This window comes from Aristolochia californica, unplaced genomic scaffold, assembly GCF_029961685.1.
Source record: "Aristolochia californica isolate CCGP_79_NKW_82.1479 unplaced genomic scaffold, dmAriCali1.0.hap1 SCAF_3, whole genome shotgun sequence".
NCBI lineage: Eukaryota > Viridiplantae > Streptophyta > Magnoliopsida > Piperales > Aristolochiaceae > Aristolochia > Aristolochia californica.
This window is the reverse complement of record NW_027181992.1, coordinates 18,191,856-18,263,944: the sequence shown is the minus strand read 5'-3', so window position 1 is coordinate 18,263,944 and position 72,089 is coordinate 18,191,856. Positions and strand designations below refer to the sequence as shown.

The 72,089-nt window shown below is 39.1% G+C and overlaps 1 long non-coding RNA gene and 1 pseudogene across 2 annotated transcripts; both read left to right on the top strand.

The window, feature by feature from the left end:
- The first annotated feature begins 10,090 nt into the window (after window positions 1–10,090).
- Window positions 10,091–10,809, top strand: LOC137959423 (pyrophosphate-energized vacuolar membrane proton pump-like; annotated as a pseudogene).
- Window positions 10,810–34,013: 23,204 nt separating this feature from the next.
- On the top strand, window positions 34,014–64,811 carry LOC137959984 (uncharacterized). 2 transcript variants are annotated; one of them, XR_011114099.1, is made up of 3 exons: window positions 34,014–34,470; window positions 36,934–37,220; window positions 63,872–64,811. It is a non-coding gene; the product is annotated as an uncharacterized lncRNA (long non-coding RNA). The 2 variants fall into 2 exon arrangements; XR_011114100.1 differs by lacking the exon at window positions 63,872–64,811 and adding an exon at window positions 62,559–63,015.
- Window positions 64,812–72,089: the final 7,278 nt, after the last annotated feature.

The following is a 72,089-nucleotide window of genomic DNA, read 5'->3' as shown; positions in this document are numbered from 1 at the left end:
AGTATTTTTAGGAAACATGAGGCACTAATGGTTCCTAGAGTGGTATTTTTACTATAAATATTTTTCCTACTTTTCCTGAAGAAATGCACTAAAAAGGCCTTATTGCTGTACAAAGTATTTTGTTTCAATGAAAATTGCACTGCCACAAAATTTTCTTGGTGCCTTAAAAAGTGTTTCTAGGAAACATGAGGCACTAGTGGTCTCTGGAGATGTATTTTTACTACAAAAACTTTTGCAACATTTCTGTATCAAATGCACGAGCAAGGCCTTATAGTTGTATTAAAAAAATCAATTACCATAAAATTTTCCTAAAATGATTTTTTTGCATGTTTCCAGGAAAAACGAGGCACAAATAGTGTCATGTGATGTATTTTTATTAGAAATATTTTTCCAATGTTTCCTGGAAAAATGCCACTAACAATGCCTTATAGTTGTAGAAAATAATTTGTTTCCAAAACAGATTGCCTTTCCAGAAAAATTTCCTTGTAAGAATTTTCTTCTTGAAAAGTGATTCAAGGGAACACGAGGCACTATTGGCCCTTGGAGATGTATTTTTACTAGAAAAATATTGGTTGAACCTTTCCTAAAAAATGGCACTAACAAGGCCTTATACTTGTAGAAAGTTATTTTTTCTAGCAAAAATTACGTTGCCTCAAAATTTTCCATGTAAGAATTTCAAAAAATAAAAGTGTTTCCATGAAACATGAGGTGCTAATGGTCCATGAAGATGCATATATACTTTAAATACTTTGCTAATGGTTCAAAAAAAATGTACTAACAACACCTTAGAGTGTGGCAAGTAAATTGTTTCAGCAAAAAATGGCTCACCACAAAATTTTCTAAGTAAGAATTTTAAAATAGAAAAGTGTTTACTAGAAACATGAGGCACTAATGGTCCCTATAGATGTATTTTGTCAAGAATTTTTTTTCCAAATTATCTTTACAAAAGGCACAAACAAGGCCAAATAGTTGTAGAAATTAATTTGTTACACCAAAAATTGCTTTCCAAAAAAAAAAAATCCTCGTAAGAATTTTTCGCTTGTAAAGTGTTTCCAGGAAACGTCAGCGACTAATGGTCCCTAGAGATGTATTTTTACTAAAAAAAATTTTCCAACATTTCCAGAAAAATACAATAACAAGGCCTTATAGTTGTTGAAAGTAATTTTTTTCATTAAAAATTGCCTTACCACAAAATTTTCCTGATGACAATTTACATCTTGGAAAGTGTGTTAAGGAAACTTGAGGCACAAATAGTCCCTAGAGACTTCTATTTTTTTCTAGAAATATTTTTGCCATGTTAATTGAAAAGAGGCTCTAAAAGTCCTTATGTTGTAGAAAGGAAATTGTTTTAGCAAAAAATGACACACCACAAAATTTTCTTGCAAAGAATTTTCAACCAAAAAAGTGTTTTCCTGAAACATGTGGCATTATTGGTCCCTGGAGATGCATTTTTACTAGAAATACTTTTCCAACATTTCCTGAAGAAAGCACTAATAAGTCGTTATAGTTGTATAAAGTAATATGTTCCAGCAAAAATTGCCTCACCACCAAATTTTCCTGGTAAGAGTTTTCAGCTTGAAAAGTGTTTCCACCAAACATAAGGCATTAAATGTCTCTCAAGACGTATTTTTACAAGAAATAATTTTCCAAGGTTTTCCTAAAAAAATACTCTAACAAGGTCTTATAGTTGTAGAATGAAATTTGTTACAATAAGAAGACCTTATAGTTGTAGAATGTAATTTTCCTATAAAAAAATTACATCTTGAAAAGTGGTTCCAAGAGATATGAGGCGCTCATGGTCCTTGGAGACGTATTTTTCTTGAAATACATTTCCAACGTTTCCTAAAAAAGGAATTAAGAAGGAGATATAGTTGTAGAAAGTAATTTATTTCAACAAAAATTGCCTCACCACAAAATTTTCCAACTAAGAATTTTCCTCTTGAAAAGTGTTTCTATAAAACATGAGGCATTAAAGGTCCTGGAGACGTATTTTTACTAGAAATACTTTTCCAACGTTTCCTGAAAAAATGCACTAATAATGCCTTGTAGTTGTTTAATGTAATATGTTTCTGCGAAAATTGCATTACCACAAAATTTTGCAGGTAAGAATTTGCAGCTTGAAAAGTGTTTCCAACAAACATATGATCCTAGGAGACGTATTTTTACTAGAAATATTTTTTCACTATTTTCGTGAAAAAATCCACTAACAAGGCCTATTAGTTATAGAAAGTAATTTGTTTTAGATAAATTGCCGCACACATAAGTTTTCATGTAAGAGTTTTCTGCTAGAAAAGTATTTCCAAGAAACATGAGGCACTAGTTATCCCTGGAGACTTATTTTTCCTAGAAAGACTTTTCCAACGTTTCCTAAAAAATACACTAACAAAGCCTTATAGTTGTAGAAAGTAGTTTGTTTCAATAAAAAAAATTATCATATCACAAAATTTTCCTAGTAGAAATTTAAGCAAGAAAAGTGTTTCTCCCTTGAGACGTATTTTAACTAAAAATACTTTTCCAACATTTCCTTTAAAAAATCATTAACAAGGCCTTATAGTTGTAGAAAGTAATTTTTTTCAGCAAAACATATCTTCCCACAAGTTTTTTCGTGGTAAGCATTTTTAGCTTGAAAATTGTTTCCTAGAAACATGATCCACTAATGGTGCCTAGACATGTATTTTTTCAAGAAATAATTTTATCACGTTTCCATATAAATGCTTTAACAAGGCAATTTAGCTGTAGAAATTAATTTGTTTCAACAAAAATTGCCTTACCACAAAAATTTTCCTAGCAAGAATTTACATCTTGAAAAGTGGTTGAAGGAAACATGAGACACTAATTGTCCCTGGAGATGTATTTTTACTAGAAATACATTTCCAATGTTTCTTGAAAAAAGGCACTAACAAGGCGTTATAGTTGTAGAAAGTAAATGGTTTCAGCAAATATTGCCTTACCTCAAAATTTTCCTTGTAAGAATTTTCAGTAAGACAAGTGTTTTTAGGAAACATGAGGCACTAATGGTTCCTGGAGAGGTATTTTTACTCAAAAAATTTTCCCTATGTTTCTTGAAGAAATGCACTAACAAGGCCTTATAGTTGTATAAAGTAAATTGTTTCAACAAAAATTGTTCTACAACAAAAAATTTCTGGTAGCTTAAAAAGTATTTCTAGGAAAAATGTGGTACTAATGGTCTCTGGAGATGAATTTTAACTACAAATACTTTTTTAACGCTTCCTTAACAAATGCACCAGCAAGGCCTTAAAGTTGGTAAAAATAATTTGTTTACAAAATTTGCCTTACCATAAAGTTTTCCTAGTGTGATTTTTTTGCTTCTAAGTGTTTCCTAGAAACATAAGGCACAAATAGTCTCATGTGAAGTATTTTTATTAGAAATACTTTTCCAATGTTTCTGGAAAAATGCCTCTAACAATGCCTTATTGTTGTAGAAAGTGATTATTTTCTAGACAAATTGCCTCTCTAGAAAAATTTCCTGGTATGAATTTTCTACTTGAAAAGTGTTTCAAGGGAACATGAGTCACTAATGGTCCCAAGAGACATATTTTTATGACAAATACTTTTCGAAGCTTTCCTAAAAAATGGCCCTAACAAGGCCTTATAGTTGTATAAAGTTATTTGTTCAACAAAAATTATTACCTCAATATTTTCCTTGTACGAGTTTTAAGCTAGAAAAGTCTTTACAGGAAACATTAGCCACTAATGGTCCTTGAAGATGTATTTTTACTTGAAATACTTCCAAAACAAGGGTACTAACAAGCCCTTAGAGTTGTGGCAAGTAAATTGTTTCAACAAAAACTGCCTCACCACAAAATTTTCCAAGTAAGAATTTTCATAAAGAAACGTGTTTCCAAGAAACATGCAGCAGTAATGGTTCTTGCAGACGTATTTTTACTAGAAATATTTTTTCCAAAGTTTCTTCATAAAAGGCACAAACAAGGCTAGAAAGTTGTAGAAAGTAACTAGTTACACCAAAAATTGCTTTCCAAAAAAAAAAAAATTTCTTAGAAGAATTTTTAGCTTAAAAAGTGTTTCCAGAAAACAAGAGCCACTAAAGGTCCCTAGAGACATATTTTTACTAAAAATACTTTTCCAACGTTTCCAGAAAAATGGGTTCACAAGGCCTTATAGTTGTAGAAAGTAATATTTTTCATTATAATTTGTCTTACCACAAAATTTTATTGGTAAGAATTTACATCTTGGAAAGTGGTTCAAGGAAACATTAGGCACTATTGGTCCTTGGAGATATATTTTTACTAGTAATACATTTCAAACTTTTCCTCAAAAAGGCACTAACGAGGTCTTATAGTTGTAGAAAGTAATTTGTTTTAGCAAAAATTATCTTACCAAAAAAAATTTCTTGGTAAGAATCTTCAGTAAGAAATGTGTTTCAAGAAAACATGAGGCACTAATGGTTTTTGGAGACGTGTTTATACTAGAAATAATTTTCCTACATTTCTTAAAAATGTTCTCTAAGAAGGCCTAATGGTTGTAGAAAGTAATTATTTTCAGAAAATATTGCCTTACCACAAAATTTTCCCTGTGACAATTTTCAGCTAGAAAAGTGTATCCATAAAATATGAGGCAGAAATTGTCTCTCGAGGTATATTTTTACCACAAATACTTCTCCAACATTTCCTATAAAATTTTCCCAACAAGGCTTTAAAGTTGAAGAAAGTGATTTTTTTTCTACAAAAAAATGCCTTACTACAAAAAAAATTTAGTAAGAATTTTTTGTTTGAAAACTATTTCAGGGAATGATGAAGCACAAAGGGTCTCTAGAGAAGAATTTTTACCAGAAATAATTTTCCAACGTTTCCGAGAAAAATACACTAACAAGGTCTTTATAGTTGTAGAAAGTAAATTGTTTCAGTAAAAATGTCTTACCACAAAATTTTTCTAGTAAACATTTTCAGCTTGAAAAGTGTTTCTGGGACACCTAAGGCACTAATGCTCCCTGGACACATATTTTTAAAAGAAATACTTTACCAACATTTCATGAAAAAGGCACTAACAAGGTCTTAGTGCTGTAGAAAGGAATTTGTTTCCAAAAAAATTACCTCTACACAAAATTTTCTTGGAAAGATTTTTTTGCTTGAAAAATGTTTCCATGTAATAAGGGGCTCTAATGGTCCCTGAAAACGTATTTTTAACAAAAATATTTTGTCAATGTTTCAAGAAAAAATGCTCTAACAAGGACTTATAGTTGTGGAAAGTAATTTGTTTTAGTAAAAATTGCGTCACAACGAAACTTTCCTTATAAAAATTTTAAAAGAGAACACTGTTTCCAGGAAACATGTGGCACTTTATGGTCCCTACAGAAGTATTTTTACTAGAAAGACATTTTCAAAGTTTCCTGAAAAACAAGGCGTTTTGTTTCAGCAAATATCAGTTTACGACAAAATTTTCCTGGTAAGAATTTTCAGCTAGAAAAGTGTTCCCCAGAAATATGAGGCACTAAAGGTCTCTAGAGAAGTATTTTGACTAAAAATACTTTTCCAACTTTTCCCAAAAAATGCACTAACAAGGTCTTATAGTTGTAGAAAGTAATTTGTTTCAGCAAAATGCCTTACCACATATTTTTCCTGGTAAACATTTTTAGCTAGAAAAGTATTTTTGGGAAACATGAGGCACTAATGGTCTATGAACACGTGTTTTTAAAAGAAATACTTTTCCAACATTTCATGAAAAAATTATCAAACTAGGTCTTTTTGTTGTAGAAAGGAATTTGTTTAAGAAACAATTGCCTCTCCACAAAATTTTCAGCTAGAAAAGTGTTTCTATGAAACATGAGGCACTAATGGTCCCCGGAGATGTATTTTTACTAGAGATACTTTTCCTACATTTCCTGATTAAATGCACTAACAAGCTCTTATGGTTGTATAAAGTAATTAGTTTAAGCAAAAATTGCCTTACTACAAAATGTTTTTGTATGAATTTTCAGCTAGAAAAGTGTTTCCTAGAAACATGAAGCACCAATGGTCTCTTGAGACGTATTATTACTACAACAAGGCCTGATAGGTATAGAAAGTAATTTCTTTCAGCAAAAATTGCCTTACCTCTAAATTTTCTAGGCAAAAATTTTAGCAAGAAAAGTTTTTCAAGGAAACACGAAGCACTAATGGTCCCTGAAGATGTATTTTAACTAGAAATACTTTCCTACATTTTATAAAAAAAATGCACTTACAAGGCCTTTGCTTCAACAAAAATTGACCTACCACAAAATTATCCTGGTATGAATTTCCATCTGGAAAAGGGTTTCCAAGAACATGAGACACTAATCGTATTGGGAGGCATTTATTTAACTAAAAACACTTTTCCAACATTTCCTGAAAAAGTGCAGCAACAAGGCCTTAAAGTTGTAGAAAGTAATTTGTTTCGACAAAAATTACCTTACCACAAAATTTTCCTTGTTAGAATTTCCAACTGGAAAAGTGTTTCCAGGAAAGATGAGGCACAAATTGTCTCTAGAAAAATATTTTTACTAGAAATATTTTGCCAACGTTTCCAAACACAAATGGACTAACAAGGGCTTACATTTGTAGAAAGAAATCTGTTTCAACAAAAATTCCTTACTTCGAAATTTTTTTGGTAAACATTTTAAGCTAGAAAAGTGTTTCCAAGAAACAAGAGGCACTAATGGGCCCTGGAGACATTTTTTACCTTCAAATACTATTGCAACGTTTCCTAAAAAAATGCACAAACATGGCCTTATAAATGTAGAAAGTAATTTATTTTAGCAAAAATTGCCTCTCCACAATTTTTTCTTGGTAAGGATTATCTGCTTGAAAAGTGTTTCCAAGAAACATCAGGCACTAATGGTCCCTAGAGATGTACTTTTACTAAAAGTATTTTTCCAATGATTTTTCGAAGGAACTAAAAATGCCCATAGTTGTAGAAAATAATTCTTTTTAGGAAATATAGTCATACCACAAAATGTTCCTTGTATGAGTTTTTAGCTACAAAAGTGTTTCAGGGAAACATGAGGCACTAATGGTCCCAGGAGATGTATTTTTACCATAAATATTTGTCATTGTTTCAAGAAAAAAGGCAGTAACAAGGCCTTATAGTTGTTGAAAGTAATTTATTTCAGCAAAAATTGCCTCACCACAAAAACTTCCTCGTAAGAATTTTGAAATAGAAAAGAGTTTCTAGGAAACATGTGGCATTTTGTGGTCCCTACAGACATATTTATACTAGAAAAGTTTCCTGGAAAAAGGCACTAGGCCTTATAAAGTAATTTGTTTCAGCAAATATATCCTTCCAACAAAATTTTCCAGTTAGAATCTTCAACTGGAAAAATGTTTCCAGGAAACATGAGGCACTAATGGTCCCTGGAGACGTATCTTTACTAGAAATATTTTTCCAACTTTTCTTGAAAAAATGCACTAACATGGCCATATGTTTGTATAAAGTAATTTGTTTCAGGACAAATCGCCTTACCATAAATTTTTCTGGTATGAATTTTCACCTAGAAAAGTGTTTCCAGGAAACATGAAGCACTAATGGTCTCTGGACAAGTATATTTACCCCAAACACTTTTCCAATGTTTCTAGAAAATTGCAATAACTTGGCCTTATAGTTGTAGAAAGTAATTTGTTCTACAAAAAATTGCCTTACCACAAAAATTCCTGGTAAGAATTTTCAGTAAGAAAAGTGTTTCAAGGAAACATGAGGCACTAATGGTCTGTGGAGATGTACTTTTACTATAAATAATTTCCCTACATTTCCTGAAAAAAATGCACTAACAAGGCCTTATGGTGGTAGAAAGTAATTTGTTTCAACAAAATGTGTCTTATCACAAAAATTTCCTGGTATGAATTTTCAACTAGAAAAAGTGTTTTTAGGAAACATCAGCCACTAATTTTCCCTGGAGACATATTTTTACAAGAAATACTTTTCCAACATTTTCTTAAAAAAATCACTAACAGGGCCTTATAGTTGTAGAAAGTACTTTGTTTCACCAAAAATTGCCACTAAAAAAAATTTTCTAGTAAGAAATTTCTGCTTGAAAAGTGTTTCTAGGAAACTTGAGGCATTGATGGTCCCTAGAGACTTATTTTTTCTAGAAATAGTGTTCCAAAGTTTATTGAAAAAAGGCACTAAAAAAACCTTATAGTTTTAAAAATTAAATTTTTTCAGCAAAAATTGGCTCATCGCAAAATTTTCTTGCAAAGAATTTTTCAGCTAAAAAAAGTGTTTCCAAGAAACAAGAGGAATTAATCGTCCCTGGAGACGCATTTTTACTTGAAATACTTTTCCAACTTTTCCTAAAAAGAATGCACTAACAAGTTGTTATAGTTGTATAAAGTCATATGTTTCAACAAAAAATGCCTCAACACAAAATCTTCCAAGTAAGAGTTTTTCAACTAGAAAAGTATTTCCACCAAACATAAGGCATTAATGGTCCCTGGACACGTTTTTTAATAGAAATACTTCTCCAAAGTTTTTCAAAAAAAAAATGCACTAACAAGGCCTTATATTTGTAGAAAGAAATTTGTTGCAATAACATGACATTATAGTTGTAGAATGTAATTTGCTTCATCAAAGATTGCCTTACAACAAAATTTTACTTGAAAAAATTTACATCTTGAAAAGTAGTTCCAAGAAACATGAGGCCCTAATGGTCCCTGGAGACATATTTCTCAAGAAATATATTTCCAACATTTTCTAAAAAAGGGCACTAAGAAGGAGTTATAGTTGTAAAAAAGTAATCACAAAAATTTACAGCTAAGAATTTTCCTCTTGATAAGTGTTTCCATGAAACATGAGGCAATAATGGTCCCTGGAGACTTATTTTTACAAGAAATACATTTCCAATGTTTCCTGAAAAAAAATGCACTAACCAGGACTTATAGTTGTATAATGTAATATGTTTCAGAAAAAAATTGCATTACCACAAAATCTTGCTGCAAAGAATTTTCAGCTTGAAAAGTGTTTCCAACAAACATATGATCCCTGGAGATGTTTTTTTATTACAAATAGTTTTCCACTATTTTCCGGAAAAAATTCACTAATAAGGCCTTGTAGTTGTAGAAGGTAAGTTGTTTTAGACAAAATTGCCGCACCATATAATTTTCCTGGTAAAAATTTTCAGCTTGAAAAGTGTTTCCAGGAAACATGAGGCACTAATTTTCCTCAAGTTGTATATTTTCTAGAAATAATTTTCTAGCATTTCCTAAAAAAATACACTAACAAGGCCTTATTGTTGTAGAAAGTAATTTGTTTAAAATCACAAAATTTTCCTAATAGAATTTTAAGCAAGAAAAGTGTTTCCAGCAAAAATGAGGCACAAATGATCCATTGAGACGTACTTTTACTAGAAATACTTTTCCTACATTTTCTTTAAAAAGGTAATAAGAAGATGTTATAGTAGTAGACAGTAATTTGTTTCAGCAAAAATTGTCTTACGACAAGTTTTTCCTGGTCAGCATTTTCAGCTTGAAAATTGTTTCCTGGAAACATGAGCTACTAATGGTGCCTAGACATGTATTTTTAAAAAAATTATTTTCTCACATTTCCAAAAAAAAATGCCTTAACAAGGCCTTTTAGTTGTAGAAAGTAATTTGTTTCAACAAAAATTGCCTTACCACAAAAAATTTCCTAGTAAGAATTTACATCTTGAAAAGTGTTTAAACATGGAAACATGAGGCACTATTGGTCCTTGGAGATGTATTTTTACTAGAAATTCATTTCCAATGTTTTTTGAAAAAAGGCACTAACAAGTCATTATAGTTGTAGAAATTAATTGGTTTCAACAAATATTACCTTACCTCAAAATTTTCCTTGTATGAATTTTCAGCAAGAAAAGTGTTTCCAGGAAACATGAGGCACTAATGGTCCCTGAATGTGAATGGACATCATATGCCCTTTCCAATGCATATCTACAATCAAATGCAAATATTACATGTCCCTACTGATCTGGCGACATATACCATCCTCATAAATATGATGAAGTAAGATTAGTTGGGCTTGCAAATTGCATGTCATCCCCTATATCACAATTATAAAGGTTTCTGTAGAGGCCACAATGTGGTAATTAGCATGGGAAATACAAGAAGAGACGGTCTCAGATGATATGCGTCCTAATGTTGTCACTTGGTCATCATTGATTAGTGAATCTGCTAAAGCAGATCTAGAGGAGTGTACAATTCACACAGTTGATGAAATGCTCCTCTTTGGCTATGATCCTTTAGGGAAACGGTATTGCACTAGCAATGCTTGCAGCCCTGTTCACAATGTTGCTAGTTCCTATCAAATAGGTGCTACAACAAATGTTAACGTTAGGCTTGCTCTGGAATATAAGTCTGTCATTATTTCCATTTTTACTATTGTTGTAAGCATTTTTATCAGCTTTAGCCTTGCAGCCATGTATGGCATTGCGGTGGAAGCTCTTGGAATGTTGCGCACCATTGCGCTTGGTTTGGCCATTGATGCATATGGTCCCATTAGTAACAATGCTGGAGGTATTGGTGAATTGGCTGGCATAAGTCATAGGATACACGATAGAACTAATGCCCTTGATGTCGATGAAACCACTACTGCTGTTGTTGGATAGAGGTTTGCCATTGGTTCAGCCACCCTGGTGTCGTTTGCTCTCCTTGGTACCTTGTGAGTCGTGCTGAAATTTCCCTTGTGGATGTTTTGACACCTAAAGTCTTCATAGGGTTGATTGTGGGTGCAATGCTTCCATACTCGTTCTTCGCCGTGACTAGGAAGGGTGTGGGCAGTGCAACCTTACAGATGGGGAAAAAATCTAGTGCACTTGTTGCCATCTCTACTTCTAACACTGGCTGAACTTGGGATAATGCTAAGAATTACTTAGAAGCTGGTGCCTCTGAGCATGCACGGTCTCTAGGCCCAAAGGGTTCAGAATTCCTCAAAGCTGGAACGATTTGGTGATAGTATAGGCGAGCCCCTGCTTAACACATCCGGACCATCACTCGACATCTTCATCAAGTTCATGGCAGAGGAGTGTCTAGTTTTAGCTCGACTTTCTTCACTTTCCGCATTGGTGGGTTTCTTCTCACAATGGGTTCAGTAGATTATGGGAAACGCCTGGTTGGCAAGTCATGGTCTACTTCTGACAAGAACAATCAGCCGGTTGCCCAAGTTGCGCAGGTGATAGATTCAAACTGTGGGATGACCAACCCTATTGTTTGGTTGCTTAACCATCGGGTGGTTTGTAGTAGTGACTGAGGTTCATGGTTTAAAAAAAATTATTTTTTTAGAGGAAACTTTCTACCAACAGGGAGAACCACAGTGTAGGGTTTCAATACCGCAATCTCTCCATCTGGGGTGTTATATTGCAGCGCTTACACCACTTGTGTCGTACATAGGGTTAACGCGGATACCACATATGCTACTTGGGGAGATGTGGTGACGTTTAGGCACGTATCCCTACCTTCAAGCATGAAGATAAGCTCTTTCTTCAAATGTTGACAACTCAATAGCTAACTGAGTCATCCACAGGAGGCGCAATGAGTCACTTGGTGAACTTCTTTATTTATTTATTTTTTTAAATTAGTTTTTATGCATTATTTAAGTTAAATTGCCGCAGGAGCAGAATTGTAAAATTAAACCCTAAAACTATGTTGGTGTCAACCCTACTTAGAGGGGAAGGAGAATGAGAAAAGGCAAGTCTTGAATTAAGTTAAACAGGGCTCAGAGTTCTCCTTGATTAGCTCTAGGGTTTGGAGGTCTCCTTGACGAGCTCTAGGACCAGGTTCCCTCTTGAATCTGAATTTCTTTCTTCTCTCTTTGATTTTCTATTTTATCTTGTTATTCACTTAAAATGAGGGATTTCTTCCTCTTTTCCAAGCTCAACAAGAGGCCTTTAGCCTCTAATCACTGCACAATAGCGAGAGAGGATCTCTCTCTCTCTCTCTCTTTCCAAGCAAAGATAGAGGCTCTCCAGCCCCTATATCGAGAGCAGCAAAGGCCAGAGGTTCTTTAGACTCTAAACTAGAGAGCAGCAAGGTTAAGAACTCCTAACCTCTCATCTGTGGACTGCCCCAAGTTAGAGGCTTTTCAGCCCTGTTGGAAGACAGGGCCCAAACCCACACAACCAAGGAAGGCTCATATATCCAAGTGTATTAGAAGATGGGCCCAAGCCCATAAGACCCATGCAACCAAGAGATGAAGAAGATGAGCTTAAGGCCCACAAATCAATGAGAAAGCCCATAGGCCCACATACATTGATGGAAAAAGGTAAATAAAGGGTCATCTCATAGAGATGGCATTGATGTAATTAAGCTAAAGTTCCAGGGTTAAAACCGTAAACCCTAAACACTAAGTTCAGGGGTATTATTGTAATATAGTAGTTTCATAAATCTATAAATAGAGCTTCAGGGGGAGGGTAAGGAATAATCAAGTACATTTCCCTTATTCCTCCTGTTTTCTCCCAATGGGTTTCTCTCCCTTTTTCTTTGAGAGCTAAATTCATGGTGTCCTGAAAATCAACATGATATTAGAGCTTTGATTTTTAGGACTCCAACTATGGTTTTTCAGGTTTCATTCTCCTCCCTATAGAGTTAGAAAATATTTTTTTTTCTCTTTCTTTATTTCTTAGTCTCTTGCATTATTATTATTATTATTTCTTTCTTATTTTGAATAAATCATACTGCCTTGGAGTCTTGAGTTCAGTATCCTTGCTTGTCATTATTTTTCGTTCGTCTCCGTCCCCATTTAGTCCATCCCACTCTGTTGCTGTTTATCTAACTGTCTGATCGTTTCTGATTTCTCGTCCCTGCTGATAGTCCAAAACCTTCATAGACTTCTAAGCTGATAGTCCTTGCTTTCCTTTCTATTGCAATGTCAACAACAGATTACAGCTTCTAAGTTTTGTCAACTTGATAGCCATCTATCTTTGGAAGTTATACGTGCATGATCGTATTTCCGAGAAGAGTCTCTGCCGCCGCTGGATATCCTCCCGAAGGTCTGTTGTTTCAGTTCTATTCGGCCGAGAGGCTGAAGACGATGACATCTTGCGGAAAAAAACTTTTCTGCTTGAGTCGCATCAACCTAGTCCGAATTAGCTCTAAATACTGGTATTGCTCTCTGTTTCACTGGATTATTTCCTTTGACGCATTATCTTTGGATAATTATCACCGGTTCATCACTATGGCTGTGATGATACATCTCAGATCTCTCTAGTTTGCCATTTTGTTCAGCCGCAATGCAAGACGACCCACCATGGCCGAAGAAGAAGAAGAAGTCGGCCACCGATCCAGCCGAATTATCATCGACAACCATCCGCTGGCAAGCCAAAACTATCTCGGACAAATTGACGGGATTTCCTTCCATCATTATGTTGTTGTCCATTCCTTTCTAGTTTTTTGAGCTGTCCGGTGCCATTGGTTTACGAAGCCAGGATCGTTGCCGAGCAGCAGAAGGAGTGAGTTTCCTTTTTCCGTTGCGGTTTAAGGAGTTTCTGTCCGGAAAGTTTCTTCCTGAAGAGCTGAGCTCTATTTCCGTCGAGAATCGGGGAGAACGAAATACTGTAAGAAAATTAGATTTCATAAGTTAGGAAATTTAATCAGACTCGACTCGCCCGCGTCGAGCCAGCGAGCCAGCGAGCCAGCGAGCCGCGAACCCAAGGGTATTGCTCCTGCACCAGCCAGACCGAGTCAACTCAGACCGGGCCAACTCATGTCCAGGTCAACCTGAATCGAGCCACTTATTTTTTTCACATGCCCATGATTTCGGCATGACTCGGTAAATATTTTCTTTGGCTAGATTATTATTTTTGAAAATATGACTAATGATTCCTTGGTCAGCATATTATTTGGTCTAGGTAAGTGTATTGGACTATTTCATGGGTTATTTTACAAGGATTATTTTTGGTCAAGTTAAATGGGCCCAAGCCCATTTCAGCTTATGCTATTGTGTCTTTTTTTATGAGAAATTATTATTGAAGAAGAGGTCGCCTCATACCATTATTTATTTATGTCCCTGTCAAAAATAAAAATTTTTAGGTTGGGAGTCCATGACGGAGGAACTTCATCCCCATCAAAAATATCAATTTTTTGTGGTCGGGAGTCCATGAAGGAGAAACGTCATCCCCATTAAAAATATCAAATTTATTTGTGGTTGGGAGTCCATGACAGAGGAACTTCATTCCCTTCAAAAATATCAATTTTTTGTGGTTGGGAATCCATGACAGAGGAACTCCATCCCATCAAAAATATCAAATTTTTGAGGTTGGGAGTCCATGACAGAGGAACTTCATCCCCGTAAAAAATATCAAAATTATTTGTGGTTGGAAGTCCTTTACGGAGGAACTTCATCCCTATCAAAAATATCAATTTTTTGTAGTTGGAAGTCCATGACGGAGGAACTTATTATTATATTTATGTTTCTTCCCCCCATTAATATCATATATTAATCTACCGCTTGAGAGTTGTTGTCCTGTGGAGGGACACGGTGGTGGAGGTGGAGACTTCAGAGCAATGTCTTAGCGGCTAGGAGTGATTTACTCTCACTAATATTATACCAGCTGGGCCTCATGAATGAGAGCACCAGCGTGAGGGGGAGTGTTGGAAGATGAAGGCATATTATACAAAACAGTTTGATAGATCATTTGCAGCAAGATGGGAGTTCCTGCTGTTTTCTCACCCCCAACTTGAGGGGGACTATTGGAAGATAGGGCCCAAGACCACACGACCAAGGAAGGCTCACATATCCAAGTGTATTAGAAGATGGGCCAAAGCCCATAAGACCAAGGAAGACCCATGCAACCAAGAGATGAAGAAGATGAGCTTAAGGCCCACATATCAAGGAGAAGGCCCATAGGCCCACATACATTGAGGGCAGGATGGTAAATAAAGGGTCATCTCATAGATATGGCATCGATGTAAATAAGGTAAAGTTCTAGGGTTAAAACCCTAAATTCTAAGCCCTATGTTCAGGGGTATTATTATAATATAGTAGTTTCATAATCTATAAATAGAGCTTCAGGGGGAGGGTAACGAATAATCAATTCCATAACCCTTCTACCTCCATTTTTCTCCCAATGGGTTTCTTTCCATTTTTCTCCATGAGCTAAATTCATGAAGTTCTGAAAATCAACAAGTTCCTAACCCAGACAGCAGCTAGAAGGGTCCAAACCCTCTCAGCCGAGAATAGCAATGGGCCATTCCCCTCCTGTCCGAGAGCAGCAAGGGCTTCCCGGCCCTTTACCAAGAACAACAACATAGCTACAAAAGGAGGCTCTTTTGAGCAACAACTCTCTTCGAACTCTGGATTCATCCATCCCACGCCGAGTTACTCGATCCATGGCAAGGGACCATAACAACTTGGTATCAAAGCAAGGTAACATGGGGGATATATCCAGCAATGAAAAATTGAGAAGAATAATCAGAGAGGTGCAGGATGCACAGGTTAAACAATGGAAGAGATTGGCCAGTTATGGGCAGCAACTGGAACAAATTCTTAGCATTAACTTGCAACTCCAGCGACTCTCTAGCATGATGTCTGATATCATGGCAAAAAGACACACTACCCCAGACCGAAGGGGGGAGAATAAATCGCATAGCCGAAGAGAGGATCTATTTGCCAGACGCACTGCTATCCATGCTCCATAGGGTGGAGGCACAATACCTAGGTATACAAAATTGGATTTTCCTACATTTACCTTGTCAGTCGACCTGTTAATTTGGTTGCATAGATGTGAGAAATGTTTTTCAAATCAAGGGACTACTGATTTTGACAAGGTAGGACTAGCCGCCTTCGACATGCTAGAGGAAGCACAACTATGGTTTCATCTAGGGAATTAGAAAGATTAGTGTTGGATTGGGGGGAATTTAAAGAGTTATGCACAATTAGATTTGGCCATCCCACCCACAGCAACCCCTTGGGAGATTTGGTGTTGTTGAGACAAACCGCATCTATGGAATTGTATCAAAAATAGTTCCAAGAAAAATAGGCTAGAGTTGGTCGGATGGTGCGAGTCGACCAGCAGGTCAATTTATTTACAGTAGGCCTCTATGAATCTCTGTGGTTAGAGGTGTAACTTGACTCACCTTCAGACTTGACTTAGTCAATGAATTTAGCTCGAGCCATGGAACAACGGAAACGACTTCAACATTAAAGGCCAGTTTGGTAAGGGGAATGGAACACTTCCAAGAATTGGAAAGGGCAGCAAAATACTTCCCCTCAGGTGGCATATCCAGCATTACCACTGCCCAGAAATAATCCGATCACTACTCTGGCAGCCGAAACATGCCCTAGTAATCCACCAACTTAGTATATCAGAAAATTAACGAGTTTGGAGATGGTAGAACGGAGGTCCAAGAACCTGTGCTACAACTATGATTAATCGTACTGGGCAGGCCACCAAGTTAAACTGTTGTTCTGGCTAGAAGTAGATGAAGCCAAAGAACCAGAATATAGTGATGGTCCTATTGAGGAGGACCCACCAGAAATTTCTCCAAATGCCATTACTGGGCAGAAATCTGCCAAAACTATGCAAGTCAGAGCTCGAGTCATGGACCAAGAACTTGTGGGACTCGTGGATTTGGGAAGCACACACAATTTTCTCAGCTTTACAATGACTCAGCATCTTCGGCTGCTAATCCATCCACTCCCAACAGCCACGGTTTCAGTGGCAAATGGGGAGAAAGTCCCTACCTATGGGATCAGAAAAGCGGTAAAATTTTCAATTGGTACGACTTTATTTCATTAAAAAATTTTTGTCATACCTTTGGCAGGATTTGATAAGGTATTGGGCATCAAATGGTTACAAACATTGAGTCCCATCTTGTGGGAGTTCTCTACTTTAACTATGAGCTTTACAATGGGTGGACGCCAAGTGCTATTACAGGGCAGTCACAAGTGTTAAGCTCCCTTCCCATGGATCAAGTCACCTGACGATCTCCTTTTGGTTCCAGATTAAAATTCATCCTTGAGTGAGGCTTGGGATTTTCAGAACGCCCAATGGCTGAGAAGAATCAAGCTTTCGAAGGAAGCTTGCACCTTTGACCTCTTTGAGAGAGAGAATCTGATCTCTGAATTAAACTAATGATCAATGTTTAATTCCATTCAAGCTGACGTCCCCCTTATAGGAGAAGACTAGGGTTCAAGTACAAAGCAAAGGCCAATAACGAGGGCCCTGAAAAATAAAGGAAATTACATCTAAACCAAATAAGAGAAGACTAGGGTTTGAGGACAAAGGAAAGACCAATAACGAGGACCCTGAAAGAAAGAAAATTACAACTAAACCAACCAAGTGCTTAAACCAGAAAATTACATGATTTACCCACGTCGTCTACTAATCACTCGACTGGCTATGGATTCCATAACATTACCCCCTCCTAGAGAAAGAGCTTGTCCACAAGCTCGAAGGTGGGATAGACAGCATGGAAGGCTTCCAACGGTTCCCATGAGGCGTCAACATGGTCGACCTCTGACCACTGAACTAAAATCTCCCACGAACCATGTACACGTCGTTCCTGCAAAACCAAAGCTGGAGTTGGCAGCACATGACCATCCTCTAATGGCGGCAAGGGGGTATGCAACATAGGTGAGTCTCCCTTGAAGGGATTCAAAAGGGAGACATGGAAAACACCATGAATTTTGGCATTCGGGGGAAGTTGCAGCCTATAAGCAATGCTACCGACACGATCCACAATCTGAAATGGACCATAGAATTTTGGGGAGAGTTTATGATGCTTGGAAGCTGTAAGAGAGAGTTGGCGTAAGGGTTTAAGATGAAGCCAGACATAGTCCCCAGGTGCATAAGAGAGATCTCGATGTCTGTTGAATTTATGGAAAAGTGAAATACTTCATTGACATCAATAACTTGTTGTAATAAGAGTAAGTGAACCTCTATTTATAATAGAGGTAGGTAGTAGAGTCCAATTACAATAAAATTACCCAATGTCCCAATTACACCCAAACTCTAACACTTAAAGATCAATCCTAACATAATTACATAACGTAATATAGATAAAAGACAAACATAACTCAAACTAAAACTCTTCTTTGATGTGACCATAAGATATGATACTTTTGTGAGTCCTTCTTGATCTTCCAACTTATGTGATAAGGATGCCAGCTCATGGTAATCATTGTGGGTCCTACTTCTTATGGGCTTGGACCCATCTTGTGGGCCTTCCTTGGTCATGTGGCCCATCTTATAATAATCTTAGATAAGTGGGCCTTCCTTGGTTGTGTAGGCTTGAGCTTATCTTCCAACACTCCCCCTCAAGTTGAGGGTGAGAGAACAACATGAACTCCCAGCTTGTTGCAAATGATGTATAGAATATTTTTTACATAAAATGGCACATATTCCAATATGCCTTCATCTTCCAACATTCCCACTCACGCTGTTGCGTCCTTCCATGAGGCCCTGTAGCATTAGTGAGAGTAAAAATACTCCTATCCGGTAAGTCATTGCTTCATACTCCAGTCCTAATGCTAGATGTAGGGCACACTCAGTCTTCTATCGGTAGTGTGTCTATCGGCATTGCTCTGAAGTGTCCACCACCGTGTCCCTCCACAAGACAACGACTCTCAAGTGGTAGGAGTCATCAAAGCCATTAAAGGTGAGGGGGGGAGGGGTGGGGGGTGGATACCGTAGATGTAGCAATAAGTTCCTCCATCATGGACTTCCAACCACAAATAATTTTGATCTTTTTTATGGGGATGAAGTTCCTCCGTCATGTACTTCCAACAACAAATAATTTTGATCTATTTGACGGGGATGAAGATCCTCCGTCATGGACTCTCAACCACAAATATTTTTTATCTTTTTGACGTAATAAAATAAATGATGACATGAGGCCACCTCCTCTTCAATAATAATGTCCTCAAAGAGACATAATAGTTGCAGCTATATATATGGCGACCATCTTATAACACATATGACATGAACCAAATAATAAACTTTGCAAAAGAACCCATGTGTTAGAATATGGGCTCAAGCCCACGAGCTCAAGACAAGAAGCCCACATGTCAAAGGAGTGGCATATGTGTAAAGTATGGTACTTTCCATAAAGATGGCATAGAAGTGTAAATATGTGTTCCTTTTATGTCTTTTGTTTTATCAAGTTGTAGCCCTAAGGGTATTGTAAAACAATAAATAAAGGCATTGGCTAAGAGGTAGAGCATTGAAGTACTCTCCTCTCTTTCCACAAATTCGTCCATCCCTCATTTTTCTTTTTGACGCAACCCTTTTCTGCCTTAATCAGAACTCTCTTCTTCCACGTTCTTCTTCTTCTCTTCTCCTTCTCTCTTCTTCTTCTTCTTCTTTCTTATTGATCTAAAGTTCCTTTCATGAGATCCTAAATTCTACATGGTATCAGAGCAAGGAGTTTAGGATCTCTTCATGAAGTTATTATGAAATCTGTTCAAGAAGTTGTAAAAGGAGTTCGGTCATAAAGAGATAAGTTCATCATCTTCTTATTTACGTTTTTTTTTGTTTCTTTTTCTTATTTACATACTCCTTTTTACTGTTTTTCTTTACTTCTTGAATTTTGAGTCACATCAAGTCAAAATAAATCTTTATATGTTGTAAAAATTTATTTCTATGACTAAGTTGATGTTATAATCTTGACTCCTTGTAAATCAATTACAAGAGTTATCAAGATCATTTGTTGTTTGCATCTTATTAAGATTGATCAGTGAAATACAATTACCTTTATGTAATTTGGATCCATTTCATTTGAGGTAGAATTCCAGCACATGTTGTTGTATCTTCTCCTACTTTAGGTTTTTCATGGGTTTGTGTTATGTTGTTAGATGCCCATTATATGTTTGATTAAATGCCAACAGCCATTTACCCTTTTTAGTTCTTTTTCTTTTAACTTCAACAATTGAATTTTTTCTTACGTTGAAGTCTACCATGAGCTGAAGATAAATCTCTTCCAAGTGTCTTGGTTTGTCGTTAAATCTTCTCTAAATTTTTGTCTATTGCTCATTTGTGTTGGAGTTTGGATTAAGGCCTAATCGGTTGCATCTACTTTCTTCTCTTTGTTCTTATGAATACAAGAGAAGTTGAGTGATGGCTGGATATTATTGTCACCTTCTAAAGGCACAAATTTGTTGATAATTTGGTGTTTGCCCTTGTGAAAGAAATTGGTTCTTGTTCTCTTTTGTTGGTGATTGATTTGGTCTACAGGTTCTTCAAATTACATAGAGTAATTGTTCTTTGAAGAAGGCTTTTTCCCTTGACCTCCATATTTTACTTGCCTCTTCATGGAGATTGGATACAATAGTAATAAGAGTGATATACTCCGTATTACTACAATTCCACTTAGAGGTCTCTCCAATTACATGAGCTGGTCACAATCGGTTCGGAGGGTTCTTATTACTCGTGGCCTCTTGAGCCACGTTGTTAACTTTCCTCCTCCGATTGATGAAGAAGATGCATCCTTTCACAAGTGGGTTAAGGATGATAACATGGTGATAAGTTGGCTCATTAATAGAATGGAAGAGCAGGTGGCCAACAATGTGGTCCACTTGGAAACCGCTAAGAACATATGGGACACTTGTGCCAAGCTTTACTCGAGCACTGCTTCATTACAAAACATGCTGCATACGAAACATGGAGATAATATTCACGAATTTTTGGCACGGTTTTGTGGTCTTCTTCAAGAATGGAAACTAGCTCAGCGACAAAAGAAGTTTTGGCAGCAGCCATTTGCTTATCGAATATTAAACCATACCATGAGGTGGCCAAAACTCAACTTCTAAGTTCTTCTACTCTTCCATCCTTCGATGATATTAGTGATACATTACTTAGGATACCGGATCCATCCCCTCCTTCTCCTATTGATGCTCCAACGGCGATGTTCTCTGGCAATCGGGAACATCTTCCTCATCCTGAGGACGGGGCAGAAATATGAGAGGGGGACGAACTATAAGAGGGGCTAAAAATAGAGGTGGTAGAATGGGTCAGAATTCTATCCGTATTGAGCCTCAACTTTGCACTTATTGTGGCCATCAAAACCACCTTGTGGCATCATGCTAGAAACTTCATGGCAAGCCTGATTGGGCCACAACTAACCCAGTCTCAGTTAACGTTGAGAAAAATGAAGATAAGCCTGAATCATCATCCGAAAATGTTACTCTTATGACTGAGGATTATGCTGCATTTCAGAAAATGAAGTCCTTCATGAAATCATCTATTCCCTCATCATCTACTGCTGCCACTACTATTGCCTCAGGTATGTTTTCTTCCTCTTCTTCCTCTTTTTCCTCTTCCTCTTGGATCATCGACTCCGAGGCCTCCAAACATCTATCAAGTAACAAACACTTGTTGCAGTCCTTATCTCCTTGTTATCCTCATAAATTCCTTACTATTGCTGATGGTACCCAAACCAAGGTCCTTGGCAAAGGTTCCTCCTCTCTTACTTTATCTATTCCCTTTCAAGATATTTTGTTTGTTCTCAATTTCCTTTTAATTTGCTCTCGGTTAGCTAATTGACCAAACAATTAAATTGCTCTATCACTTTCTCTCCGTCTTCTTGTGTCTTTCAGGATCTCACTACTCAGCGGCTGATTGGTGGCGGCCATGAAAAGGGGTGTTTGTCCTACTTCACTCTTCCACCATTAGCTGCATTATCGTCCACTACATCTAAGGCCCAACTTTGGCACAACCGACTTGGCCATCCGTCTACCCCTTCACTTCGTTCTTTGGTTCCATCTTTAAAAGGACTTTCTAATTTCAGTTGTGATGTTTGTCAATTAAGTAAATGTGTCAGGAGTACATATTCTCCTCGTCTTACAACTGCAAGTACTGCTCCATTTGAGCTAATACATTCGGATGTATGGGGCCCTTTATGTGTCTCAAATATTTCCCAAGTTAAATATTTTGTCATTTTTGTTGATGATTTTACTCGAGTGACTTGGTTATATCTATTTAAAGAGCATTCCGAAATTCTTCCTTTGTTTAAAAATTTTCATGCTATGGTCTTGACACAATTTGGGAAGAAAATTCAAACCCTTAGATCTGATAATGCTAAGAAATACATGTCTCATGACTTCAAATCATTTTGTGTGAGTAATGGGCTTATTCATCAAACATCATGTGCCTATACTCCTCAACAAAATGGTCTTGTTGAAAGGAAGAATTGTCATCTTCTTGAAGTTGCTCGGGGCCTCCTCTACTCCATGAAGGTACCCTATTTCTATTGGCCTCATGCTATACTTACAGCATGCTTTCTCATTAATAGGTTACCTTCATCAGTCCTTCATCATAAAACTCCTTACTCTGTGTTATTTAATGGTGAAGATCCTTTTTCTCTTCCTTTGAAAGTGTTTGGATGTACATGTTTTGTTCATGTTACATCTCCACATAAAAATAAACTCGATCCTCGGTCTATGAAGTGCATTTTTTTGGGATACTCTCGCACCCAAAAAGGTTATGTCCGTTACAATCCTACCCTTCGAAAGATGTTTATCTCTAGGGATGTGACTTTCTTTGAGGACACTCCCTTCTACTCCTCCCATGATGCTCCTCCAGGATGGACTTGTGCTTCTACTACTCCTTGTCCGCTTGTGCCATTCAATCTTGAAGTGGATCCATCCCCTGATGCACCGGCCTTACCTTCACCTGTGGAGTTGTCGGATCCACAAGAGGTAAGTCCTTCTCCTCCTATGTATGGGCCTGAATTTGATACTCGGCCTATTGTTTTAGGAAAAGAACGTCTCTCCTGTACTACTTCGCATCCTATCTCAAATTTTATGTCTCACCATCGCTTGTCTTTGGAGTGTTTTCAGTTTCTTGCATCCCTTTCTTCTATTTCCGTTCTGTAGTCGTAATAGGAGGCCCTGAGACATCCAGGATGGAAGGCTTCTATGGATGAATAAATCCACACCTTATACAAAAACCGAACCTGGTACTTAACATCACTCCCGAAAGGTAAAAATCGGTTGGTTGTCGATGGGTTTTTTTGGTGAAACATAATCCGGACGGATCAGTTGCTCATCTTAAAGCTCGACTGGTTGCTAAGGGCTCTATGCAGTGCTATGGGATAGATTATGAGGAGACCTTCTCTCCTGTTGCAAAATTGAATTCAGTACACATCATCTTATCTATTGCTGCTAACTCCTCATGGCATGTCTATCAGTTGGATGTTAAAAATACTTTTTTAAATGATGATATCAGTGAGGAAATTTATATGGTTGAACCACCTGGTTATGTTGTTGAGGGGGAGTCAGTATGCCGGTTAAAAAAGTCTTTATATGGGCTTAAGCAGTCCCCTCAGGCTTGGTTTGATAAATTTACTTAAACACTCCTACGGTTTGGTTTTCATCGGTGCTCAGTTGATCATTCCGTATATTATAAAGATACGGTCAAAGGGAAAATATTATTGGCCGTATACGTGGATGATATTATCTTAACCGGTGATGATGCTTTGAGCATACAAGAGGTGAAACAGATGATATGTCAGGAATTCAAGACTAAAGACCTTGGTATGCTTAAATATTTTTTGGGTATAGAAGTTCTTCAATCCAAACATGGGATAATATTGTCTCAAAGGAAATATGTCTTGGATCTCCTTGAAGAAACAAGAATGAAGGTTTGTAGACCAGTTGACACACCTATGGATACAAATGTAAAATTATGTGCCACAAATGAAGAAGATATTGACATTGGCAAATATCAAAGACTCGTGGGAAAACTGATTTATGTCACGGTAACTAGGCCAGACATATCATATGTTGTAAGTGTGGTGAGTCAATTCATGCCCAAACCATAAACTACCCACTAGCAGGCTTTAGAGAGAATATTACGTTATCTAAAAGGAGCTCCAGGAAGAGGATTGCTGTGTAAAAAACATGGGCACTTCAACATAGAAGGCTTCTCAGATGTAGATTGGGCTGGATCTCCTGATGATAGAAAATCTACATCAAGATATTGTACTCTAGTTGGGGGAAACTTGGTTACATGGAAAAGTAAGAAGCAAAATGTGGTTGCAAGATCTAGTGCCGAAGCAGAATACAGAGCTAAGGCCCATACCGTTAGTGAACTTTTATGGATTAGGACCCTTCTTACCGAACTAGGTTTTTATAAAATGGGGTCCATGAATCTGCATTGTGATAATCAAGCAACCATTCATATCACTTCAAATCCAGTTTTTCATGAAAGAACTAAACATATTGAGGTGGATTGTCATTTTATACGGGAGAAGTTTCAAGCATGAATAATCTTTCTCAAACATGTGTCATCTCAAGAGCAAGTAGCTGATATTCTCAATAAACTCGTTACATCTAAAATTTTATCATTTATATGTGGCAAACTCGGTATTTATGATGTCTTTTCTCCTCTAGCTTGAGGGGGATTGTTGGAAGATGGGCTCAAGCCCACGAGCTCAAGACAAGAAGCCCACACGTTAAAGGAGTGGCATATGTGTAAAATATGGTACTTTCCATAAAGATGGCATAGAAGTGTAAATATGTGTTCTTTTTATGTCTTTTGTTTTATCAAGTTGTAGCCCAGCATTGGCTAAGAGGTAGTGCATTGAAGCACTCTTCTCTCTTTCCACAAATTCGTCCAGCCCTCATTTTTTTTTTACGCAACCCTCTTCGCCCTTAATCCAAACTCTCTTCTTCCACGTTCTTCTTCTTCTCCTCCTTCTCTCTTCTTCTTCTTCTTCTTTCTTGTTGATCTAAAGTTCCTTTCATGAGATCCTAAATTCTACACCATGAAATAATCTAATATAAAAATTTCTTCTTAGATGCACAAGTTTCATCTTTTGTGCTCCCTCTTTCTTGAATAGTTTGGCCACTTAAACTTATTCACAACATATGAAATAAAATACCTCTTTCTTGTACTTCTTCTACTTGTCCCCCTCAAGTTGGGAGGTAATGGCAGTGATCCTAGCTTGAACCAAATATCATGGATGTAGCAATAGGCCAAAATAACAGAGATGTATAAATAAGCCCTCAAACCAGGGAGAAGTGAGATATTTTCATGATATATCAACTCAAAAAGTGACACAAAACAATTTGCTTAAATTCTGATTTTCAATGTAACAGAATACCTACATGACCTTTGATTCTTCCAATGCGAATATATCTTTAAATATAGATCAGATTGACATGAAATTTTCTTCATCTGAAACTATACTTAAATACCTTTCATCCAAGTATAACATCACTTCATAAAATATAATTATCATAAGATAAATAATCTGATAGTGTTCAGTCTTTGTCATCTGGCAGCACTACGTACGGTTTCTCCTTTCTTTCCAGAATGACCATCGACTCTTCCAATAAGAATATCTACTTATAAAAAAAACATACTGAGAATTAGTTGAATAGGTCAACAAATAGAATTACGTATCATTCATTTGATATATAATTCTCCATATAAAGTCTCTTTCTTGATAGCATAAAATACATCGAAAGTTGAGGCTTTTTGCTGCCACTCGAACCTTTTTTTTCAATCTGACCTTTGCTGCTTCAAATATCGATTTCTCTTTGTAGATAACTCAAATAAAAAATTGTTTACATAGGTAAAAGAATAGACTTACTATATTTCTTTTAATATATATTTAACCACATAAAGTCTAGTTCTTAATAGCAAAAAATACCTCGGAATCTAAAGATTTCTGCTGCTGCTCGATCCTTTTTGCAATCTGAGCCAAGCTCATTCAAATATCAATATCTCTCTGTATATAAGTCTGATTGGAAAAAATAGTTTTTCTTTCAAAATTATACTCAAATATCTTTCCGTCAATATATAATTTGTAACATGAAAAAGTCCTTATAGAGGTAATAAATGAAAAAAAATCTACGGGTGTAGGGACTGAAAAAATAAATATGAACCTAGACTTAGGGTTTAGGGTTTAGAGAAAAGAATCACATTACCTCCATGAGTTGACCAAGTCAACTCACAAAACCTGCTTTGATACCATGTTGAATTTATGGAAAAGTGAAATACTTCATTGACATCAATAACTTGTTGTAATCAGAGTACATGAGCGTCTATTTATAATAGAGGAAGTAGATTCCAATTACAATAAAACTAGCCATGTCCAATTTACGCCCAAACTCTAACACTTAACGATAAGTCCTAACATAATTAAATAACTCAATATAGATAAAAGATAAACATAACTCAAACTAAAACTCTTCTTTGATGTGACCATAAGATAATATACTTTTGTGAGTCCTTCTTGATCTTCCAACTTTTGTGATAAGGATGTCAGCTCAAGGTAATCATTGTGGGTCCTACTTCTTATGGGCTTGGACCCATCTTGTGGGCCTTCCTTGGTCATGTGGCTCATCTTATATTAAACTTAGATATGCAAGCCTTGGTCGTGTGGGCTTGAGCTTATCTTCCAACAATGTCCATTGTCATATTGTTGCTTCATCAGAGACTGTGCTTGCTGCAAATTAGCTTTGACCAGGTCAAGCATACGATCACGTTCGCACAAAACCTGATCGAGAGCTGCCACGTGAGAAGACCTAGCCACATAAGATAAGAGGTGAGGAGGGTCACGACCATAGACCACTTTGAAAGGTGTATCCCAGAGGGCTGTGTGGAAAGAGGTATTGAAACAAAATTCTGCTCATGCTAGCCAACGAACCCAACTCTTCGGATGATCCCCCACAAAGCAGCACAAATACATCTCAATGGTACGATTGACCACTTCCATTTGTCCATCCGTCTGAGGGTGGTAGGCAAAAGTGAAGGCCAATTTGGTGCCATGTAAATGGAAAAACTCCTTCCAAAATGTACTAGTGAAAACTGTGTCGCGGTCACTCGTAATGGATTCAGGTAAGCCATAGAGGCGAACGATCATATCCATAAAAATGTGAGCCACATGGATTGCCGTGTAAGGATGCAATAGAGGAGGGAAGTGACAATATTTTGAAAAGTGATCCACCACAACCAAGATAATAGATTTTTCGGACAACTTAGGGAGGCCATCAATAAAATCCATGGAAATATCCACTCATACCTGAGAAGGGAGCTAGAGAGGTTGAAGCAACCATGTGGGGCTTAGGCTCTCAGTTTTGTTCCTTTGGCTGACCTAGCAAGTCGACACATAATGAAACACCTTGTGTTTCATACCTAACTAGTAGAAGTCACGGATTAGCCTGAAGTAGGTCTTTTGCTGGCCTTCATGAGTGCTATCGTGATAGGTGGATACTATGGTGTTAAGCAATGTTGAAGTAGGCCGTAAATAAATATGATTCTTGTAGAGAATGAGGCAGTCCTGGATTGTCCAGTTTCTATCCATAGTCTGTTGTTCAATATTTTCATACAGGTTAGTGAGTTCCGGAGTTTGCTGAATTTTGTCTCGAAGGGAATCCAACAAAAGGAACTTTGGTTGACTGATGGCATGGAGGTGTGGCTTGGACATCTCGCGATGTGATAAGGCATCGACCATCTGGTTGAGGTGCCCCGGCTTGTATTTAACCATAAAATCGAAGCCAATCAATTTACTAAGCCAATTCTGTTGGGGTGAAGTTGTGATGTGTTGTTCCAATAAATACTTCAAACTGAAGTGGTTTGTATGAATAATGAAGTGTCGAGCCCAAAGATAGGGCCACCAATGCTGAATGGCTTTAGTTAAGCCAAAAAGCTCTCATTCATAAGCTGCCAACTTGTGGTGGAGTGTGGGCAAGTGGCTGCTAAAATACGCAATAAGATGACTCTGCTATTGTAAGACCGTGCCAATGAATCCTTCGAAAGCATCACATTCTACAACAAACTGCTCTTCAAAATTTGGAAGTTGGAGCACCGGGGTTGTGGGTAAGGCGTGCTTCAACTGGGTAAAGGAAGAAGCAGTAGCTTCAGACCAAGTGAAGGAGTTTCACTTCAGCAAACTCATGAGAGGAGCAGCCAGCTGGCCATAGTCTCGAATGAACTTCCTATATTAGCAATAGAGGCCTAAGAAACCCTGTAAGGCGATGACTGAATGTGGAGGAGGCCAGTTGACGACCGCCTGGATCTTGCTGCTGTCTGCCTTCAACCCGGAGGCGGATATGACATGCCCGAGATAAGCCACCTCGGTGTTGCCAAAGGGGCACTTGGATTGCTTGAGAGATAGGTGATGTGAACACAGTAATAGGAAGACATGGCTCAAATGAAGAATGTGGTTGTCCCACTTCTTACTGTAGATCAAAATGTCATCAAAGAAAACCAGAACGTACTTGCATAAGAGAGGGCGAAATACCTCATTCATAAGTGCTTGAAATGTAGATGGGGCATTGGAAAGCCCAAATGGCATCACGAGAAATTTGAAGTGGCCATGATGTGTGTGGAAGACAGTTTTCTCCACATCTGAAGGGTGTACCCGAATCTGGTGGTAACCGGATCTCAAATCTAGTTTTTTAAAGAAGTTTGCTCCATGTAATTCATCCTACAGTTCCTCGACCACTAGAATAGGAAATTTATCCACGATGGTTTTGGCATTCAGTTCTCTGTAGTCCACAAAAAAATGCCAGGTGTTGTTTTGTTTTTTCACCAATAAGATGGGAGAAGAGAAAGGGGACCGGCTGGGCTGAATAATGCCATGTTCCAACATCTGTTGGTACTACTGCTTGATTTCATTTTTTTGTAAATAGGGGTAGCGGTATGGACGCACCACTACTGGCTCATGCCAAATTTTAAGCGAATCCGGTGGTCACAAGTTCGGATAGGTTGAATATTTGTTGGAACCTGAAATAAATCTGTAAATTTTATTATGACTGACTGCAACTGACTGCGGGTGGAGTCCAGAACTTGTAAATGTTGTAGAGTGAAAGTGGATGGTGCATGAGTCCCATTAAGGGTAATAGGTTGTTGGTCAGACGTAAAGTTCATAGTGAGGGACTTGAAATCCCATAAAATTGGACCCAACTACTGCAACCATTTAATACCCAACACCAAGTCAAATCCGGCTAGCGGAATGGTCATGAAATCTGCCACGAATGTGTGTTCTTCAATAACAAAGGGTACTGTTGTACAAACTCCACCACTAGAAATCTTTTCACTGTCAGAGCTAGGTGATTTCGGTCCACCTGGGTTAGGTGTTATGGACTCCATAACATCAAGAGTGGCTAGTCGACGAAGAGGGTAGTTTATGTAATTTGCACCTTTAATTTATTAGTGGGTATTATTTTAATTTGGTTGAACCTTGGCCACTTGCTTGGGCCTTGTGCGTCATTCCCTAATTCCCTTTATAGGGACGATGGTTGGAGGAAATCTGGTTACATGGAAAAGCAAAAAGCAAAATGTAGTAGCACGGTCGAGTGTAGAAGCAAAATACAGAGCCATGACACACACTGTTAGTGAACTCATATGGATAAGATCTCTTCTCACTAAGTTGGGATTCTATTAAGAAGTTCCAATAGATCTATATTGTGACAATCAAGTAGCAATGCACATTACATCGAATTCAGTCTTCCATGAAAGGACAAAGCATATTGAAGTGGATTGCCATTTTATACGAGAAAAGTTCAAAGCTGGTTTCTTATCTCTGAAGCATATATCATCACAAAATCAAGTTGTAGACATTCTTACCAAGCCAGACACTCACAAGATTATGTCTACCAAATGCAGCAAGTTAGGCATTTATGATGTCTTCTCACCCCCAGCTTGAGGGGGAGTGTTACAATGTGGGTCCCACCATGGTGTTCGAGCTAGTGGGACCCACCATGAGGATGTGGGACACCAAGAAGAGTCCTAGAGGATGTGGGACACCAAGAAGAGTCCTCACCCAAGCAAGCACAAGTTAAGGAATCAAGAAGCACAAGCAGAATTGAGTTACAAAACTTAAAGATCAAGTGGGACCCACAAATATCTCATGAGTTGTCGACCTTAACAAGATGAGTTGGAGGATCATGAGGAACCCATAATGATAAGGCTATGAGCTAGCCTTATCCCCTATAGTCACGTGAAGAAAGCAAGAGTTCTAGTTCAACTCATATTATGCTTCTAGTAGTTTGGTTTAAATAGACTTATCTTAGAGAGTTAGAGTTGGAATGTAATTAGGATTGAAAGGCTAATTGTATAAGGACTCTACCTCCTCCTCTACTATAAATAGAGGTGTTGTAATTCATAATTAATCAAGTTACACATCTCATTCTCGAGTTACTCTCTCTCTCTCCCTTTGCTTGGCGCAACCTCTCTTTGTTCTTTTATTTTTTCTTCTCTCTACCTGAGAGCTCTTCTTCCCTTTTATCTTTTTTCTTTCTTCTTTCTCTTGCACTGAATTATGGAAAAGGGATCCTAAATCCAACAATATGCAATGCAAGGAAAGGAATAGAAAGAGTAGTGATTTTTTCAAGGCTAAGGCTTTCTCTTTCCCTCTAAAAAACTTTTGAGAAGTTTTTCAAGTTTGAGAATAATTTCTCAAAGGTTTTGAAAATAAATGCTCATTAACTTCTCTATGCATGGTTTGATTGGGTATTTATAACTTTTGAAGCTAAACTAGTTGTTTTTTACCCATTTGCAAAAATCAGACTATTGATTGATTGATCACTTAAAGTGATGGATCAATCGATCGATCATAACGATTCTTTTTGTGTTAGGAAATGACTTATTAATTGATGGACAAATCGATCAATATGTTACTGTTGGACCTGAAAAGTTAAGTTGATCGATCATTGCCAAGGGATGATCGATCATTGCCAAGGGATGATCGATCAATCAGTATTTCCTATGGTTGTGCAATGCAAGTATGATCGATTGGTGAACTTCCTATAATCGATCATTTTTTATGTCCCTCACTGGTAGGATTCTGTCTAATCAATCAATCATGTGGGATGATCGATCATTCCATGTGAATTTCACTTGCCTAGACAGTGATCGATCAATTCAAATGGGATGATCGATCAATCCAAATGGGATGATATGGCCATGTTCTGGATGATCGATCAATCGACTAAGGTTGATCATTCATGCTTTAGAGTCTTGGCCTGCACACTCTTGGATGATCGATCATTGGCAGAGGCTAATCGATCATTCCAGAGCCAGTTTCTCACAACCGGAACATGACCTCAATCCCTGATCACAAAACCCAAACCCGAAAAAACTCGAAATGTCAAAACCTGACCCCAACCGGATCACCATCACTACAGCCTTGTTCCCCGTGCTCTTGTAAACCCAACTTAAACTTAACCCATCCTCGAACTGTCACCGTAAACCTGGTCCATTAACACATTCATATGATTAGCATATGTAATAAGAATAGATCTACTTCGGGGCTCCACTTTGAGGCAAAGACAGATGGTTGGAGGAAGGAATACAAAATGACTGCAATCTATGAATGATTTTGACCAGTGAAGAAGAAGCTCGATTGATTTCATTTGTTGCATTGGTGTTTTGTTGTCAACAAGCAAAAAAAAAAATCAAAATGTACAAAGAATGGTTTTTAGATTTGATTATATGCATATTATTAGAAATCGTTCTCATTTGTTGCTTGATTTCTTTGAAAATATAAAATAGAGAAAAAGCATTCAATCTCGAAAACAAACATAACAAAGTCCAAAAACAGAGATATCTAAATGGGAAATAGGAGAGTACATGTATTGAATGTCTAAATAGATTAAATAAAAAAAAATATAGTCCTACACAAATAATAGAGAAATAAAAGCACGTTTCATTGAGTATTGAAAATCAAAGAAACAAAGAAATCCAAAATGAGGAACAAAGACAAAACTTAACTAATGGAAATGGAAATAGACAAACACAACTAATAAACTATAACAAATATAAGAGAATCTTATAGAATAATATAGAAGTAAGATAATCATTCTCAAAGTATTGAAAATCAGAGAAGTAAAGAAATCTAAATGAGGAACTGAGACGAAACTTACTTGATGGAAGTAGAGATCAGCACACCGAAATGTAGAGACCACAAACACAGACAAGAACCTGTGTACATGAAAAATAAAAATCTTCAAGAGATGCATAGTCCAAAAATCATAAAAATTGAGAAATCCAAATGAGGAATAGAGATGAAACCAAAAAACACGGAAGGAGAGAGCAGCAAACAAAAATCAATCTTTGCAAATCGAAGAATTATTGAAAAATTGAAGAAAAATTTGTATTTATCATCTAACTTATTTCGGAAGTTGTGTATCACTATTAAAAAGCAATTGAAAAAAAAAAACAAACGGTTTTTGTATTTCAAGTAGAACATGAAAACATATGAAGAAAAGAGGAACAATTGTCTTTATCCTTCCATTTAAACTTTTTCAACGGACGAATAAACATCAGTAAACCAAATAACGTCATTTGAAACATGAATGAAGGGAAGGAGAGAGGCCAGAGAAAGAGAGGAAAGGAGAGAGGCTAGAGAAAGAGAGGAAAGGAGAGAGGCGAGAGAAATGGAGGAAGGGAGAGAAGAGAGAGGTGAGAGAAAAGGAGAGAAGGAGAGGTAGATACCTATAGATCACCGAAGGGAAGGAGTGCTTGTTGGAGGGAAGGAGTTTTCTCGCGCTCGTCCGAGGGGAGGGGCTTTTCTAGATGGAGGTTTATGTCGCTCGTCGGAAGGAAAGAGGATGAAATAGGGCAAAGGGGATGAATGAAATGTCGGAGATCCCAAATGACCCTGACATAATTTCATCCCCACTTTCTATTTCATTTATTTTCTCTCTGAATTCTTTGATTCCTTGAGAGAAATTTTTTTTAACTAAAAGAGAAAATAGTTTTCCATCATGTTTTATTTTCTCTCCACGATTCTTTGCAGCCAAACAACAAAAAATCACTTTCTTTTTTCTTTCTTTTCCTTTTTTTTTTATAGTGGTTCCAAACAAACCCTTAACACTTATGTGTCACTTTCTGTAGAGAATCCGCTTTCCTTCGTCACTTTTCCTTCACACTAACACCCCTTAAACTTTCTGCTTTACTTTCTATTTTAAGTGTTTTAATGTATCATTTGTCAACCCCATTAATTCTATCTATGCTTTTCCTCTTTGGGTGTGAAGTTTGTCTCCTTGATAGCCCTTTCCTCTTCCCTCTCAAAAATTCTCATTCTCTCTTCTCTAGTAAGCTCTCACACCCTCTCTCTTGTTCCCTCTCACTCAAAAGCTTCTCTCACATCCCTTGTGTGGATCTCTCTCTTTGTCATCATTCTTCTTTTCTAATTCTCTCTTCCATGTTAGCCTTTTCTTATTTATTTATTTTTTGTTTCTTTTCCTCTTTGTTTTAATTTTCTTCTTGTATTTCTTTCTTTGTCCTCCATTTTTCCTTAGGGTTTGATCTCTATTTTTCTCTCATTAAGGTTTACTTTTTTTATTAAGCTTTTTTGTGTCTCAAAGAACTATGTTTTTTCATTTTTTTTTGTTGTTTTAATTTTTGATCCAAATATTATCTGAATTCAAAAATTATCTAACAGAAAAAAACTAAAAAATATAAGTTTGGATAATTTTTCAGATATCTAGATATCTACAAACACATCGGTTTCATAATTACAATATCCATACCAAGTTCAGACTATTAACAGCCCTAATACACACTTGACCAATTGAAGACTTGATCCCTTCTTCGGGTTACGGGTTTGCAACACTAAACCAATGGTCAAAACCTTGTTGACTCGACAAAGTTTTTCAATTTAATTGACAATATTGAGCGATCTCGTGGGTGGTCGAGTCACAACTCATCAACAGTTTGGGCAAAATACTCTCATGCAATGGTACTTCTCTTTAACCATAAAAGAGCTTCTACATGCATATGAAAGAAGGGAGGGTTTTTTTTCTTCATGTATTTGCTATCTAATTGCAGAATTCTATATCTTGTAATTTATTTCGTAAGTTTCCATGTATATATATAAATATAATTTCTGTATATGGTTATATGATTTGTTAACACTTTTATTATTTTTAATGCGTTTTAATAATTTTATCATTGTTATCTCGTTTTGCTGTTTACGATTGAGTAATAGGAATTAGGGTAAGAAAATGTATTAATAATATAAATAAATATGAATAATTACAAGTTATGCATAAGAAATAAAAAAAAATTCCCTTTATAAATTGTTGCTTTTTTTAATTCTTTAAAACAACGAAAGTCAGGCCTCGTCCCAGGCTTCAAGCTTCCGAAGGCGCATAAGCCCTGCTGACCCTCGCGCAAAAGCGCCCTTGAGCAAACCCGGCACTCTTTGACGGATATCCTTGCCTCCCGCAAAAGCGCCATGGAGCAAACCCCGCATTAATTGAATCCGGCCGTGCGATGGAGATTATGTCGGATCACTGGGAGGGAAGCCATACGGATCACCGGAATCTTCCCGAATCTGGCCCTGCTCCACCCTTCTCTCCATCATCGCTCCTCGACGAGACCGAGCATCGCCAGAGCGTGGGTTCTTGCAGAAAGCCCGTCAGGGAACGTCTTTCTCGACCTTCCCTCAAGAAACCTCCTCTGGGGGTTCGTCACTCCCCTTTAGGAACCAAACAATTAACCCTAGCAAGAAGGCGAAAGGCAATCCCTCAGTCTCGGGACCGTTGACGGCTTCTTTGAAAGGAAATAACACAATCTTGGGTGATCGGCCTCGGGTGAAAGACACTGAAAGATTAGTAAGTAGCATGTCCAACTTATTAACATCTTTATGGTTCCATTACTCTTTTACAAAATCTAGGCTCTTGCTAGCAGAAAACTTTGTCAAAAATGGTTATGAGCATAACAAAGTTCGGTTTCTTTATTCATCAGGCTTCTTCAGATTATAATTTAGATGTCGACCATGCACGAGTAATGTCAGATTCAGTCTCAAAACCATGATCTTGAATCATTTGTTTAGAAATGGACCATCCTTCTTCCCCCAACCCTCATGACTACAAGCTGATAGTACTGAAAAAACTATCACTTTGTTAGGGCAAATGCTACCAGATAACATTTCATTGAACAAAGAAATGGCTTCCTGTGCCTGGCCATTCCTACCAGAGGCTGCTATCTTTGCACTCCATGATACTACTTTTTTTTTTTCATTCATTTCCTCGAACATTATTCTTCAGGAATTTATGTCTCCACATTTGCCACACATCTCTACAGTGGCAGTCCCAATTGCCACATCATTTAGGAGCCTGGTTTTGATCACCTTAGCATGAGACCAACTTGACCTTTCCACTACAGCTGAGACTGATCAAGCCTGTATAAGGCTTGAAATTGTAGCTGAACAAGGCTTCTCCACTGATAGTAACTTCTCTATGAAGAGGCTCATGGCTTCTTCAGGCATACCACATTGAGCCAAGCCTTGGATCATTATACTCTAAGAGATCAAAATCCTTTGCCCAATTTCTTGAGAAAAATCAACCTTTTCACATTTTGAATATGCACCCAATAAGGAATGCCACACAAGTATGTTCATATCTGGCCTCATTCGAAGTACAATAGATAGGATGCATTTGAACCAAATTGTTTCACCAAGACTCCGATACACTTGAAGGAGATCCAATAATGTCATAGCATCTGCCCCAAACCCCACCATGTGCATCAAATTTAATAAGTGCAACCTTTCTGCATATCTCTCATCGTGAACTAATCTAGATGAGAGAAATTCTAGTGACTTTGCCGCTGTGATGCATGTCGTTGAAGATCTTATAAGCTCAATCCCTATCAAGACATTTACAATACATATCAATTAGTGAATTATCTGCAAATGTATCAGATTCAAACCTCTCGATATATCTAGGCCGTGGATTGACATTCCTTGATCTTTATTTTCAGTATAAACCTCATCGAGGTTCACCACACCCGGGGAACGTATCTCTCTAAACAACCTAAATGCTTCCTAAGGTTTCTCATGCAACTTGAGTAGCAATGATGATGGATGGTTTCGATATAAGGTGTTTATGTAAACGTATCTCTCTAAACAACCTAAATGCTTCCTAAGGTTTCTCATGCAACTTGAGTAGTAATGATGACGGATGGGTATGATATAGGGTGTTTATGTTAGAGTGAATACTAAGATGACCTTGGTATTCTGATATCTTGACTTGTAATAGAAAAGAGAATCAACATGACACTACCAAGATGACCTTGGCTTGTTTAATTGCTGGATGGCTGAATCTATATTGATATCTAGAGTGTTAAATTATTGGCATATGTGAGCGGGGGGAAGGCAAGATTCTACAAGATAGCTGTTGGATCAAACATGTTTTATTGAGTAGGAAAGAAACTACCATTTACAAAAGATGGATTGAAAATGTTCTTAGTAAAACTGCTAATAAAAGAGCTATGGAGGGAGTGTAATCCCCTTTACCCATGAAATCACCACCTTAGAGTCCTCCATGATGACGGCTACTGTGAAATGATCCATGTGATGAAAGAGACCGTGCAAAAGATCATGCCTCCATTGCAATTGAATGAATTATCTAGCATCCAAATAAGGTGCAGGATCTGCCCCAGATGGTGGTGGATAGCTTCCCCAACATAATTGGTCCAGGACTGTTGGATGCTAACATCACTAAATGTAGAAATAAAGTTGGTAAAGCTGGAAACGTGTAACCATCCATTATCTTCTCAACACAAGGAATTCCTGGTTTTTTAGTACCCAAGGGAGGACTTGAATGTTCAGGTGTCTTTTGTAACTAGTAGTAGCTAGCCCAAGAGAAAAAATCATATAGAAAGTACCAAGATAGAATACTTTCCTAAAATTGTAACTTTACAAAAATAGAAAATTTTCTTCCATCTTTTACATATCTTCAATTTTTTTAGATGACTTTCTTCTTTCACTAGTAAGCAATGTATTACATCAGATGCCATGATTCTTTATGATATACTTGACGGTAGATTCCCCTCTAAAAGAATCAGGACCTTATTGTTATCTTTCGTTGTTTCATTGTGTTTCTTGAAGTTTTTGCTTTTCTGTGGGTTGCTATGATTATTCATTCTTAAACTCTCTTTGTTGCCACTATCAAGGTCGTGAAGAAAATAGAACTTGGTTGACTATATTTTATTTTGTAGTTGAAAATGTTGGCATATCATTAGTTTGGTTTCCTGGTAACTAGATTTTGGGCAACTTATGTACAATTTTTTTGCAGATTTAGTGTAGGAAGAAGCATACTTACGTCTGTCTGCACTTCGAAGAAAAGGGTATTTGTCCACTAGGCTAATAGAATCAGCATATTTGTCCATCACAAAGAAAACAAAAGAAGCTAGTGTGGAACGCGAAAACACGTAGAAGAGCAGAGAAATGGCAGAGGCCGTTACTTTGGTTGTCTCAAGTTGATTGATGGTGGGGGTATTAGGTCACCTGTATCTGAGAATCAAACGGCAGAGCAAGGGGGTGAAGATAATTTCTTTTGTGATAGACAATATGCTGAAATAGGTAAGGATCTAATCTCATTTTGATAAGTTTTTTTTTTAATTGAATTTTACATTTTTTACAACTTTGCTTAGCATTTCCTATGACTATATATGTTTATATTGCACTTTTTGATACCATGCTCTAGTAACTATACATAGCCTGGAAGTTGAGTAGAAGATGCAAATATGTTTGAAAATAGGAGGAAGAAAGAGGTTATGGATTTGTGTCCTAACCTCCCCCTGAAGCTTTATTTATAGATGAGTAAAATTACAATAATATAATTATGCCTTGAAACTTAAACTAATTACATCAATGCCATCTTTATGAGATGATACTTTATTTACCATTATGCCACCACTGTGTGAGACTTCTTCTTGGTCTGTGGGCTTGAGCCCATCTTCCACCTCTCTTGGATGTGTGGGCCCTCCTTGGTCGTGTGGGCCTGAGCCCATCTTCTAACACACTTGGACGAATGAGCTTTCCTTGGTCATGTGGGTTTGGGCCCATCTTCCAACATTACCAATGTGTTCTTTAGCCATTAGAGACAAGTCGAGAATGATAATTTACTCAACAAAAGGGATGATATAGCCTAAGGAATAAGCTTCACTAATCGAGAATCAAACCTAGCCAAAAATCATTATCCTTGACCAGGTAAACCAGCTCGGGTAAAATGAGGAAGCACCCAAGCTTAACTAGCCCTTTAAGCAAGTAAATTATCCACTAGGCAAGGAGTGCTGGCCAAAAGATACTTTAATCATACCTCTTATCTTCCTTTTAGATTATGAGGAAAAAATTAATCAAGAACACCAAAACATCAAGGAATCAATTTCCTCTTTCTTGTTGATAGACTAAGATGTTCAAGATCTTTTCAAAAATAATTGTTGACACCAACTTACTAAAACAAGTCTAGATTCAGTCCTTTTTTATTTAGGCAAGATATGATTGATTGAGGATAAATAAATCAAGCCTAATTAATGAGATCTTGAGGTGGTTTGATCTCTATAAAACGAGAAACTTTCCTCAAATATGTTGGCGCCACCTTGACTTTTCAAAACTACTTCTGTAATTCATTTTTTCTTGCTTCTTCCTTTGGAAAAGATTTTTCCAACCTTGATTTCATGTGGAGATTCATGAAGAAGAAGGAGCCAACTCGTGGCTTTGAATCAAACAAGAGTTTTGGCCTCTTATAAAAAACTCTTCCACAAGTTTTTTTTTTTTTTTTAAAACTTCCTTCTTTCAACTTTTTTTTTTTTGAAGAAGTGTGTAAATAGATTAAAAGAGAAGAGTAAGTACAAACAATCCTAGGTCGGAAGGCTTTCCTCCACAACAAAGTTTGAAGTGAAATGCCCGCCTTGGCCTGGGTGTCTGCCAAGTGATTGGTAGAGTGAGGAATGTGCTTTCAAATTACAATTCAAATGAGAAATTATATTACAAATTTCCGAATGCATATCCTAGTGACGCCACGGGGGACCTGGTGGAATTTGCACACCAGTTGATGACCACCTTTGAATCGCCTTCAATGTAGAGTGGACCCGAGAGATGATTTGAAATTTTTTTGATTCCGTTTAGCAGTCCCGATAATTCAGCTATTGTGAAATCAGAGTTTCCAAGGGGGCCCGCATAAGAGAAGAGGAGATTGCCGTTTGCATTGTGTATAACTCCTCCGTAGCCTGCAAGACCAGGGCAGCCGAGAGCACTCCCATCAAGGTTAAGCTTGAAGTGTCCTAGTGGTGGTGGGGTCCAAATAGCCATGACCGTTGGGGAAGAGGGCGGGAGACTTGCAACTAACTGCCAATTTTCCATGAAGTTGGTGTTGCTAAAGTTTTGAATTCTTTTAGGTGAAGGAGCCAAATAGATACTTGGCTTGATATTTGCTCAGTTAGAACTTCAACTGGTGAGGATTTGAATTTGAATTTCCTCTTGTTTCTTTCTTTCTATAGTACCCATAGGATGTGACCAATACAACATGATATAATTATCTTTCCTAACTTTGGGAGTCTGGAACCAATAAGTGAGAGGATAGTTGCTGATAGATTTGCAGCAACACAGTATTGGAGCCCAATTTTATTTAAAAGAGAGGTCCAAACTGAATGTGCAAACTGGCATGATAGGAGAATTTTGGCTGTTTCTGGAGCAACTTTATAGAAAGGGCAAAGTGGGTCCTGGATTTGGGTACCCTTGGGATTAAATAATCAGATTTTATTTCTACAGGTGGTCCAAATGAAAATTTTTGCACATGGCGGGGCGAGGAGGTTCTAGGTTGAGGCCGCAAGGTGTTTTGGATGGGCAGTGGATGTGTTGCATTGGAAGTTGTAGGCAGAGGCAGTGGAGAAAATACCCTTTTGAGCATGGTGTCCAAATTAAAGTATCATTTGTGTTGTTGGACTTCATTGCAGGAAGACTTTCAAGGAGATTGGAGGCCATAATGGCTTTCGGATTAGAGATGTTTTCTGAGGTTTAAATTCCAACTAACTGTCTGACCAAATGTCAGAGATGAAGGCATTAGAATTAACTGAAAGGTTAGAGATTGTTTCATGGCTAATTTTGAGGCAGGATTGGCCCAGTCTACCAATCATTCCAAAATTTTGTTGAGGTAGAATTTCTGATCTAGCACTTTACTGCTTTTTTGAATTTAGGAAGAAGTTTGACGATTTTTTTCCAAGCAGGGGAGAGAGAATAGAATCGTCCCCCCTCAGTCCACCAGCCTGAATGCTTGTTAGCTTTTGCCGCAACAAGAGCTCTCCAAATTAAGGCAGGATAGAGATTGAATTTCCAGATCCATTTAAGGAGAAGTGCAGAATTTGTAGTGGTAGTAACTTGAATACCCAAACCATCGAGAGATTTTGGTTTGCAAACCTCCTCCCATTTTACTAGATGATATTTTTTCTCCCCATTTGGCCCTCCCCAAAGGAATCTTCTTTTTAGAAGCTCAATTCTTTTCCTGACTGAAGCAGGACAACGAAACATAGACAAAAAGTAGTTGGGAATTCCATGTAAACAGGATTTAATCAGAACCAGCTTTTGAAAGGAGTTCCCCCCCTCTAGGAGGCCAAACGCCCTTCCAATCGCTCAATGATAGGGTGCCAAGAAGCCTTAGAAGGGAGCCAAGGGGTCAAGGGGAGTCCCAGATATGTTCCAGCAAACATCTCGATTTTGCACCCAAGATAGCTTGCCATTGAGCTAAGCAAACTTGGCTCGATGTTGAATCCAGAAATGGATAATTTTCCCAACTGATTTTTTGTCCCAATGAGATCTCAAATAAGCTAAGCAAGGCACTTTTGTTGTGAATTTGGCTAAGGGAGCCTTTGCAGAAAATAATTGTGTCATCTGCGTATTGAAGGAGGCCAATGTCTTGAGCTGGATTAGAGGAGGTAGGCCTTAGCCATCCTGCCCGTTTAGCCAGTCGGACCATGGCAGCCAAGTGCTCCCCAATGAACGTGAAGATAAAAGGAGAGAGAGGATCTCCCTGCCTGATTCCCCATGTGCCTTTGAAGTACCCGCATGACTTGCCATTAACTAGACTAGAATATAAACCATTTGAGATGCAGCTTTTCATCCAGAATCTCCAGCGTGTGGTGAAGCCAATTTCACCGAAAAGGTGGTCAATCAGCTTCCAATTGACCCTATCAAAGGCCTTCTCAAAATCTAATTTGATGACAACTCTCGCTTGGTTCGATTTTTTAAAGGAATGAAGAATTTCATAGGCTGCCATAGTTGACTCCAAAATATTGCGGCCAGATATAAAAGCACTTTGACATGGGCTGATAACACTAGGGAGAACTGCCTTGAGACGTTTGGAGAGGTTGCGGGCTAAAATTTTGTACGAGCTTTTGGTCAGGCTGATGGGTCTATAGTCTTGAGGGAGGGTTGAGTTGGTTTTTTTTGGGATGAGGGCAATGAAAGAGGCACCAATGGATTTATGGGTGATACCTACTGGATGAAAATTGTTTACGTAGGCATGTACATCATTTCTAAGAACGTCCCAAGACTTTCAGTAAAATTCACCGTTGAACCTGTCCGGCCTTGGGCCTCTATCCTTCGACAGACCGAGAGCAGCCTCATCAATTTCTTCTTGAGAGAAAGGTCTCTCCAGCTGAGCAGCATCAGACACAGAAATACGATTGATTTCTATCTGGTCGAGGATAGGGCGATTGAAACACTCCTCTGTATACAGATTTGTAAAAAACTTCACAAACACATTAGCAATGGAGACGCTATTCGTAATCTCCTCACCTTCATTGAGAATGGAGGATATATTGTTAGTTCTCCTATGGGCTGAAGTAATGACATGGAAGAACTTTGTATTGCCATCCCCATCATTCAGCCAGCGGAATCTGGCCCGTTGCTTCCAGTGAGTGGTTTCATTTTTAGGATATTTGAGACATCAGAATTTAAGTTGTTTGTACAAATGAGTTCAACGGGAGAGAGTGACCTTTGCTCTTCAAGGATATCAATCTCAGAAAGGCGGTTCCGGATAGAGTTTTTCGCAGATGCAGCATCGGCATTGAGGCTACGAGTCCAGGGCCTGATCATTAGCTTTAGAGTTTTGAGCTTCAGTGGGAAAGACCTCCCAGGGTTTGGGTGATGATAGAAATCTTCCCACCAATTCTTTAGTTGGGGCGCAACAGAATCATTAAAGAACCAGGAGTTTTCAAATCTGAATGGAGTGTCCCCAGGTTGGGGGGTGAGAATTAATTAGGATTGGCCAGTGGTCAGAGCCAATTTTGTTGAGGACTTGGCCGGAAGTGTTGGGGAAGAGGTGCAACTAGTCATTATTTACTAAAAAAGGTCTAATTTGGAAAGAATGGGGGCTTTGTCTATTGGATCAATTAAATTTTTTTCCCGATAGCGGAATTTCAAGGAGCTCAAAGTAGCTAATTAGATCTGAAAAAGCTCTTATAGTGGGGGTGATTTTTTTTGTTGGAGGACTTTTTTCGGAGCAACGGAGGGGGGACATTGAAATCCTCAGCAAGAAGCCAAGGGGTGTTCCATTGTTGATCTTTCAAAATTACTTCTTCTTTCAACTTATCCTCCTATCAAAAGAACTGATGAATCTTGGCATGATAAATCATTCATGCATGAGCTTATTAATATCACTATAAACTCATAAGAAATCCGAGACCATGAAGAAAAATATTCTCATTCAAAAACTGAAGCCGAGTGGAGTTCCAACTCCTCAAATATTAAAGAATCGATTAGTGAAAAGAGTAGCATAGTAACCAAGGTGATTAAATTTTTGAAATCTAATGAATCTAAAATCATAATAGGCAAGAGAATTGCTCTTCATTAAAACAAACTTGCCTCCACAAACAATAACTTCCCATGCAAAAGATTTCAACATAAATCGATTTTCAGAAAAAAAACTTGCAAACCAACTGAAAAGTCCATCTTTTGACAATCTTCTTCCAATCCGAGATGAGATAAAAATCCGAGAGCATGAAGCCATAAATAGGTGATAATAACAAGAACGAAAAACTTATCTCAACAAGTTTCAATCTTGCTTCACAAAGAGCCTTTCATGAGTAGCTTTGATAATAAACTCTTTAGAGCATCTTCTTGACATGGGGATCCTAAATCCAATGCTCTGATACCATATGGAATTTAGGACTCCATGATTAAAACCTCGAGCAAAGTAAGAGAGGAAGAGGAGAAGAAAAAGAAAAAGAAAAGAGAAGAGAAGAGAAGGCAAAGAGAGAACTCGGGTAGAGAAGAGAGAAAGGGAGAGAGAGAGAGCGCCTTTAGGCGAAGAGAGAGCGCCTTTAGGCGAAGAGAGAGCTAGGACGAATTGAGAGAAGAGGAGAGAGTTTGATACTCTACCCCAAGCCAAGGGCCTCTATTTTTAGTTTTTAGAGGATGTACAATGTCTATAATGCCTTTAGGGCTACAAGCTTTACATAAGAAAAGACATAAGTAGACATGCTCTCCTTGACTAATTACACCCTTGTGCCATCTTTATGAGATGACTTCTTATTTACCATCATGCCACCTCTCTTAGACGTGTGGAACCTTCTCCATACTCGTGTGGGCTTGAGCCCATCTTCTAACAAGGTTGGGGACGGGTTTCCCCAAACCCAACCTGAGGGGATGAAATAAAGATTTAAAACAGGGTAGGGTCTAGTCAAGGATAGGTCAGATTTATGGGGATGAGTCAAGTTTACGGGGACAGGGTGGAGATGGGTTGGATTAGGTTTTACGAGAACGAAACGAGGACATTGATTAGGCCAGGATCAAGTTTGACGTTTTGGGTTATTTGAATTTTTTAGGGTTCTAGTTTTGGACTCTCGGTTTTGGTTAGGTTTTCGAAACCCAAACCCAACGTGACCCATGCCCAACCCTAGAAGTCGTTGTTACAAATTGTCATAGAACCTCTTGTGATTGTAGAGTTATAACTATCAAGATTCATCAGTTACGCCAATTTTTCAACTAATATGGGTTTCGATTGGGAACACTATCGTTCTACCTCTGGAAGAGAGAGCTCGTCGTATCTATGAAAAGGTCTTGAGAGCTAGGGAAACTTGTGATAGTAAGTGCTAGGGAAGAGGGGTTCTTAAGAAGGTGAGGCACGTGTAGTGATTGGAGGTTGTAGAAGAGGATTTCTTTGAGATGGGAGTAGAGCGAGAGGAGGGCATTGATGTCATACTCCAACTCCTAATTGGACACCTTGAGGATAATCTTGATGAGGAGTGGAACTGTGAGGGCATGGACTTCGAATGTTGAGCAATTGTTGGGGACCCAATTTAGGAGCTCGATGGTAGCTAGAGCACTCAAGTGTCACACTTTTAAAGTCGGTGAGGTGGTTGCCAGGAGGGCTAGCCTTCCCCCCCGCCCCTCCCTGTGTATGGCCTTGCTTTGGTTGGTTTCTAGGTTGTTCTTGCTGCTCTGGCTGGTTGCACGAGTCGTGCAATACAACAGTCATGGAGGCGGGTTACTGTGGTTGGCCAAGCAGGTGGGTGGTGGTGGAGGGGGAAGGAGAGTGAATGAATGAGGAAGAGGGCTTGAAGCAATATTTTTGTAGGGGTAGTGGCTTCCAGCCTTTTCAAGGGAAGAATTCCATAGGAGATATTCTTTTGTTGGAAATGATGAGCATTCATGCTTTCAACATTTGTGGGTACGATTTAAGAAAGAGAAATATGTGAAGCTGGGGGGGTTTGGGAGAATTGGTGTGGTAAAAGTGGTCGTGAAAGGATGGGGTTGAGGGTTTGGCTCAGTGAAGGTTGGTTGTTGGGTGAGCTTCCTGGCAAAGCTGACCAAGGGGCAGGGGCTAGGTGCCCAAACACCTAGAGATGAGTGCCCCGATTTGGCAATGGTCCGATCAATCTGATTCATATTCTGATTCAGTGGGGAGGGTTGCTGTAGAGGGTGACTGGATCCCCCACCAGGCTCCCTGTGCCATCATAAGCGGACAGATCATCAAAAACTACTTTTGCCCAATAACACTCTTCCCCAACTGAGAGCCGACTGAAATGGGACCCCGTTCAATGCTTCTTCTGGATGATGAATGTTCTCGCCATATCCATGCGAGAGAGCGAGCTAGACTTCAGAGCTTGGTGAAGGATGTTATGATTCTGGGGTTAAGTACTTGGCTTTCCGTTGCTTACCACACCGGTCTTTTGGGTAGTATTGCCTATGTGCTTAACATTTGGTATCAGAGCTATACCGCTGTTGCGTGTTCGAATCCCGGAGGGGGCGACCTAGAGACTTGTGTAGCGCAAAAAGGCGGTCCGGGTCACTAGAGTGGGCCACTAGAGTGGGCTGCCGTGGACATCGGCTCATAACGGTGGGAGTATTGTTATGGTCCTGGGGTTAAGTGCTTGGCTTTCTGCTACCTACCAGGCCGGTCTTTTGAGTAGTATTGGCTAGGTGTTTAACATTTGGTATCAGAGCTATACTGCGGTTGCGAGTTCGAATTCCAGAGGGGGCGACCTAGAGACCTGTGTAGTGCAAAAAGGCAGTCTGGGTCGCTAAAGTGGCCCGCTAGAGTGGGCCTGGTAGGTAGCGGAAAACCAAGTAATTAACCCAGGACCATAACATCACACACCCCTTGGAGAAAGAGCTTGCTCTCGAGCTCTTACAAGCCGACGCTCAACAAGCTCCTCCGTTACAAGCCGACGTCCACGCGGCCCACTCTAGCGACACCGCTAGGTCGCCCCTTCCGGAATTCGAACTCGCAATGTAAGTAGTGGCTCTGATACCAAATGTTAAGCACCTAGCCAATACTACTCAAAAGACTGGCCTGGTAGGTAGCAGAAAGCCAAGTACTTAACTTAGGCCCATAACAAAGGAGCCTACCAAAGTGGCCTACAATCCCCAACAAAGTCTCCTCTGACCAGAGCTCGATCGGGATACCCCAAATCGAGATCCACTGCCCATATTGGGTGAGTGGAGTTGACAGATCCCAATCAGTAAACCTAGCCAGTGGCGCCCGGTAGCAAGATAAAGTGTTTAAGGCATTAGCCTTATCGCCAATGGACTTGAAGGAGATCAACCAAACCAACGACCCAAGATAGGAAGCTCTTGGCAGATAATCAAGGCGGAGCTGAGTGCGGAACCAATTTGCGAGGCCAATGGAGTTCCAATTTGGATTAACCATGGTTGTCGTCGCATCAATAGCTCTCAGTAACCTTCCACACACCAACTCATCAGGGGAAAGAAATTTTCGTGACCCGCGACGCTTCAACAAGCCTACCAAGCTTGGCCAAGGCATTTGGAGCAGGGTGCTCACAGTTTAGTAGACTGAGCATCAAGCGCAGAGTTGGGTAGAGACGGGAAGGTCGTCGCGTAGATAGGAGGATCGGGGGGGGGGGGGGGGGGGTCGCCACTTTGTTAGCAGATCGAATTTGGTCGTGGGTTGAGAAGTTGCCGTTGCAGGAACATGGTCCATGAGAGCCACTCGGAAAGCCGTCCATCCGAAGGAGCCCTTTGATTCCGGGATGTAAATTCTTGCCATAATCATCTCCCCTCGGCTCTGGACGATCTGACACTCCCAACAATCCTTGTAGCAAAAGACTGAGGACGCAGAAGGAGATTGAGCCAATTTGGAGCTCTCTGGATTGTTTTCTGCAACTACCAATAGACTTAGCAACCTTGAAGTGGCTGAGGAAGGAAGCACAATCTGCCGCCGGGAAGGAAACAAAAGCTCATTTCCCGTCGTTGTGCACCGTGATTTGAATCGTGCACTATGATTTGAATCGCAGGCCCCGATCTGTCTTGGGTTCGACCAATCACGAAAGAAGTGTCGTCTAAGGAGAAAGATGTTTCTGATGACCCAAATTTTCTCCCCCTTCTGTTTTTCTTTGCCCGCACCTTCGTCCATCCCTTTCCATCGCTATTTCCATCAAGTCTAGAGTCATAGGAGATATCATCTACCAACATCGTCTCAGGGGAGATACCAATTCCCATTGAGAGCTTGTGGGCCGGGACTCTGGGACACGGGGCTCGTGTGCTGGTCTCCCCCTTCTAAAGACGACTCTCGAGATCCTCCCTACGAGCAGAGAAAAGGGAAAGGGAGGGAGGAGACAAGGAATCATCCCCCCTAACTATCTCCTTTCCGTTGGAACACCTTGCCTGAGTGGCATCCGAAGCTCCGGCAAGGTCGCCGGAGGTCGGCGTTGGCCTTCGTCCACCACGGGAGGGGACTGCGACTCCCCGAGTCGTGCATCGTGAAAAAGAAATCCCCAGTTAGGATCTGATCTTAATAAATAAGAGAGCTATCTTCACAGTTTGAGATGACATGGGGGAACGATAGAAGAAAAACAGGACTAATCCAACGTGCATAATAATATAAGTCCACAATAGTAGAATCACCAAGAGAATAAAGTCAAAATTGACCAGAAAACTAATCACAAAATTTTACCAGCAAATGACCACAGAATTGAGTAGAACATTGACCATTAAGAGGACTAAAAATTGGCCATGAAATCTGTCCAAGAGATTTGACTAGGGTTAAGACAAACCCTAACCCCAACTTTTGAATGTCCTCTTCCTCTTATAATCTTTGGATTGTTGGCAGGGATGTTTGCTTCTGCATGGCAGTACCATGAGAGCTTCAACTATGTGGATAAAGAACTTTTGAGGGAAAATAAGGAGCTGGAATTGTCTAGTGCAACTCCATGGCCAATGGAGTTGACATGGTGATTGCTGATTTTGCTTTTGACACAAGGAGGGAACAAGCTCAAACTCTATTTATCATTCTTCTTCCCACGCTTGGAACAGCTATAGCACAGAAATTTCCTCCTGATTCTTTCAAGCACAACTTGTCAATAGCAGCTACAGCAATCCACCTCTTGAGAGCATTAATTGTGGGGCCACTTTGAAGCTCTAATGCGAAAGAGCTGGCTGCCATGGAGCAGGCAGGGGCGTGGCTACTACTGCCATGTGCAAGGTTAATTGTTTCCCAGCTGAGGACATAAGAAGTTCTCTCATATCTGAAGCTCTGAGAGATTCACTTGGTTTGTGGTGGTTGTTTCATCAAAACTGGACCTTGGAAGATTGGATGAGACTTTTCTATATTTTAATGATGAACTCAAGGAAGAATAAGATGAGTAATATAAAAAAAGCTACTGAAATCTTTGCTTTTGTCATGGTAGAGAGAATCTTCGAAATTGATGTGGCAAGGATAGGTCGACAAAGATGTTGTTCTTCTTGTTGTACACTGATTATGCAGGACAGTGCCTGACTATGTTTGATCTCCAATGGATGCAAGATATCTTGAAATATACTTTTTTTTTCCATGACAAGCACACTGCTAGGCCAAGAGAATCACCAACATGATGACAAGAAGAGGAGAGCCGAATTCTGCTTTAGATGGAATGGGATGTGTGAGAACTGGTATCCTCAAGCCGGGTATGGTTGGGCCTAGTGGACTGACTACAGAAGTATGTGGTTGAGCCAGTCTAGATTGCCACACCTCTGTATTTGCTGTAAAACTTGGTCAATGGAGGACAAAGATTGACAGACGATCTGGTAAAGAGCTTGAGACGACCACATCAGTAACCTCAATACTTTGAAATGAGATTAGAGTTGATGAAGATGACAAGAAATTGGGGGTGCGCAGTTGAAGCAGATCATAGCAGCTGTTGAATTTCAGTAAGAAAAATGAGAGAAAGGGAACTGTGAACAGAGAAACGAATATTGGTGATAGATAAACTATCTAATGAGAAAAATTCTGAAAGAACTTATCTTTTCTTCTTTTTCTTTTCCATATTTTCTTTCTCCATCTCAATCATTGCTGCAATGATACCATGTGAAAATTTGTAGGAGAAAAGTATTGGAGAGATTAGGGTTTAGAGAGTCCTCTCCCTTATTTATGTTGATTTTTAGGACTCCATGGATTTAGCTCATGAAGAAAAAGAGAGAGACCCAATGGGAGAAAACAGGAGGAAGAAGAGGTATGGACTTAACCAAACCCTCCCCCATAAGTCATATTTATATGTATCAAAATTACCAATATACAAGCATACCCTTCACCTTAATAAGAATGAAGAAGAGACAAATTTTTTTAACTAATTACATTAGTGCCACCCTAATTACATCATATATTCCAATACTCCCCCTCAAGCTGGGAGGTAATGGTAGTGATCCCAACTTAAACCAAATAACATATATGTAGTAATAAGCTCCTCCATCACAGTGTCCCAACCCAAGCACTAACTCTCAAAGGTAGAAATGGGTGATAAGTGGGTAATGCCTGTCATTCACAAGACGGCGATAAAAGACCCATGGGTATATATATAAGAAGTCTGAGTAGACTTAAAACACCCGTATAAATCAAAGGGACCAACCAAAGCAATGCTTTAACAGGGTTGGCCAATAAGGGTAAGTGAGAGTCAAATAAAGGATGGTAGGAGAAAGACTACCAAAGGGTAATGGGTAATGGAAAATAAGATGCCGAGGGCACACTGTGGTTTATTTTTCTAAGAAATTCAAAATCCGCATCAGAGAAACCAATGCCGATAACAATCAATAAATAATGAACTCAAGGCAAGCGACCAAGGAGTTCTTCTTCAGAAATAAGGTCTCAATCAAGGAGACACAATAGCGGTAGTTGAAATGGGCCAATGCCCAAATAACATGCACCACATGTGCAGTTGTATAGTAGTGGATAACCGGTAAATAATAGAAGTCCTTAAGGGTAATAAGGACACATGAAATAGTCCGTAGTGAGTCCATCAGTAAATAAGGAAGTTGCACCAAATAGTATGTTGGAACCGAGTAATAATCTAAGATAATAATCCAGCCGGAGATAGAGAACTAAGTCGAATCGAGTAAGATATCAGACCAATATAGTTGAGTCATAGGAAAAATTTGTATAAACCTTCTGACCCGGACCCGTATAACTGAGGTAGAAAATAAGTAGGCTGAGTCAGGCTGACTCGGACCCGAGTTGACCCGATTTGAGTTGACCCGAGTTAACTCTGCAGAACAAGAGCAAGTGATCCTTGGGTTAGCATCATCGTCGTTGGGTCAACCCAGTGGTTTTGTGCTGAATCCGTGCATAATTAAAACATTACCTAACTTGGGAATTAAATCCTGAAATATACCTTTTGCGACGATTTCGAATAGAGCGGAACAACTTCATCGTCGCCGAAGCTGGAGAAGGAAAGGCCAGCGAACCTAGAGAAGCAGCAAAAATCTTCCTGAAAATAGAATAGTGGAAATCTCCAGAAATAGCAACACAACAACGAAGATTACAGGAATGTCCGAAACCAGCAGAGAGATAACGATTTTTACGGCAATCAAATGGCAACGAAAATAAACTTCAGAAGATAGATGGCAGTTGTCGAAATTAGATTTCTTGAATGAGATTACGAAGATAGAAGAGAATCTTGGATAAGCAGTAGCGTTCGGAAATCAATCAGCCAAATTTCTCAGCCAAGTCCAGCAAGTTTCAAATGCAGTATTGTGATTAAGCTAGATCAGATGTAATCCACCAGCTGGCTCGGAAGATAATGATACCAATAACGCTTGGAGATAATACTGGCAGAGACTGTCTCAGATGATCAGTGATGCTATCAGAACAGTTGGCAATGCAACCGTTATAGTGAACAAAAGTAGATAACAGGTAACATGTAACTCGGAACAGATAGCTGTTGTATTGGATAATAGAGTTGTTTATGATTCTGTATTCTGATACAGATCAAACAGATAACAACTAATGATAATGTTATGGACTCCATAGCATCCCGAGTAATAAGCAGACACATGAGTTAATTTATGTAATTTCCTTTTGATGTGTTTGGATGGTTTACTTGTAATTTTCTTATAACTGGTGCCCCTCGGTTTGGGCTTGATGTTTTGCGTCCCTAATCCTTTTTATGGAGGAAAGCATTGAATCAATTAGTCTAGTTGGTCGGATTCTCCCTCTCTGAGGTCCAAGGTTGAGCATCCTTCAAGGCTCGTTCCATCCCAAGCTATTGGGTGTTCGAAGCACAGAAATTTCCTCTATTCGTCGGTAGCAAATCTGGAGGAAAGAGGAGAAAAAAGGGTGACGAGATCCATGGCAAGGGCAGAACCTAACATCGTGGTATCAGACAAGACCACCCTTGGCGATTCCTCTTCCTAGGAAGATTTGCGTCATATCGTTGAGGAGTTACATCATAGCGTTGAGGCAAATCGAAGTTGAACTGACGGACTTCAATCGGCAGTGTCCGCCATCAATGACACTCTTCAACACTTACTTCGGTGAGTGGAGGAAGGTTTTGCTCGAGGTCCTACGCCGCCGGGCAGTTCCACGCTTCCTGCCGAGCCCCAACCTCCCCATCCGCACCCACCTCCACCACATCTGCGCCACCAACCTCCAGCTGCCATGGGACCCCACGCACCAGGCCACAATACGGTGCCCAGGTATGCAAAGCTCGACTTTCCTACCTATGACTGGTCTACGGATCCCTTGATCTGGTTACACCGCTGTGACCAGTTCTTTTATAATCAAAGAACGCATGTTGATGATCGAGTCCACTTAGCTCCCTTCCATATGCTTGATGAAGCGCTCCTATGGTACCACCAATTTTATTCGAAGCATCATATTCATGATTGGGATTTATTTAAAGATTATTGCATGTTGAGGTTTGGCCCTCCTGCACGTAGCAACCCTTTGGAGGATCTGGTGAATTTAAAACAGACAGGGACCATTGAGTTGTATGAGAAGCAATTTCAGGAACGTCTGGCCCGCGCCAGTCGATTTGTGCCTCCTACACAATATGTTAATTTATTCACTGTCGGTTTAGTGGAGGCCTTGCGCCTGGAAGTAGAACTGCATGACCCTCAAGACCTAGCCCATGCTATGAACCTTGCTCGGACTATAGATACAAAACAACGTGTCCTAAAGGAGTCTCTGGTCTGACGACCATCTTGACCAAGCAGGGCGTGCACTAGTGCCCCCACATCCTATTCAGCATCTCCACGTTGTGGCCAAAATCCAGCACCGCGTGCTAACAATTCGACTTCCACTCCACCAGCACAATATATCCGTCGCCAGTCTAGACTGAGATGGAATAGAGACGTGCCAAGGGGCTTTGTTACAATTATGATGAGCAACATGTCCAGGGCCACCAATGCAAACGATTATTTTGGTTGGAGGTACTGGATGACGCAGAGGAAGATCCACTGTTGGAAGACAGTCCTGTACCAGACCCGGAAGAACCCTCCATTTCCCTCCATGCTATGATAGGCATGCACAACTCCAACACTATGCAAGTCCGTGCCGGATAGCAGCATCTCCAGTTACTGGCATTAGTGGATTCCGGCAGTACTCACAATTTCATTAGCCAGCCAGCCGCTCAACAACTTGGGTTGGTGATTCAAAATAACATCGGCATTTCAATATCCGTTGCCAATGGGAAAAAACTTTCAAGTGCGGGCATTTCTCACTCTAATGAATTTCATATTGAAGGGCGCTCATTTGTAGCAGATTTTTTAGTCATTCCACTGGCTGGGTTTGACTTGGTATTGGGCATTAAATGGCTCCAGCCGTTGGGGCCCATATTGTGGGATTTCAAGGCGTTGACTATGCTTTAACGGCCCAACAACATCCTATTACACTTCATGACACTCATGCTCCCACGCCATGTACTCTTCAGGAAATTCAAGTCCTGGACGCAGATCACTGTAAGTTAAATTCCTTAATTACAGAATTTGGTGAATTATTTCAGGCACCTACTGCACTTCCACCTCTCAGAAATTGTGATCACCGTATCCGCTTGAAATTGGGCACCGAGCTTGTGGTGGTAAGGCCTTACCGTTACTCCCACTTACAAAAAGATGAAATTGAGCAACTGTTGAATTTAGGATTCATTTTCCATGATCACGAACAAGAGAAAGAAGAAAGAAAAACGAGAAAAGGGGAGGAAAGCTCTCAGTAGGGAAGAGAAAAAATAAAAAAGAAAAGGGTGAGCTGCGTCAAGTAAGGAGAGGGAGAGAGAGAACCAACTTGGGATTGAATGTGTAACTTGATTAATTCCGAATTACAACTCCTCTATTTATAGTAGAGGAGGACGTAGAGTCTTTATACAACTTGTCATTCAATCCTAATTACATTCCAACTCTAACTCTTCAATATAAGTAAGTCTATTCAAACTAGAACTCCTAGAAGACTAATTGGAGTAGAACTAGGAGTCCTTTATTACCCACGAGATTATAAGGGATAAGCCAGCTTGTGGCCTTATCCTTGTGGGCCCCTCATGATCCTCCAGCGCACCTTGATAAGAGTGCCAACTCGTGAGATCTTTGTGGGTCCCACTTGATCTTCAAGTCTTCTAAATCAATTCAACTTGTGCTTCTTGATTCCTTAACTCGTGCTTGCTTTGGGAGAGGACTCTTTTTGGTGTTCCAAGTCCTCTAGGATTCTTCTTGATGACCTACGTCCTCATGATGGATTTCACCAGCTCGAGCACCATGGTGGGCCCCACATTGTAACACTCCCCCTCAAGCTGGGGGTGAGAAGACGTCATAAACACCCAGCTTGCTGCATATGGTAGACATAATCTTGTCAGTGACTGGTTTGGTGAGGATGTCTGCAACTTGATTTTGTGATGAGATGTGCTTTAGGGATAAGAGACCAGCTTGAAATTTTTCTCGTATAAAGTGGCAATCGACCTCAATGTGCTTTGTCCTCTCATGGAAGACTGGATTCGATGCCATATGTATTGCTGCTTGGTTATCACAGTATAGGTCCATTGGAGCTTCTTTATAAAATCCCAATTCAGTGAGAAGGGACCTTATCCTTATCCATAAAAGTTCACTTACAGTGTGTGCCATGGCTCTGTATTCTGCTTCTGCACTTGACCGTGCTACTACATTTTGTTTTTTGCTTTTCCATGTCTCGAGATATCCTCCAACCATCGTGCAAAAACCAGAAGTAGATTTTCTATTGTCTGGGGATCCAACCCAGTCCGCATCCGCGAATCCCTCAATGTTGAAGTGACCATGTTTTTTATAGACGAGCCCCCTTCCAGGAGCCCCTTTCAGATAACATAGTATCCTCTCAAGTGCTTGCCAATGATTAAGTTGTGGCTTGTGCACGTATTGACTTACCACACTTACTGCATATGAAATGTCTGACCTCGTTACACATAGGTAAATAAGTCGTCCCACTAACCTTTGATATTTGCCAATATCAACGTCTTCTCTAGTGCCTCCACATAATTTTGTATTTGCATCCATAGGAGTGTCTACCGGTTTGCATCCCATCATACCTGTTTCTTCTAGTAGATCTAGTGCGTATTTTCTTTGGGATAGAATAATGCCATGTCTGGATTGTAAGACCTCAATCCCCAAAAAGTATTTCAGTAATCCAAGATCCTTCATCTTGAATTCAGCACATATTCTTTCTTTTATTTTTTGAATGGCCTCAGAATCACTCCTAGTTAAAATAATATCATCAACATAAACAGCTAGAATCACCTTACCTCTTGTTGTGTTCTTAATAAAGAGGAGTGGTCTGCAGAGCTTCTGTAAAAACCTACCCGTATGATGGCTTGACTAAATTTCTCAAACCATGCCCGTGGGGATTGCTTTAGCCCATATAGAGATTTTTTAAGGCGACATACGGACTCCCCCTCAACCACATCCAGGTGGTTGTTGCATATAAATCTCTTTTTTGATATCACCATTGAGAAATTCGTTTTTAACATCCAGTTGATGTATGGGCCAAAAAGAATTAGCTGCCAAGGATAATAATATACGTACCGAGGTCATTTTTGCCACTGGAGAGAATGTCTTATCATAATCAATGCCATAGCATTGAGTGTAACCTTTTGCAACCAGTCGAGCCTTCAGTCGTGCAATGGTCCCATCCGGATTATGTTTTACTGTATAAACCCACTTGCAACCAACGGGTTTTTTATCTGTAGGTAGTGGAACTAGAGACCATGTGTGATTATCATTAAGGGCCTTCATCTCTTCATCCATTGCTGCCTTCCACCTTGATGTTGTAGAGCCTCCTGATATGATTGTGGAACAGATATGGAGGAAATAGAAGAAAGAAACTGACAACATAGAGGTGAGAGGCGATAATGAGACACAAAATTGGAGATAGGATGAGAAGTAGAAGGTTGAGTGCATGAACGAGGTTCTTTTCTTATAGCAATAGGACGAGTATCAAATTCAAGACAAAAAACGACTGGTGTTGAAAGACTTACCTCTGGTGGATCCGACAACTCGGTAGGTGTGGCATCGGCCACTGTCTCTCGGGGCTGAACAATATCTGTATCACGAGGCACAACCGGTCGAGGAGAACTTGGTACTGATGACATACTAGGTGGAGCGCTATCAGAATAATATGAGGAGTCTTTCAAAGAATGTTACATTCCTTAGACACAAATAAACGTTGCAAGAGGGACTATAACAAACATAACCCTTTTGTGTTCGAGAGTATCCCAAAAAGATACACTTTATACATTTAGGGTCAAGTTTGCTGTGTCTAGGTAAAGTATTATGAACAAAACATTGACAACCGAAGACTTTCATTGGTAATGCAAACGGATCATTATGTGGTAAAAGTTTAGAGTAAGGGGATTTATTCCCAAGAACAGTAGACAATAGACAATTTATAAGAAAACACGCTCTAAGGATAGCATGGGGCCAATAAAATAATGGAACTTTCATGCATATAATAGACCTCAAGCTACCTCAAGACTATGACGATTTTTTCGTTCGGCTACACCGTTTTTTTGAGGAGTGTAGGCACATGATGTCTGATGGATAATGCCATTCTCTTGACAAAAGGAATCAAGATCTTTTGAAATATGCGCTTTGGCATTATCAGACCGGAGGATTTTTATCTTCTGACCAAATTGTGTGAGTACCATCGCAAAAAATGATTTAAAAATAGATGGCATCTCAGAACGCTCCTTAAATAAACAACCAAGTTGTATGAGTGAAATCATCAATAAAAGTGATAAAATATTTGGCTTGAGAAATATTTGAGACACTCAAAGGCCCCCAAACATCAGTATGAATCAATGAAATAGGAATGCTACTTTTGACTTCTGGACGAGGAGAGTATGTACTCCTTTGATGTTTACTTAACTGACATTCCTCACAACTGAATTCTGACCTTATCTTAAGAGATGAAAACATATGATGAAGAGATTGTATGGAAGGATGTCCCAACCGATTGTGCCATAATCGTGTCTCATTCTCAGTAGTGGACACCATATTGACCTTTGGCACGTCCAAGTAGTAGAACCCCCCTTGTTCATGGCCTCCACCAATCACCTGCTTCATTATAAGATCCCGAAAAACACATGAAGTAGGTGAGAAGGTAACCGAACAATTAAAATATTTTGTAAGCTGACTCACAGAGAGCAAGTTTAAAGGAAACGAAGGAACAAAAAAAATATCATTGAGCCGAAGTGATGGGGTGACAAAAGTGGAACCTTTTCCTTGGACTTTGGTTTGAGAACCGTCAGCTATGGTAACAAACTTGTGTGAAAGACTCGGAGATAAAGAATGTAATAAAGTTTTGTTACCTGTAAGATACTCGAAGGCTCCTGAATCAGTTATCCAGGATGAAGAGGAAGCAGATAGCATACCTGAGGGGCTAGGAGAAGACCCTAACATGGTCTTTATTTTCTGAAATAATTCATACTCTTCATCAGTAATAATTTTCTGTGCAGCTGGTGTTGGGGGATGGTCTGCTTGCGCATCACTAATGAGGGCTTGATTAACCCTTGTTGATTCTGACTTGTCATTAGCCTTCTAGCATATTTCTTTATAGTGGCCATATCTACCACAGTATGTGCATGCCCTATAACGACACTGGTCTATAGTTTGGCCCCGAAATTTACAATTAGTGCATTTAATATCATCTGTTCTGCCAGCACTATAGGGTCTATGCAGTGTATCAGGGCTTGAATATAGTTTAGTACATGTCTCCCAAATATGTTTAGCAGTGTCAAGATGAATAATATTACTAGAGACATGTGCTTCCATGCTATTTATCAGCCAACCAATTACCAAAGTATCATTCTTCAGCCATTTCATATAAAAAATATCATCTTCATCAATAGGTGGTCCTTGGGTAGTGAGTTGACCAAGTAGGTCTTTGGTTATGAGAAACCTCCTAACCGAGGTGGACTAACTCATAAAATTTGATACCCCACGTAAGGGTATGGTGGTGATTTTCAGTATATCACCTTTGATATTCATATTCTCATAAGCTATGATGGGCTCTTCTTTTTCAAAATACTTCAAATAATATCACCAAGTAGCACTTCTTCAATCAACTCGGTATATGTAAATATAGCATCAATGCTAAATAATTTTTTTTTTCTAGAAAATCACTCATAAGAGACTCAATAACAATCTTCTATTATCAGGGAAATCTTATCCCACGAAAAAATTCAATAATCTGAGTATGGACTGGTCTCGGCCAACAAAATTTCCAAATCAATAAAACTGTTCTGATAGCTCCTTCTAGATAGAGGGGCATGCATATTCATAACATAATAAGATGAAAGCATTCACATATTCATCCTTGAATCATCATCTAAAAACGAGAACCTGTAGCATAATTTTTTTTTTTTTTTGAACTCTTATCTCTTGGCTAGTGTTCTTCCTTCATACAAGAGCCTTCTTTGAGTGGTGTTGATCATCACTTCTCTAGAGCATTCCTATGTCGAGGGATCCTAAATATTTTGCTCTGATACCATGTTGAATTTAGGATCCCTTTTCCATGATCACGAACAAGAGAAAGAAGAAAGAAAAACGAAAAAAGGGGAGGAAAGCTCTCGGTAGAGAAGAGAAAAAATAAAAAAGAAAAGGGTGAGTTGTGTCAAGTAAGGAGAGGGAGAGAGAGAACCAACTCGGGATTGAATGTGTGACTTGATTAATTCCGAATTACAACTCCTCTATTTATAGTAGAGGAGGAGGTAGAGTCCTTATACAACTTGTCATTCAATCCTAATTACATTCCAATTCTAACTCTTCAATATAAGTAAGTCTATTCAAACTAGAACTCCTAGAAGACTAATTGGAGTAGAACTAGGAGTCCTTTATTACCCACGAGATTATAAGGGATAAGCCAGCTCGTGGTCTTATCCTTGTGGGCCCCTCATGATCCTCCAACGCACTTTGATAAGAGTGCCAACTCGTGAGATCTTTGTGGATCCCACTTGATCTTCAAGTCTTCTAAATCAATTCAGCTTGTGTTTCTTGATTCCTTAGCTCTTGCTTGCTTTGGGAGTGGACTCTTCTTGGTGTCCCAAGTCCTCTAGGATTCTTCTTCATGACCTACGTCCTCATGGTGGGTCCCACCAGTTTGAGCACCATGGTGGGCCCCACATTGTAACAACGACAATGCTAGACTATGCTCGCACAAGGGATTATTCAGCCTAGCAGGTCTCCCTTTTCTTCACCAGTGTTACTCGTCAAGAAACATGACAAATCCTGACGGTTTTGTGTTGACTACAGAGAGCTTAATGCTCATACAATCAAAGATAAATTTCCCATTCCAGTGGTGGATGAACTATTAGATGAATTGCACGGGTCCAACTTATTTACCAAGCTGGATTTGAAATCAGGGTATCACCAGATTCGAGTGCACTCTTCCGACGTGGAGAAGACAGCGTTCCAAACGCGCCATATGGGCATTTCGAGTTTTTAGTCATGCCATTTGGTCTATCCAACGCACCCTCCACCTTCTAGGCCCTCATGAATGAGGTATTTCATTCCATCTTACGGAAGTTTGTTCTTGTGTTCTTTGATGATATTCTGGTTTATAGTAAGCACTGGGACGAGCACCTTCAACATCTGCGCCAGGTGTTCACTCTTCTAAGTTCCCATCATTTAGTTCTCAACCAATCGATGGGAACTTCAGAGGTAGCATATTTGGGCCACGTCATATCAGCCTCTGGTGTGAAGGCAGACCATAGCAAAATTCAGGCAATGGTCGACTGGCCTACTCCCACATCAGTCACAGCGTTGAGGGGGTTCTTGGGACTCGTAGGTTACTATAGAAAATTTATTCGTAACTATGGACAGATTGCAGCTCCACTCAACAATCTCCTTAAGCGCAATGCATTCACTTGGTCTGACACAACTGCGTCCTCCTTTGAGAACTTGAAGACAGCATTATCATCCGCCCCGGTACTCTAGCTTCCCAACTTTGATGAATTGTTTGTTATTGAATGTGATGCATCAGGTGGAGGTATTGGCGCGGTCTTACAACAGCAAGGACACCCCATAGCTTATTTCAGCAGGCAGCTAGGCCAACACCACCACAAATTAGCTGCCTATGAAAGGAAACTGATCGGCTTAGCAAAAGCCATTCAGCACTGGAGGCCCTATCTCTAAGGGTGCCCCTTTGTAATACGGACCGATCATTGCAGTTTGAAGTACTTACTCAAGCAACGTCTCACCACTTCCCCCCAGCAGCATTGGTTGAGTAAATTGATGAGATTTGATTTTATTGTTGAGTATAAACCTGGCCACCTCAACGTGGGTGCAAATGTCTAGTCCCGCAGGGACCTGTCTGAGCCTCAGCTACACGCAATCAGTCAGCCAAGATTTCTTTTGTTGGACTCCATTCGGGATGAAACTCAACAGCACCCCGAGCTCCTTGAATTATATCACAATATTGAGCAGAAAACACTGGATAGCAACTGGACCATTCAGGACCGACTCATATTGTTCAAGAATCGGATTTATCTCCATCCGACTTCTCCCCTCATTCACAACATATTATCTACGTTTCATGGCAGCACACATGAGGGCCGACAGAAAACGTATTTTCGTGTAAGTCGTGATTTTTACTGGCGGGGCATGACAAGTAGTGTGGCGGACTATGTGACAGCTTGCTAGATTTGTCAGCGGAATAAAGTGGAGTCCTTAAGTCAGCACTTCAGTTACCTTTACAGGTATGGGCAGATATACCCATGGACTTTATTGATGGCTTTCCTCCATCCTCGCAAATTAGTCATTTTTGTGGTGGTCGACCGCTTCTCTAAATATGGACATTTCTTGCCCCTGGCACATCCATATACAGCGACTCATGTCGTCCAACTCTTCATGGATCAAATTGTCAGACTACATGGCGTGTCTGCGTCCATTACCAGTGACAGAGATGTAGTCTTCACAAGTACTTTCTGGAAAGAACTATTCAAGCTGCATGGGACAAAGTTGGCATTCTCCTTAGCCTACCATCCGTAGACCGATGGACAAATAGAGGTCCTCAACCGTACCATTGAGATGTACCTCCGTTGTTTTGTCGGGGATTCGCCTAAAGGTTGGGTCCGGTGGCTAGCATGGGCGGAGTTTTGTTATAATACCTCGTACCACACAGCACTCGGCACAACTCCTTTCAAGGTCGTTTATGGCAGAGATCCTCCTCGGCTCTTATCATATGAACCTGGTTCTTCTAGGGTGGCAGCTCTTGACCAGGCTTTGGCAGAACGAGATGCAATGATCCGCCAGGTCCGAGATCATTTCCAGGAAGCTCAACATACAATGAAAGCAAATTATGATAAATGGCATCGAGATCTGGTGTTTTCTCCGGGAGATTATGTGTGGCTTCGTTTCCAACATTACCGCCAGCTCTCCCTTACGGTCTCCAAACGTCACAAATTGTCCCCAAAATTTTATGGGCCATTCCAAGTACTGGAACGCATTGGCACTGTGGCCTACTGGTTGCAGCTTCCCCCGGATGCAAAGATCCATGACGTTTTCCATGTCTCATAGTTGAAGGCCTTTCATCGTGACTCTCCATTGCTCCACACCCCTTTGCCACCACTTCAGGAGGGGCGTGTGTTTCCCACCCCAGCTCAGGTGTTGTAGGCGCGCCGAGTCCAGGGCGACTGGGAGCTTTTAGTACAGTGGGCCGACACAGACCCACTTGACACTACATGGGAGCTCTTGGCGTATTTCAGGGCACTCTACCCCACTTTTGAGCTTTAGGACAAACTCTTTCTCCAGGAGGGGGGTGATGTTATGGACTCCATAGCATCCCGAGTAATAAGCAGACGCAGGAGTTAATTTATGTAATTTCCTTTTGATGTGTTTGGATGGTTTACTTGTAATTTTCTTATAACTGGTGCCCCTCGGTTTGGGCTTTGATGTTTTGCGTTCCTAATCCTTTTTATGGGGGAGAACGGGCTGGAATGAGAATTAAGCATTGAACAATTAGTCTAGTTGGTCGGATTCTCCCTCTCTGAGGTCCAAGGTTGAGCCTCCTTCAAGGCTCGTTCCATCCCAAGCTATTGGGCGTTCGAAGCACAAAAATTTCCTCTCTTCATCGGTAGCAAATCTGGAGGAAAGAGGAGAAAGAAGGGTGACGAGATCCATGGCAAGGGCAGAACCTAATAGATAATCAGAAGGTAACATACTCTGCTATTCATGAAATCAAAGTGCTTCCTTTTTGAAACAGATATGCTGCTATTCACATCCTTGCATGAGGAGATGAATACCAATGTTATCACTATGATAACAACAAGATAAGCACCGCACAATTATAACAGCAAGATAACTGTAAGCTTGTTGCAGGCTTCAGTTATAGCCACCCGAATTCATCAAGCTTGCATGTCTGTTCTTTGCTTGAAAAATCTAGTTTTTTTTTTTTTTTTTCATCTTGGAATTTTAGGCTTTCAAGAGAAAATCATGACGATTGGAGGCAAAGAAATTATGGTCTGGAGACAATCCCCATTCTGTTTTCTAGAGACAATGAGGAGCTGATGCTTCCCTCTCATTTTCCTGAATATGTTATAGCAGAAAAAAATGGGAGCAACAAATGGTAGAGAAATCGTGAAGTCTTATCAATACCAGAGGGACATCGGTAAACAAAGAGTAAGGACAGAGAGATGCCAATACCGATAGCAGCAGAGTGCTATGATCATCGATAAACAGAACTCACTGAGTTCTGAATTTCAATAGTGTAAGGCTTTTGTGCTGCTCTTCCATGGGATTCTGATTTACCAGTCGATGGTCATGTTAAAGTCCAGCAATGATTGATGGCCATGTGAGTGGAAAGAAAAACAGAGATCGCCTTTGGTAAACACAAATAGTTGTAATCTCCGCGCTGGTTCTGATAACGCATAACTTGCCGGCGTCTGCAGACGTTCCGTTGCATTGGAGGAGACCGTAAACACGATCAGCGCCTAATGGAAATAATTGTTTTGGCTGGCAAGCGGAGGAGAGGCATTGGGATTTGGCAGGGCGGCAAGATGAGGCACGAGATGGATCAATTTGGATTTTCTATCACTGTTTTATGAAAAAATGGGTTTTCGCCGTCCATGTTGCCAGGCAGTAGAAGAAAATGAGCAGTACTATAAAAAAACGAATTTCCAGTAACTAATAAAAAAAACGAATTTCCAGTAACTAATAAAAAAACCATCAATATGAGAAAGAGAAAAGAAAAAAATAGGTTTATGGAATTCTAAAAACCATAGCTACGAGTCCTGAAAACCAATGCTCTGATACCATGTTGATTTTCAGGACTCCATGGATTTAACTCATGGAGAAAAAGAGAAAAACAACCCAATTGGGAGAAAGCAGGAGGAAGAAGAGGTTATATAGACTTAACCAAACCCTCCCCCATACGTCATATTTATAAGTATCAATACTACCAATATTACAAGAACACTCTTCACCCTAATAAGAGTGAAGAAGAGACAAGAAATTTAAACTAATTACATTAGTGCCACCCTAATTACATCATATATTCCAACAATTTATAACTTAAACATTAGTAAAAATTAAATCATGAATACAAAACGAAATGAAATTTGATCTTTTTTCACAGAAGCACTATTTGAAGTGGATCCTAAGTTGATAGCTTGTTATCTGCTCCTCAAATTGGAATTAATTCTTTGAAAGACCTTGAACTTTGTTCTTTAGTGGGTTGTCTAAAATGCTTTCAATGACCTGCAGGATGTTGAAAGAATATCTGTATATGATCCAATTGGTTGCACAAGTCTCATGATAGAAACAAAAGCTGGGAGATATACAAAAATGTAGCTCTTTCTATTATTTCTATTATTGCAGTTGTTAATGTGGGTAAAAACTCCCACTTCTTAACAAGGCTTGGGGTTTTGTTGATTTATAAGGTTGGACAATAGACATTTGGCTTGTGATTTGGAATAAACAGGGCCTAAACTTTATCAGAGGTAGGTCTAAGCCCAACCTAATTTGTCTGTCTGTTTTGTGCCAAATTCATTCCACAGGCTTATCTGCCTGCATGTTCTATTGGGCGTGGTTGTGATAAGGGCTGTTAGTGTGAGTAAAATTCCCACTTCTAAAATGACATGAGATTTTGTTGGTTTTTAAGGTTGGATAATCACCTCCTAAGTGGCTGGTCATTTGGGGATGAAGCTAGATCCAAACTCTACATTAGTTAATGATACCTGTTCAGTGAGTCCTTGCTTCTGAAATGAACTGCTGACACCAGTTGTACATTTTGTCTTCATGGACGTAAGAGAAAGGGCACTTAGTGGAAATAGAATTAGATGTTTTTGCAATAAATTCTTGAAAGTCTTGTAAGCCTTTTCCTAAATTTACTGGATTCATCCGTGTGAATAATGAACCTGGTTTTTTGGCTGTATCTTTGAATTCATCATCCTATTGAATCCAAGTTTAGGATCCCGGCCATGATCTCTTAGAAATGTTCATAAATTGCAAAATATCAACTCCATTAGTTAAAAAAGGATGCCATTCACATATTAACTGGGAAAGTAGGTGTGCACTTTGAAGAACATGATATTCCTAGAATCAGTGCTAACCGCACTAATATGGTGTATTATTTACAGTGTACTTGCTTACATGCCACAGTCACATGCTCCCAACCCCCCCCCCCCCCCCCCCCCCCCCCCCCCCCCCCTTTCACACACACACACACATGCTGCTCTCTTAGCAAGTATATAGTCTCTTGCATTGAATGGGTGGGTCTTCTTTTTTCATCATACAAGGAGGTTGCGTGCATCTCCCTTCTCTTTCTGGAAGTTCTTTGCTATCAAGTTCATCGAGACTTAGATCATAGCTTAGTACTCTTAACTCCAATAAGAAAATTTTTGTCTTTCTTATCAACGATGTAAAGCTGATAAAATGAAAGAGAAGGGTTTCATGGAGGTTCTTGTAACTGGATTTTGGATAATTTGGAGTCACTCCTTAATCTGTCTACCCAATTCATTCATGTTTTTAACAAATTTTGTTAAATGGTACTGATTAACCTTACTTACTTTCCCCAGGCTGTTGATCGTCCATACCTTATTATCTATTCTAAAACTGCAAATATGAATATTGCTAAGTCTAATGTTCTACAAGCACAGGATTGTGGGATTTGCCATGAGGAAGCAGAGGATCCTGTTGTGAGAAAAATCATGATGTAACATTTTCTTACTCTTGCTTCTGTGCAAGAACAAGATTGTCAAAGTTATCAGCTCTTCTCTTTTGACCAACTTGGTTCTTCTATTTATCTTACTTACCTCAGGTCACTGCATGTGAGCATTGTTTCTGTAGGACAGGTTGCTTGTCCTTCATGTTCAAAGCCTCTTCACTGTTGATTTCACTGCAAAGAAGAGTCCAGAACAGGGTGATTTGACCGTTAAGGGTTTTAAATGTTCAAGTATCCTAAACAAAATTTGTCTTGAAAATTTTTATACTAGCACAAAGATTGAAGCTCTGGTAACTATTGTATCTTGAAAGCTATTTCTCCAAGTATTTTAATGGACATTTTCTCTGGTCATTCGACTCTAGTCTCTCCATATTTTTGTTTCAATTAATTCATTTCTTCCCATCAATCATGTATTGTTAAGTTTTGTGCAGAGGGAGGAGATCAGATTCATGGTTGAAAGTGATGGTACTGCAAAAGGAATAATGTGCAGCCAGTTCACTTCATTCATGGATTTGATTAACTACTCCCTTCAAAAGGTTCAAGTTGTTATTGATGTTACTGGTCGTGTGAAAACTTTCATATTTATGTTGTTTGCTACGTGGATTGACCTCATTAGTGAATTGACTTCATGTAGTCTGGTGTGAAGTGTGTGTCTAATTAGTTGGGAGTATGACTATGGCTGCAAGAGATTCACTGATGATCCAGACTGATTCTCATCTTTTTCAAAAAAAACTGATGATCCAGACTGAAAAATCTTTCTTATGAGCTTCAAAGCTGGTGGCGTGGCCCTGAATTAATGTGAGCAATTTAGCTACTGATGTCTATCCTATTAACGTTACCACTCCACAAATGTGCTCACTTATTGCTTTATATCATTTGGACTTGTCATAAGTTCATTTTAGTGATGTTGTTGTAATTTGGAGTAGATAACAGGTCTTCTTAATGGACCCTTGGTGGAATCCAGCAGTGGAGCAACAAGCTCAAGATCGAATTCACAGGATAGGACAGTATAAGCCCATGAGGTTCTGTCTAGGCTTTTTGTTTTTATTAGTGCTCGTCCTTCTCTTCAGGTAGCATTTTCATTCTTTTTGTGGGTCCTTAGGACAGTTTGTGATTGAAATCACAATTCTAAGGTTGCAGGAAAAGAAACAACTAGTCTTTGAAGGGTAAACTGAAAATATTTCTTTTGAGTAAATATGGCTAGAATGGATTTTGATGTCCTGTTATTCACTAGGACTGTTGGTGGCTCTATCGAGGCTCTGGGCAAATTAACAAAATCTTCTGTATATAGATAGAATTAAGATTTGTGTTGTATGAAATATCAGAATGGTCCTAATTATGTTTGACAGTACTATCCAAGATGATTCTTTATGTTAGCAATGTCTTATAATCATCACTTGAGAGAACAATATAATCTATAGAGACAATACGAATACTACATCCAGTTACCCTTCTAAGAATAAACATTGGCTTATTAGAGCTACTCAGTTTGAAGATAAACTTGTTTAAGTCTTTACCATTCGACTTCTTCAACTAATTCGCATGGATTTATGTGAACAAACCTATACCTTAAGTTTGTTAAGTTGTGTAGACTAATTAATACCTTACCCTTTGGCAATGATCGACTTTGATAATTATTAAGGGTAGTGTGGGGATTTCACATTTACAATCCGATTGCCCTAATTTTCTATTGGCATCGTCATGAAGGTTTTATCACCTTGACGAATATTATCATCACCGAAAAGGAGCTGGAGTTGTAGCCCGAGGGAGGTTAGAGAAAACACCTGTAAGTGTGTGCGATTTCTCTTGTAAACTATTTCATCTTTATAGTGGATTACTTTTGTGGCGGAAGACAGGATGTAGTCTCACCTTGAGGCGAACCTGTATAAATCTTGTTGTTATTTTGTTGTTGTTTGCTTTTCCTTCTTTCGTGATTATTATTATTGCTCTCGTTAGTTTGGAATTAGGGCTATTAATTCCTAACAAGTGGTATTAGAGCTTTAACTTGTGATTGAGAGCAATGGTTGACAGAGAATGATCGACACTTGGAATCAACAAGTTTGATGGTATGAATTTTGTGTTCAGGAGGATGTAGATCGAAGATTATCTCTATAGTAAAAAGTTGCATGCACCACTTTTATATATGAAACAAGAAAGTATGAAAAACGATGAATGGAATCTCCTTGATAGACAGATGTTGAGAGTAGTCCGGTTAACACTGTCAAAGAACGTTGCTCACAACGTGGCATTGGAGAAAATCGCAGTGGGGATGATGAAAATTCTGTCAACATATATGAGAAGTCTTTCGCAAATAATAAGGTACATCTCATGAAAAAAATCTTCAATTTAAAGATGATAGAAACATTGCATTTGAATGAGTTTGACATGATTGTCAATCAATTGACATCTTTTCAAATTAAATTTGATGATGAGGTTTGTGCTTTAATTCTTTTGGCGCCTCTACCAAATTGTTGTGAGCCTATGAGGGTTGCGGTCAACAACTCTGTAGGCAATGAGAAGTTGATCTTTAATGATGTTCGAGATACCATTCTTGCGGAGGAAGTTCGTAGAAAGGACTCCAGGGAATCGTTGACATCTAATTCTGCACCAAGTGTCGATACTAAGGGCAAAAACTTCGAGAGGAATTCCAACAAGGGCAATGGTAGAGGGAAGTGAAGGAATGGAAGAAACAAATCCAAATTCGGAAGGAATGTGGAGTACTAGAATTGTGGCAAGTCAGGTCATATAAAGAAAAACTGCAGAGCACCGCAGAAGAATGAAGAGAAAAAGATGCTGGAAATGTGGTGGCTGAAGAAGTACAAGATGCTTTACTCTTGTCGGTTGATAGCCCTATTGACTATTTGGTGTTAGATTTAGGAGTTTCTTTTCACACCACCGCACATCGTGAGATCATGGAGAATTATGTTGCTGGAGATCATGGGAAGGTGTATTTTGCTGATGGAGAATATTTGGATATTGTCGGTATTGGTAATTTTAGTTTGAGGATATCAAATGGGATAGTGTGGAAAATTCACATGGTGAAACGTGCCAAAACTGATGCGTAATCTGATCTCAGTAGGGTAGCTTGATGATAAAGGTTATAATGTAACTTTTAATGGTGTTACCTGGAAAATCACTAATGGAGCCATGGTTGTTGTACGAGGAGTTAAAATTGGAACTCTTTATATCACTTCCAGTTGTAGAGACACATTTGCAGTTGCTGATGTTGTTACTGATTCTTAGTTGTGGCATTATAGGCTCGGTCACATGAGTGAGAAGGGAATGAAAGTGCTGCACATTAAAGGGAAGCTACCAGGGTTGAAAACTATAATAACAGTTTATGTGAAGGTTGTATTTTCAGCAAGCAGAAAAGGGTTTTCTCTAAGGCTGGAAAGGATCAAAAGACAATAGAATTTGAGTTGGTTCACATAGATGTGTGGGGGCCTTCAACTGTTACTTCCCTTGGTGGTTCTAACTACTATGTGACATTTATTGATGATGCAAACAAAAAAGATATGGGTTTATTTCCTAAAAAAAGAATCTGATGTCTTTGATACCTTCAAGAGATGGAGAACAATGGTTGATAATGAGACAAATTTGAAGGTGAAGTGTTTGTAATCAGATAATGGGGGAGCATACATAGATGATGATTTCAAATTGTATTGTGCTGATAATGGAATCAAGATGAAGAAGATCATTCTTGGAAAACTTCAACAGAATGGTGTGGTTGAGAGGATGAACAAAACTTTGAACGAGCATACTAGGAGCATGAAATTACATGTAGGATTGCTAAAGATGTTCTGGTTTGAGGCTATTAGCACCATTGGCTATTTGATCAACAGAGGTTCCTCAACACCATTAGATTGTAGAATACCACAAGAGGTCTCTTTCTTGCATTGTTTTTGGTTGTGTTTCTTATATTCATATTGATTCTGTTGTTTGAAATAAACTTGATGTTAAATTTAAGATATGTTTCTTTATTGGCTATGGTAGTACCGACTTTGGTTATTGCTTCTAGGATGACCAAAGTCGTAAGGTTAAAAGGAATGAGGACATGATCTTCAATGAACGTGCCATGTATAAAGATAGGTTGAGAACAGAGTTTGAGAGTATAAGTGATGAAGCCAAGAAGTCTAGAGTGATTCGGTTGAGAAATCTTCCAGTTATTGAGATGGAGAATATCGCTCAAGAAGACCAGAAAAATATACACCTAGAAGTAAATTAGGACATTTTTGTGATTGAACTCAGGAGATTTGCCAGAACTAGCAGACCACCACAAAGGTACTCCTCTACACTGAATTATATTTTGTTGACTGATAAAGGTGAACCAAAGAGTTATGAGGAAGCCGTGCAAGTTGATTAATCAACCAAGTGGGAGTTGGCCATGAAGGACGAGATGGATTCACTGCTATCCAATCAGACATGGCAACTTATCGAGTTACCAAAAGGGAAGAAGGCCTTGTAGAATAAATGGGTGTACCGAATAAAAAACGAACATGATGGTAGCAAGACTAGTTGTAAAAGACTTTAAACAAAAATAAGGCATTGACTACACTGAGATTTCTCTCTAGTAGTGAAATTGATTACTATTAGAACAATGCTTGGACTAGTGGCAAATTAAGACTTGCATTTAGAGAGTAGTAGGATGTAAAGACACAACCTTTCTTCATGGTGATTTTGAGGAGGAAATTTACATGATGCAGTCACATGGTTTCAAAGCACAAGGAAACGAGAAAATGGTGTGCAAACTTCAAAAGAGCTAGTATGGTCACAAACTCCAAAACATTGGTATTAGAAGCTTGACACCTTTATGAGTAATAATGGTTTCTTGAGGTATTAGGCAGATCATTGTTGTTATGTGAAGAAGTTTGATGACTCCTATACCATTTTACTGTTATATGTTGATGACATGTTGATAGCAGGTACTTGTAAACAAGAAATAAAAAAGTTGAAAAGAGAGTTGTCTAAGAAGTTTGCAATGAAGGATTTAAGTGGTGCAAAACATGGGATGAGGATTACTAGGGACATTGATGTCTTGAAACTGTCACAAGAAGATGTGAAGAAGGTGTTGAGTAGATTTAACATGAATAATGCAAAACCAGTGAGTACTCCTTTGGCCAGTTACTTAAGGTTATCTAAGAAGCAGTCACCTTCTACAGAGTAGGAGAGAGCCAACATGGCCAATGTGGTTTATGCTTCTGCTATTGGCAGTCTCATGTATGCCATGGTGTGCATTAGGCCTGACATAGCTCATGTAGTGGGAGTTGTGAGCAGATATATGAGTAATCCGGGTAAGCAACATTGGGAAGCAGTGAAGTGGATTCTTAGGTATTTGAGAGGCATTGCAGACTTAGCCTTTTGTTTCAGAAAGTCAGACTTGGGATTATAGGGTTATGTAGATGCTGACATGGCTGGAGACATTGATGGCAGGAAGAGTACCATAGGATATGTATACACATTGGGTGGTACAACAGTGAGTTGGGTCTCTAAGTTGCAAAAGATAGTTGTTCTTTCCACTACTACAGTAGAATATGTCGTCATGACTGAAGCCAACAAAGAGATGGTATGACTGCAGTCCTTCTGGGAAAAATTAGGTCTCAAGCATGGAAAGAATGTGTTGTATTGTGACAATCAGAGTGCTATTCATTTAGCAAAGAATCCTATTTATCTTGCCAGAACAAAACACATCCAGGTGCGTTATTACTTCATTAACTTGGCTTTGAAGGATGAAGTCTTAAACTTGAGAAGATTCAACGTAGTCAGAATCCATCTGATATGTTGACAAAGACTATTATGATTGAGAAACTGAAGTTGTGTGCAACTTCATTTGGACTTATCTCTAAGGATTGTGAAGCTATTGCCGCTGTAGAGGAGATATTAATAATGAATTAGTCTCCAAGTGAGAGATTGTTAAGTTGTGGAGCCTTATTAACACCTTACCCTCTGGCGTGGATCGACCTTGATATATTGACTGTTGTGTCATTAAGGGGGGGTATGGGGATTTCACACTTGTAATTTGGGTTCCCTAATTTTTTCTTTATATATGGGGGTGCCATCGTTTGGGTTTATCACCTTGATGAGTATTATCATCACCGAAAAGGAGTTGGAGTTGTAGCCCGAGAGAGATAAGAGAAAACACCTGTAAGTGTGCTCGATTTCTCTTGTGAACTATTTCACCTTTATAGTAGATTATTGCCATAGTAGATGACAGGACGTAATTTCACCTTGAGGAGAACCTATATAAATCTTGTTGTTATTTTTAGTTGCTTGCTTTTCCTTCTTCCACGATTATTATTATTACTCTTGTTAGTTTGGAATTAGGGCATCTAATTCTTAACAAATCTTAAGCGGATCGCGTCTCACCCTAGTGGTTGTGGATGATTATTCTAGATTCACATGGATAGATTTCCTAACAAACAAGCCTTTGTGAAATTATGTGAAAAAATACAAATGGAACAAGGTTGTGGCATGGTTAAAATTATGAGTCACCATGGAGGAGAATTTGAGATTTCTTACTTCAAGGACTCTTCTACTTGACAAGGTATAAAACGTACCTTTTTTGGCTCCTCGAACTCAACAAAATGGTGTTGTTGAGAGAAAGAATATGACACTAATTGAAATGACAATAATTATTTTACATGCATATGACTTGCCTCATAAATTTTGGGTTGAAGATGTAAATATAGCTTGCTACGTTGTAAATTGTGTAAGTATCATGCCCATTCACAACAAAATCCATATGAGTTGTATACGGGCACCCTTCCCAATATAAACTACTTTAGAACCTTTGGATGCAAAAGATACATCTTAAGAGAACCAAAGGAGAAATTAGGGAAGTTTGACTCTATGGCCGATATAGGAATATTCCTAGTTTATTCATCTCATAGCAAAACTTATAGATTTTATAACAAAATATCTTTGAGAGTCATGGAGTTGGTACATGTTGTATTTGATGAGTCAGATTCATAAAGTACAACACCAACTCCAATTTCCAATGATGAAGTGGAAGCCCCTCTTGATCCATTAACGGGTTCCCAACCTCAAGACCAAAATCTTGAAGAGAACTCAAAAGACACGGTTACCCAAGAGGAACCTCCTACTGAGTCAAAGAACTATAGGTTCATGGCTGATCACCGTTTAGACCAAATAATTGATGAACCAAAAGAATATTTCAACTTGAAGGACAACTCATGAAGAAATAGCAAATAGTATCTTCTTTTCTCAATTAGGCCCCAAATGCATTGCCGGAGCCAAAAATGATGATTTCAAGATAATGACAATGCATGAGGAACTAAATCAATTTGAAAGAAACCTAGTTTGGACTCCAGTACCTAGATCCCAAGATCAACAAGTGATAGGAACTAAATGAGTTTTTAGGAACAAAGCAAATAAAGAAAACAAGATTGTAAGAAAAAAAGCTATGTTAGTTGCCAAAAAATTTAACCAAGAAGGAATAGACTTTGAGGTAACATATGCACCTGTTACAAGACTAGAGGCAATTAGCACCAACCCTTTGTGGTGTGGAGGTGATCGAGAAGCCTCCAGTTGACCCTATCGAATGCCTTTTTATAATCCAATTTAAGGACAAACCAAGGGAGCTTCTTCGTCTTGAAATAGTGAAGAAGCTCATGGCTTGATATGGCAAAGTTGACGATGTTTCAGCCTTTAATGAAATCTCTTTGTTTGTGATGAATGTCCAAGGGTAGGACAACTATAAACCGGTTAGCAAACAGTCTGGCGAGGATCTTGGAAGTACTTGTGGTGAGACTTATTGGCCGGAAGTTTGAGGATTGCTCAACATTATATTTTTTAAGGATGAGGGCAATGAATGAGGCCCTAATGCTATGGTACTTAATCCCTCAGTGGTAGAAGTCATGAACCTTGACAACAACATCTTCTTGAATGGTAGGCCAGTAGTGGTGATAGACTCGCCATTATAACCATCAGAATTGGGTGCACAATCACAAGGTAGTCCTAGGGTAACCTTTTCATTTTCATGCACAAAGAAAGGGAGCTCGATCAGACTGGCGACCACTTCCAAAAATCTCTTAAGGTGAACAAGTTTAGTGTAG